Source organism: Panthera uncia, chromosome F1 (genome assembly GCF_023721935.1).
Source record: "Panthera uncia isolate 11264 chromosome F1, Puncia_PCG_1.0, whole genome shotgun sequence".
NCBI classification, from domain to species: domain Eukaryota; kingdom Metazoa; phylum Chordata; class Mammalia; order Carnivora; family Felidae; genus Panthera; species Panthera uncia.
The window spans coordinates 60,896,786-60,967,508 of record NC_064813.1 but is presented as its reverse complement, the minus strand read 5'-3'; the positions used below and the strand labels follow the sequence as shown (position 1 = coordinate 60,967,508).

Sequence of the window (70,723 nt, the reverse complement as noted above, 5' to 3'; positions counted from 1 at the left end):
TCCCGTAGCTCCTCGGCAGCTCTGGCTTCCGCAGCAGAACGGGACCCACGAATGATGCGAGTACCTACTGTGAAGCACCTGCTGCGTTTCAGGTGCTGTATCCTTACCTGTGTGTGTCATTCAATGCCTTTCCTGTCCCAGGGACAGTGCGGACAGTAGGTCTGAGTATCCCCATCTTCAGATGAGGGTTAGGTGATTGCCCCCAGCCGTCACGCACAACTCGTTACTAATGGTAGAGCTCAGAGTTGAGCCCAGGGCCGTGTGACTGTAGGTTGGAACTTTCCCACTAAACCATGTCCCAGTGTCTGCCATATCAGGTGCTACAGGACAGCCAGGGGTGACAAAGCCTTCTGCACAGTGGGCTTGGGTGACGCTCCAGAGCTCTGTCTTTATGAGGACGCTGGGTTTAGGGGGTGTGTCTTTGCAGAAGGCAACCCTTGTCAGTCTCACTGGCTCCTTGTGGCCTCTGTGGTCTGGAACTCACTGCTGCTCTGAATGTCTCCCTTGTTCGGGTCTAAAATCTTAACTGAAAATCTCCAGTCTTTCCCATGGCATTTTCCTTTGTTTGCTTTGACTCTGCTGTTTGAGTGTGGGACTGTGGGGAAATTTAATTCCACTAATATTTACAAAAGACCTACCGCGTGTAGGGCACTGGGCCAGGCTTAGGGTTGCAGAGAAAGGAGAGAGAAAAAGATAACCAAGGAGCTGTCTGCCCTTGCTGGACCTTCTCTGATGATACGTCAGAAATAGTCTAAGGCTTTTTTTTTTTTTTTTTTAATTTATTTATTTCTGAGAGAGAGCACACGCAGATGAGAGGCAGAGAGAGGGAGACAGGATCTGAAGCAGGCTCCGCACCGTCAGCGCAGAGCCTGATGCAGGGCTCGAACTCGTGAACTCTGAGATCGTGACCTGAGCCGAAATCAAGAGTCAGCCAGTTAACCGACTGAGCCACCCAGGCGCCCCCATAGTCTGGGCCTTCTGTGATAGTCTAGACCTGGTTTATTCTGGAATGGACACCTTGTCAGGTGGAGCTCTCTCTTCTGTGGTCCGGGTCCTAGAACCGTGCCTCTCAGTGAAGAGTCGAAGCTGAGAACGTTCCCCTAGAACCGGATTGGAATCCTTGGACAAATTATCTCATCTCCCCGTGCCTCAGTTTCCTCATCTGAAAAACAGTGCCTGCTTCACAGATTCGTTAGGAGGGTTGAAGAGGGGCCGGGTGTGATGCAGTCGCAGCCGTGGTCTCGGAATGTGCTTGTGCATGAGCACGTCTGCACGTGTGTGCACACGAGGGTGTGCCTGCCCACACGCACATGTCGGGTTTGCAGGTGTGTGCAGATGTGAATGTGATCGTGTAGGTGGTGTGTGCACGTGTGGAGGTGCCCCGGGTGTACAGAAGGCGTGTGGTCTATGTGTGTGCACCTGTGCTTGTACGTGTTTGTATGGCCATCATCATCAGGATTATTATTGTTATTATTATTTCTTGAGTCCGTGTGTTGGTCTAGTTGTTAGCCTCCTTCTGAGGTTTCTTGAGATGTTTAAAAAGTTGTCACAACTGCTTGTTTCTGGCAGCTCCCTTTCGGGGACAAGGTCAGAGTGGATTAGCTGCTCTTTTCGTAAAATGCTCTGGGACTTTGCGTATGTTTTAATTGTCCAGTAAGCTTTGGGATTTCATCTTTTACAAGAAAGGGAGTTTTGGCTAATGCTGCTGCCTTCTAACATCTGTATGATTGGTTTTCCTTTTTTATATATATACATTTATTTATTTTTGAGAGACAGAGAGAGACAGAGCATAAGTGGGGGAGGGGCAGAGAGAGAGGGAGACACAGAATCGGAAGCAGGCTCCAGGCTCCGAGCTGTCAGCGCAGAGCCCGACGCGGGGCTCGAACCCACGAACCGCGAGATCATGACCTGAGCCGAAGTCGGATGCTTAACCGACGGAGCCACCCAGGGGCCCCGGGAGAACTCCATCCTTTTAAAGGCTCGTAGCACTGGAAATGCTGGCGGGTCCGTGCCGGCTACTTGGTAGAGTTTAATCCTTCATTAATGACCCGTCACACACGTCTCCGAACCACTCAGGTCCTCACAGCTGATTCCCTGTGACGTGTGGGGGGACCGTGTTCTTGGACGAGGCTGCCTCCTTGTTTGTTTCTTTTGTTGCTCAACGTTAGAACATCACGTGTCTCAGGGACCTTGGGTTTCAGTTCACAGATTTCTTCGCTTAGGACTGAGTAGGCCCTGACTTCCTAGCTAGCTGCCAGAATAAGAAATCCTCCTCAGCTATCTGCGGGGGGGAGCTATGTTACTTTCTTGGGGAGAATTTGGGGTCGCTGATGAGTCCAGGCTCTTAACTGTTTTCAGGGGACCTTTGGTGGACCACAGGATCCCTGGGCATTGGATTGTCTGTGGCAGGCGCCACCAGACCTCTGCAGCTCTGAATAAAGAAAGCAAAACTCTAGCTTCTGTTACCCAGGGTGCTTCCTGTCCACTGACCAGTTGGTGGTACACTGATGTGTCCTATTTTCTTTTAAAAGAAAACATAAAATTACAAGCGAGAAAAGTAGGAGTTAAAATGGTCAGCAGCTACGTGAGGTAAAATGTAGTAAAAATTGACCTGAATAAACTAGCAAGACGAATCCCAGTGCTGCAGGGATTAGTAAAGCCCTTCCTGGTAGCTGGGCTCTCTTCCTAGGGCAGATCTTTCTAAAATGACAGGTGCCGGGCTAGGGAGCTGATGGAGGGCTGGCTGCGCGAGCAGTGTCTTTGTGGCGCCACACGCAACCCTCCATTCCCCTCTCACGGCACGAGCTCCCCCCTCGAGCCAGAGGTGTTCTTCTTATGTGCCTGTGGGGGGCAGACCCAGGCTTTTAGGTTTGGCTGTCTGTGACGTGTAGATCAGAAACTTCTTGAAGGCAGACACTGTACTGGAAATGTCTTCTTCATCTTCAGGACTTACTACGATCAATAAACTGGCCTTCGATTACGCCAACACGTCGCAGACTCGGGTAACCGGATCCTGCTTTTCTCTTCCAGCCTCCAGCGTGGCTGTTCTTTGTACTGGGAGTTTCTTGAGAGCAGAGACCCTGTCTTAACTAGTTTTTGCATCCTGAGTGCCTCTCCGTAGCGAGCTCTCCGCACGTGATTCTTACGCCGAAATGGCTTGCCCACCTTCGAGGGCAGCTCAGAGCACAAACCCTCCGCGCCCTGGCTTCCTGGCTCATTGGCGTCTCTCCTGCATTCAGGAGCATGTAGATGGGCTGCGTTGGTATGCACGGAATTTGAGTCTTACGACTGCTCCTGTCTCTGCTCCCAGGGTCTGTATTCCAGTGTGGTGTGCCCGGGTACCATGGTGACCAATATGACGTGTGGAATTCTCCCTCCCTTTGTGTGGACACTGCTGATGCCAATCATATGGCTGGTGAGTGACAGACACTTCTGCTCCTACTTTCTCTTCGACTGCGGACCCAAAAGGTGTGTTTAAGGGTTGGGAAATGATCTAAGCAGTTGAACCAGAAGGTGGCAGGGTTTCACTTCGTCGGAGGTTCCTTAGTAAGGAACCTCTACGTCTCTCGCAGCACCACCCATCTGAATGGCCCCTTCTCTTTAAGGGAATGAGCCTTTGATCATGCATCGTAGCTCCCAAGAGTTCTAGGATGGCATAATTTGGGGAAATCTGTGTTAGGTGACGTTAAAGTGGATTTCTCTGAGCTGTCAATGCATTGAAAGTTCCCACAAGAAGGGAATGGCTGTGCATTGTGTGACCACGGAACCATGTTTTTGCTCATTTGTTTTTGTTTTGCGCTTTGGGCACGTGGCAGGACCAGAGTTTCCACAGTACACGTTAGAAAATGCTTGCTTACGGGAAAGGTTTCTCTCTCGCAGAGCTCTGGCAAAAAAACGTCCCTCTGTTGTGGCAGGCAAGGGGAAAAGATGAGAAGGAAATACGCCTCCGTGTTAAAAGTGGCTGGCTCAGAGTGATGGCGATTATGTGATATTTCTTTTCTAGACTTGTGATACTTAAGTGTTCAGTGATACGAAATGCAAGTTAACCTTTTTTCAGTATGTGAGTGAATAATGCTTTGGTGACTCCTCTAAATCACCACAAAATAACTGTCGTTTTCTTTTCCTCAGCTTCGCTTTTTTGCAAATGCTTTCACTTTGACACCGTACAATGGAACAGAAGCCCTGGTAGGTCGCTAGAGTTGCAGTAGCTTGTACGGTCGCTAAGCAGATATAAATGTATTTACGTACGTATTTTAAATGTTTACTTATTTTTAAGAGAGAAGGAGTGCGAGCGGGGGAGGAGCAGAGAGAGGAGGGACAGAGGATCCGAAGCAGGTTCCGTGCTGACAGCAGAGAGCCCGATGTGGGGCTGGAACTCACGCACCGTGAGATCGCGGCCTGAGCCAAAGTCGGATGTTCAACCGACTGAGCCACTCAGGTGCCCCAGAGCGGATATAAATTGCAGCTCACTGATAGTGGAAACAATCTCAACGGAAACGATAGGCTATGTAAATCATCAGCGTCCTGTTTTGGACTAAGGGGGACCATAAGGCCGAGCGCAGAGTATTAGGAGTGAAGTTTAAGTTTAGTATCCACCGTAGCCCCGGACACCATGGTTGTAGGGACAGCACGTCTGTGGAAGCAAAGTCCGCCAACAGCTAGAGAGCAGAGCAGCGGAATACTACAGGGGTAGGCAGAGCAGGATGGTCGCCGGGCCCTCGGTTCCATGGAGAAGGTCATCTTGCAGGCCAAGAGTACAGGCGACACAGTCCAACTCCCGTTTCCTTATACGAAGATTCTCTTTCCTCTGTTTAAATATTAGAGAATCGGTTTGTTGCTTTGTTAGAAAACCAGTGCGTTTCCTTAAATCACACGTGACAAGTGGATCCCGTGTGGCAGACATGATTAACTATGGAAGTGCTGTCTCTGAGGGTTTGTCAACCCAGGGCCCAAGGGTGCCCTCTGCTAACGGATCCGAATTGTCACACGAGATGAAGCTTATCTGTCCTCTGTCACTGTAGTGCTTGTACTTAGCAGCCTCTTAAATCTTGGCTGAGTTGAAATTAACCAAGGAAAACATGAAAGAAATTGGTTGCCACTCTTGTTTTGGTAAACGTTGCAGAAATGAATGCATTTATTATAGGGACACAAATTGATTGTAGAAGCAAGTGCTTTTAAGCCACTTCTAATGAGTCCTTAATATATTTGCCAAAGCATTAGAGACAATGTGATTACTCATTCACATCTCAGATACTGAAAATCAGGTGTGGCGGTCAAGTATATACTGAGCGTCAGCGGTGCGAGGAACACTTAGAAGACAAAACCTCCAGGTACTAAGGCGCTTAGAGTCGTATTTGGAAAAAAGAGAATGTCGAAAATAAAAATAGGCGAGAAAATAAGACATTCTGTCATCGGGTGGTAAGTCCTCAGACTAATCACCGGGGAATCAGTGGGAGCTGGGCTGGTTGAAGCAGACTTTGCTTCCTTGGTCTGGGCTCTGAGGGATAAGTTGGCTCTGGATAGGACAGCGTGACCCACGTCACAGTTTAAAGAAATCCGTTGTGACCCTGCTGTTTTTTCCTAAAATGTCGATGGATGAGTCAGTATCCCCCTGACTGCCATTTAGTGATGGTTGTAGATGCTGGTGGATGTGGATGGATGGGGATTTGGGTACAGCGCATGTGCAGGAAGGATCTCAGGTGAGATTCACCTCCTTACGTGGGCTATGCCGGAGTGGCCAGAAGCACAGTGGTTGAGGGCGTGGACTCTGGAATTCTACGGATTCTCTTCAGATCCCACGTCTCCGGTTTCTGGCTGCGAACGCCGGGGCACATGTTTTCATTTGCTTTTATCATTATCTGCAAAACAGGAATTCCAGGCACGGACGAGAGGAAGCTTTACTATAAAGGGTTTTGTGTGTTTCAGCGTTAACGATTTCAAAGAAAACTGTCCTAATGAAAACAGTATAGTTCTGGCAGGTGCATGGACAGGTCAGTGGAGTAGAATAGGAAATTCAGGACAGGCCCCCAGCACACAGGCATCTAGTATATGACAACGATGGCCTTCCAAATTAGTGGGAGAGAGGGGTTATTCTGGAAATTGTGCCAAAAAATAGAATAGGATCTTCATACCTCACACCCAAATAAAACTCTAGATAAATTCAAAGATTTACACACGACGGAGTTAAAATATATAATGACTAGAAGGAAATATGGGGGACGTTTCTAAATCGTCTAAGAGTGTGGGGGCGTCCTTACTCCCAGGAACAGACTGAACATTTTGATTAAATAAAAGTAATCAAATTTTGTGTGACCCAAATCCTCACTGTAAGTCTACTCCAAAGACTAACCACGATGCCCAAGAAAAGGTACCTGGCACTCATATCACAGTAACAGGTTAAGTTTCTTCCTGGTTAAGGAGCTTCAACAGTCCAGAGAAACAACAACCTATTGGAACAGTGGGCAAAGGGTGTGAACAGAGAGTTCTTAAACTGTCTTAATCACATGGAAAGGTGCTCGACCTTACTCATACTAGGAGGCAGCCCCCTTAAGGCTGTAATGAGATGGTTTCTCAACTCTGATCAGCAAAGATTAGAAAGTTTGGTACCGCACTGTCCTGCCAGGGGCGTAGAGAGAGAGCGTTCTCCCATCTAGCCAGGGGGAGGGTTGACTGACGTAGCCTGGATCAAGGACTGTTGGGCAAGATCATTCAAAATAACACACGCACGTCCCCTTGACCCAGAAATTCCATCATTGGTATTTATCTTACAGATGTTCTCAGACTTTGATCATTCACTGCAGCGTGGTTTGTACTAGCAGAGACTGGAGACAGCGTGTATGTCCATCCTTTGGAAATTGATTGTGTACATTACATCCTTGATTGATTATGTCAATTTCCATCCATGAGATAGAACACTGTTTCTTTAAAAAAGAATGAAACAGCTCTCTATTTACCGAGTTGAAAATATCTCAAAGGGCTGTTGTTCAAATGAAAATGGCAAAGTATCGAATAGTATACATTTGGCTTCCATTTGAGTAAGAGAAAAGAATATACAAGCTTTTAAGCAAATACCTTTTCTTTGGAGGAATATGTAAGATACTAGCTTGCTTCCAGAGGGGAGAGCTAGGTGGCTGGAAAATTGTGAAGGTAGGGAGACTTACTTTTTACCAGTACGTCTCCTGAATGGTGTTCAAGTTCAGGCCTATTAAGAACGTGAAATAACGTAACAACATATCGTGTACTTACCGTGGCATGAGCTGAGGATCAACTCTGAAAAAGCCCGTCTCCATGCTGTGAACTTCAATTTGGGATTAAGGGGAGAGATGGCTAAAACACAAGGGTTTCTTTGCTTTAAATAAATTTTCAAAGAGGACTATTAAGCAGATTGCCTGCTTCCTTCTGGGTACAGTAGTGGCTCACGAAGACGTTACAGTTCGCTGATGATATTCAAGAGAAGGTTTAGAGTTTGTTCGGAGCTTGGTAAAGTGCTGATTATCAATCCCCACCAGCCTCACTCATGTCGGGCAGAAGAAGAAAAGAATCATGGACACCCTCTTCCTTCCTAGGTATGGCTTTTCCACCAAAAGCCCGAGTCTCTCAATCCCCTGACCAAATACCTGAGCGCCACCACTGGCTTCGGAAGCAATTACGTAATGACCCAGAAGGTAAATGTGTTTACACTGTGGCTCGGCTGCTGAACTGGCCCTCATGGCGTCCCGGCTTCCCTTCCCTCGTTTCCCGTTCTGGTCACTGGCATCTCACTGGCCTGTTTTCCTTTCCATCTGCTCCCTCCTGCCTCCTGCCTCCGGGCCTTTGCATGTCCTCTGCCTGAATGTCTACCTCTTCTTTCAACTGACGGACAATTTCTGCTTACGCTTGAGACCTCGGCTTGTCCCTCAGCCCTGTGTGACCCGGTAGACCAGGTCCAGTGCCTCCGTCGCAGGCTCTCTTGACATCTCATACCTCTTCTGTGTAGGATTCATTCAACGCCGGACTTCTCTGGCCAACTGTAAGCTCTGTGAGCAGGAGGATTATACCCCCTTTGCGAGCACGTTGCCTCGCGTGTGATAGGTGCTCAATAGATATGCTGCAACGTGGGTGAAACGTGAAGCGTCTGAGTGAAGTTAACTTCCCTTTGGGTGTTCAGTTCTGCTCGCAACAGTTACTGGCTTCCGCGCATTGGTGTTTTCAGGAGGCAGGGGATGAACTGTGGGGGAAAAAACCCAGAGTGCTGTTTTTTAGACTCCATATAGCCTTTCCAGAAAGAAGTCACACATGGAGTGACATAGGAGAAAATAGGGAAATTTCTTCTGAACTTACAGAACTATTTTTGTTGTATTTTTGCCCCTGTTAGCAAGGTTTATTTCAGCCTCCCATTTCCCACTGCCTCATTTACGTGGGAGGCATTGGCATAAAATAAAATGAGATGGAGGCAGACCAGTTACCCCAGCGACGACGTCGCATAATCGGCGGTGGTCTTGTCTGTGTGAGGAACGTGAGGCCTGAGGGGACTGTGCTCTCGCTTCCCATGGTGTCTGTTTACTAACAATGAACCTCTGAACCTCCAGCGTTTTCCAAAGTATGCTCTGTGGGATTCTGGTTCCTTGAGAAGATTTGCAAAAAGCAGTTTGTCAGCCAAGTTTGAGAAATGCCTCGTATTTTACTCCCCCTTTTCCGAGGCCTCCACGATGCACACTGGCCCAGGACAGGCTCTGAGAAGTTGCTGCAGTTCGTGTGTGTGTGTGTGTGTGTGTGTGTGTGTGTGTGTGTGTGTGATGTCTTATCCTGCTGTTTCTGTTTCCTGACTTTATGACTTGTTTTTCCCTTCAAATTTTATGTAACACTTCATAGTATCCTGAAGAAGAAATCCTTGGGAATTGTATTGTAAGTTAGTAAGCTTCCTTGTTTACAAATTTTTGTTTTCTTTAACATTTGTTCAGTTTTGAGAGGCAGAACGTGAGCAGGGGAGGAGCAGAGAGAGAGAGGGAGACATAGAGTCCAAAGCAGGCTCCAGGCTCCGAGCTGTCAGCTTCAGTGCCCCACACGGGGCTCGAACCCACGAGCCACGAGATCATGACCTGAGCCGAAGTTGGATGCTTAACCGACTGAGCCACCCAGGCGCTCCAATAAGCTTCCTTTTAAAAAGGCCCTTAGAGGGAATGCCTTGTTTATGAACGGGGAGAAAATGTTTAATTCCATACACCAAAATATTTTACTGGCATTTCATTGAAATGCATTGGAGAAAGTGTTTTAAATGTTGATTAATTCAGAGAAGTCAGCTTTCTCCTCTGTTCAGAGGTGGGGTTGAAGGAGATCTCGAACACCTCTTCCAGTTCCATTATGGAAAAATGCTTGACAGGGTTTAAAATGAATGTAAATGTTATTTCCAAAATGTTAAGTTGTCTTTGATTTTCAGCCTCTCAGCTCTGGGAAGAAAGAGACTGTTTTTTTCCGAAGTTTAGAATCGGTGTTGACCTGAAAAGAGACACCACTTTATTTTACAGGGGGTGAAAGCTTGCTTTTACATACAGTGTATCACTTAAAACAGAAGAGTGTGAAATAACAGCAGGTTAAACAAGATGAAAGCTTAGATTTCTTGCGCGTAAAAGCAGTTTTGGAGAGAGGTAGTGTTGGGCCGGTCTGGCACCCCCCAAATTGTCAGGTCCCCAGGGTCCTTCCGTCACCCCTCTACCGTCCATAACGTGTGACGCTCATTCTTATGGCTCAAGAGAGCAGTACAGAAGCAGGGAGAAAGGAAGGGATGCCCATGCCTGTAAAGGAGACTCCTGGGCAGTACGACATGCTTCCACTGAGACCTCGCTGGCCAAAGCGTGAATGCATGGCACCCAGCATCTTCAATGGAGCCTGGGCATGTGGGCTTTTATCTGGAGGGCAGTGCACCCAGCTGAAACTAGGGCTCCGTATGAAAGAAGGTGGACATTAGGTAGATGGCGGTTTGAGTTCAAAAAAATCTTGATGTTTCTGTTTTGTCCTTATATGACAGTCGGTTGATGTCTTCTGTTACTGGAGGCACAGGGGTTAGCGGGGAGAGAAAAACCAGACCTTTCAGTCTTGCTGGGCAAGGGCAGCGTCGGGAGGTTTGGTGAGTGCTGGAGTTTGGTCTTAACACGTCCTCAGGATCTCAGAGTCGGAAACCCCGGCCCTGCCCTCCCGGCCCTGTTCTCTTGTTTCCGGTTCTCTAATGTATGTTGAAGGCCTTCCTTTTACACAGAGCCCATTTGTTTCATTTTTCCTCTCTGGTCATCGCTGTCTTCGCTTCTTTTCTAGATGGACCTAGATGAAGACACCGCTGAAAAATTTTACCAAAGCTTACTGGAACTGGAAAAGCACGTTAGGGCCACCATTCAAAAAAGAAATCATCAGAGCTGACCGTTATCCCCTCAGAAACACTGTGTGCCTCCTGCGCATTCTGGACTTCCGTTGAGTTGGACGATGTGCACTTTTGGGAGACCATGAACTAGAAGGGTCTCTTTTCCTTCCTTTCAGGATTCTAAGACTGTGTGTGTATGTGTGTGTGTGTGTGTGTGTGTGTGTGCGTGCGTGTGTGCGTGTGTGTGCGCGCACGCGTGTGTGTGTGTGTACACATGAGAAAAAGATGGGTAAGTAAAATATCAGTTACATAGTCTCCAGGATGGTGTCACAGCAAAATTGTGCGAGGGTCACCCAACCAAGTATGTGCTCATTGGTCCTGCCAACTGGAGCCCAAGGCCCACGGCGTGGGATGAGGTGTGGACCCGAGTAGCCGTGACACAGGCACTCGCTGGTCTTCCACTTGGCCTGCCCGAGCAGGAGAAAGTACCGATCGCCCTCTGAGCGGTAATCTGAGCTGTGTCCCTTTTCTTGTGAACGGTTTTCTTAGGTCTTGTACCCGATTTCTTCCTCCACATGCTGCTTCTAAAAATCCTGACTTCGTTAGAATCCTAACAGTCCTAATACAGATACCCATGTAGTTCATCGCAGGAACAGAAGTGTCTTTGTGTTTGCACCACTTGAATCCTGTCTTCTTTTGAAAGTGTCTTTTACTGATGTTGAGGTGGCCTGTGTTAATACCGCGCCCGACCCTTAGCACCATTTGCAAATTGGTTCGTTACCGACCAACCTGTGTTCGTGATTATATTTTAACGTTGGCACACTTGCAGCCAAACGTGATTTACTCACGTTGTTTCAAATTTTCCAACTGAATAATTGCCGGTGAGCTATCCGCTGGTGTCAGCAGCAGCTGGAGGTGGTTAGGATTCAAGTTTGCGTGATGCGAAGACAAAATGCTGTGAGATGCCTGGATGTTTTTGCCCCGAATACAACCAGCACCCTACCTGGATTGTAATAAAGCGAGCAAAAGTTTGAATGACTTAATAAAAGCAAAACAGGTTCTAGAAATGTCATTTCCATACATTCTAAGTACAGATTTTGGTTATGGTTTCTCTAATTTTGTTGCTAGAGATGCCGTTGATGACGTTAAACATTCTGTGCGTGAAGAGAAGGACCGAATGGTTCTGCCCGCCCCCCGGTGTCTTTGGGGTTGGAGAGTGGAGGGCAGGCTGGGTTGAACTCTCGCAGCCATTCACACTGCAAGTTTGCAGGAAGCACTTCATTGTGGATCTCGGGCTCCACATCAGGGAAGTGGAGTAGTTAGCGTCCCGCTTCCTGTGGTCACGGGTGTGGAGGGACATTCAATGCAATAACACATGGGAATGAATAAAGAGCATTTTTTGAGAATGGTGACAGTATGTTTTTTTTTAATGTTTATTTTGAGAGAGAGAGAGACGGAGAAAGAATGTGAGCGGAGGAGAAGGGGAGAGGGGAGAGAGAATCCCGGGCAGCCTCCACGTGGGGCTCGAACTCACAAACTGTGAGGTCATGACCTGAGCCAGAATCAAGAGTCGGATGCTCAACCGACCGAGCCACCCGGGCGCCCCAACCATACAGTTTTTATCAGAGATGAACAGGCCGGAACATCCTGGTTCAAATGGTGCCACGTACGGTGATGACTGTCCGTGTCCCATCTGACTGAGAATTGGTTGGCAGCATCCAGACCAGCAGGATGGTACCAGGGGAAGAGTGTGGATTCTGGGGCTGGGCGGACACTGGATCAAATTTGGGTTCAGTCATTAACTAACTTAACGACTTAGGGCAAATCTCTTCCATTTATACCTGGATTTAATTTAACTACAAAATATTTAATATTGCTACCAGTGCGACCTCGAAGGATTGTGAGACTATATCCTAGTAGATGCACAGTCAGCACAAACTATTATTCATTTCTGTTCTACAGGAAGTGCCCCAGAGGAGACTTGAAACATGAACTAAATCCCGGTATCCTGCCATTTATGAGGCGTCAGTGGGTTGGGGCTCTGCATATTTTCTGAGCCATTTTATCAGGTTTCTTTGAAATAGAGAACAAATCACAGCTCCCCCGGCCCCCACCAAGTACATACCCCAAGTGGCATACCTCAACAATTGGTTCTTGTCATTAAATCGTCTCAGATTTCACTGTCTCTGTATCTGAACGTGGCTACTAGATTGAAGAAGATTCGACTCCTGGGAAGTTGGGCTCCAGGAGATGCCTGAGCTTCCTCTTCTAAATGGCTGATCAGATTTCTGCGGACTGGTGCATTTATTCCGATTTCCACGATGGGTTCAATATGAGTAGTTCATTCATGGTGCAGGTATGTTTGGGGCGCTGGCTCTGCCCCAGGCCCTGTTAGGTTTTGAGGATGTAAAGTGAGCATGTGGGCGATAGAATGGGGATTCCCAAACGCATTTAATAGGTGTTCCCAACGGAAGGAATTGAGAAACGGGAAAAAGGCAATATTTGAAGAGAGAAGAGCTGAGCATTCGTCAGAATTGATGGCAGCCGTGATCACAGGAGACTGGGGGGAAATGACAAGTCTCAAACCCAAACAAACTTAGACCCAGTAAACTGGAGAGACCCCGAGAAGTTGGCTTGCCAATCAGAGAAAAGAGATTACCAATGAGAGTTCATGAGATTGACAGCAGATTTCTTCCAGTGTTATGTTCGAGAAGACAGGAAAATAGTAAGCACTGAGTGACATTAGACCCATCTGAACTGTAACTCAGTAGTGAGGCTGAAATAAAATTTTAAGACAAAAGTTGCAAGTTGATCTCTAACCCTTCACGAAAGCCTTTACCTCTAACATCCCGTTTTTGGAAAAGATTCCTAAAAGGTGTATTTGAGGCAGAAAATTGAATCCCACAAGGCAAAAGTGAGATGCACCAAGGAATAGTGAGTGAAGATATTTGCAAGCATGTAGATAAAGCCTTAAACACCGACTTTATCAAACAATAATAAAACTGGCTAGTTTCAGGAGGAAAGAAGGCTAGGTAGAAATAGGCGAGCTGCAAGAGTTGATTACAGATGTTCAAGATACCGTTCAGAAGAAGGAGATTGTGGTTCACTTTAACTCTTGTTTCCAAGACCATTTTATGAAGCCAGCAGAACACCTTTACTAAACCCAGACAAGTGTAATACTTTGAAGGAAAATCGTAGGCTGAGTTCATTTAACATGGTTACAAAGATGTTGTAACTGAATACAGCAATATATTAATAAACAAAACTAAATGTGACCAAGTTGTATTTACACTGAAAATACAGGATAGCTGAGCACCAGAAGAGTTAATAATTTATGATGTTAAAAGAATAAGGAGGAAAAGTAATATGCTCCTCTTGGTAGATGCAGAAATAGATTTAATATGTCAACACTCATGCATAATAAAAACATCTGAAGAGATCAGTAATAAGAAAGGAACTTTCATATCCGGACATGGCAAGTACCCATAATGCCACATTCAAGGAAATAATGGAGAGCATTTTTTTAAAAGACAGGCACAAAGTACATATGTCTACTCTGCCCATTTCTTTTCAACACGGTACTGAAAGTTTGAGCCAGAGTATAAAACAAGACAAAGAAATAACGTGTAAGGATCAGAAAGCAAGAAGCAAAGTAGCCACATCTTTGCAGACGACGTAGAAATCAAAAGGATCAACAAAAGAGGGGTACGAATTAATTTTTTTAAAAAGCCACTTGCATTCCTGCTCGTCAGAAAGTTACATGACTGTTAGCAAGAGAGTAGTTAGACGATAAAATTCTGCAGAGCACTTTAAAGCTAATGACCTGCAGATATTTGTGTCAATAGGGATACGTCTACAAATACGTAATGTTGAATAAAGACAAACTTCGGAAGGATGTATACAGTTTGGTTCCACTCATAGTTTAAGAACACGTTCATATGTAGAAAGCGAACGTTACATCAAGTTAAGGATACTGGTTACTTTTGAAAGCGGGCACAGCACGGGTTTTGCATCGGTGTCTATATATTTCCTAAGCTAGATTGTGTGCACATGTACATAGTTCAAGGTTGTGTATTGTGTGTGCTCCTCTCCTGCAGTTGTTTCCTTGGGGTTGTGCGGGGGAGGGAGGTAATTAGGGTGCTTAGTTCATGGGTTTTGCTTCTCATTTGTTTTCTGCCCTGATTCTCAGTGGACTCCTTTCTGATCTCCTCGTCTGAAATCTCATCACGCCTACCAAGTTTTCTCACCTTCCCCTTTTTTCTTCTTTACCACTCATTACTACCTATCATATGCATTTTACTTGTCTTGTTTGTTGCCTTTTAACCCTATCAAAGTATAAGCTCCAGGAGGGTTGGGGGACTTTTTGTTCTTGTTCATTGTTGTATCCCCAACACTAAATCAGTGCCTGGCACATAGTGGGCTCTTGATAAGTACTTGTCACATAAGTAAATATATAAACAATTGATTAAACAAACATTTATTTGGATAAAAATATCCTGCTCCTTGCTATTTCTGTTTTATAGCCTTAATCGACTGTTTTATTGTAGCCATATTAAAAAAGAAACGAACTATATGACAATTTCACACTCTTTTTTTCTTTAAAGATTTTTTAAATGTTTTTTATTTATTTTGAGAGAGAGTGAAAGAGCGTGAGTGGGGGAGTGGCAGAGAGAGGGAGAGAGAATCCCAAGCGGGCTTCATGCTGTCAGCAAGGAGCCTGACATGGGGCGATCCCACCAGGTGCGAGATCATGACCTGAGCTGAAATCAAGAATCGGACGTTTAACTGCCTGAGCCGCCCAGGCGCTCCTTGGTTTCACTCTCTTACTGTGGAATGGTGTTGGGAGTACCAAGCCAGAATTTACGGAGGTTCTCTCTGCTGTTACTGCCACCTTCAAAATCACTTTGTGCGGTACGATTCCTTCTTGTGGAAAAGAAAAAGTAGTAAGAACAACTTGAGTGCAGAGTGAGCTCTATTCCTAGTAATGAAACTCCACCCCACCTCCCCTACCCCCCAAAATGCATGTTTCTTACCTGGCACCTGAAAATCTGAGTTCTTTCCATTATCTGATAAATCATGTTTTTTATCGCTATGAAATACAGACAAGGGTCTGTTGATGATGGACGGTAGAATACTGGATTAGAGAGGGCCCATCTCAGTCTTCCTGGGGCTTATTCCTTGCTATCCAGTTTGACTCCTGCTTCAAGGACAGGAATTCTGGGAAGCTTTGTAGAGGGTTTGTAGTGGGAAAGAAAAGCCCCAGAGACTCTTGATGTTTAAGAACCACATTTGTTGTTGTTGTTGTTGTTAGTGATTCATAAATGAGTTTACCTGTGGATAGGTGTCATAGGTACAACTTTAGATATAGGCTATATACAGATTTCTTTCTTCCTTAGGCTAGGAAGTAACTCTATCCCATTCTATTTAACAACTGGACTGATGCTATATTCTCTATGTCTTTGATTACAAAAGGATCTCCATTTGTAAACATTTACATTCTGTAATTGAAAAGAAAGCATATTTATTCACAAGCATGTATTTTCTCATTTCTGAGACTTTTAGAAAGGGAAAATGGTTTTTTATTTGTGGCCTATGAGTAAGATTATAAGATATTAAAAAAAACCCCAATAAATAAAAAACAATACAAAAAATCCCATCACATGCTTTAGTTCTGAGCTTGGCTGGATGCGTGGGGATTTGAAAAGAATAGCTACGAGGAATAGGAGGGAAGGAAAAGAAAGGAGGGAGTATTTGATTTCAAGACAGTACTTGTTTTTTCCCTGCTTACAACTGGAGGCAAGCTCATTCCAGAGAGATTTACAGAGAAATCCGTTATAACGAGTTAAGGGTAAGTCATTTCATTCTTGGTCATCTACGACAATTCCGGCACAAGGAGGGGATCAGAGCTGGATTTTAAAGTTCAGAGTAGAAATGGATGAGGAAGATAGCAAATAGCCAGCCAGGGAGAGAGCTGGCAGATTGTTAGTAAGGGACTGGATCAAAGACTGTACAGGAATAGGGTTATCACGACCAGGCTGTCCTGCCGAGTGTCCAGAAACCAAACTATCCACAACAACAAAACAAAAGTCAAGACGAGAGCACTGGAGTTCTTGGAAGCACACATGGAGATGTGGACAGAAGGACGATGTGATGACAACTATCCTTTACAAAATACAACAATTTAACAGCTTGAATAAATGACATTGCGATCCTCCCAAATGCTGTCCTGGCTTCTCTGTCATTTTTAACTGCTCAGCCGTTCAAAGTCTGCAGCGGCTTGAAGGTCACTTTTTCAGTGGAGGCCAAGTTGAAGTTGAAGCCAAGTCTCTGGAAATACAAGCAACTAGGTCTTTCCCGCAGGGTGCGGGGTTGGGGGGTAGATGGCGGGGGGCGGAGGAGGGGGGCTGCCAGCAGTGCTCCAATGCCTTGAAGCCCCCGGGGCTCAATTTTCTCTGGCTGTCACTCCCAGAGTCTAATGAGTACTGAACCTACAAGACCCAGACCCTTCCCTCATCTCTACAGGGGTGAGCTCTTCATGGAACAGCCACACACCTGAGTTTCCACTCTTTCTTCCCTCACGTGGCACCACTGAGCCCTGGACCTTTCATTTGGAGTCCGTGGACCTGGCCCCAGAATGGGACTATTCTGACTTCCGGGAGTGTTAGAATTGACAAATACTGATCTCTTGCTCCTAGAGGAGTTGAGGTGGCCGAAAGGTATGGGCTGAGTTCCACTCAGATCATCGAATTCCTGAATTGTCCAGACCTCTGAATTTCAAACAACCAAACAGATTGGTGTCAGTGGTTTCTTCAAGATAATCTGGGGACAACTGCCTAACAATCGAAAGAAGTTGGAGTTGTTTTGGAGTTCTGCATTGCTTGTGGTAGGCAGAATTCAAAACGTGCCCCATGATCTTTGCCCAGAGTGACTCTCATGGTTGCGTCGTCTTTGGGCACAGTTGACCTTCAGATAGGGAGATGATCCCAGAATTTTGAAGTGGGCCCAGTGTAAACACACGAGCCTTTATAAGCAGAAGAGAAATAGAGCTCAAGTCAGACCAAAGCTAGAGTAGATGGGAGTCTGTGGCTGCTCAAGAAACAAACCATCATATTGTGAGAAGGGCCATGTGACTGGAGAGGATAGGTGTCCTGTAGAAGCCGAGGTTGGTCCCCTACCTGACAAACACCAGGAAAAGAGGGACTTCAGACCTCCTGTGCAAGGAGCTAGAATCCTGCCTGGCCAATACCTTGATTTTAGCCCAGTGAGACTCTGAATCAGGCTGTGCTGGGTTTTTTTTTAAATTTTTTAAAAATATTCATTTATTTTTGAGAGAGAGAGAGGGAGACACAGAATCTGAAGCAGGCTCCAGGGTTTGAGCTGTCAGCACAGAGCCCGACGCAGGGCTCAAACTCACGAACTGCAAGATCATAACCTGAGCTGAAGTCGGTTGCCTAACCGACTGAGCCACCCAGGTGCCCCCAGGCTGTGCTGATTCTAATATCAACCGTGCTGGACTTCTGGTTTACACAATCGAGAGACAATACATTTTTTATGTTTTTTTTTTTTAATTTTTTTTTTTAACGTTTATTTATTTTTGAGACAGAGAGAGACAGAGCATGAACGGGGGAGGGGCAGAGAGACAGGGACACACAGAATCGGAAGCAGGCTCCAGGCTCAGAACCATCAGCCCAGAGCCCGACGTGGGGCTCGAACTCACGGACCGCGAGATCGTGACCTGAGCCGAAGTCAGACGCTTAACGACTGAGCCACCCAGGCGCCCCGAGACAATACATTTTTTAAACTGCTAACTTTGTGACAATTTGTTATGGCAGGCAAACAATTCCTTACATCAAATTAAATTCCAGTTGGAGCAGTGATGAATAAATATAATTAATTACAAAATAAATTATATCTGTACAATAAATTATCATAAAACCAAAAGAAAACACAAACTGGGAAAAAAATATTTGGCACACATGTTGAGAGTCAATGGTGTAATTAACCTAATACTTAAAGAAGGTACATAAAATCAGGATGAATTCTAAAGATGCTTAATCTCACCCATAATAAAATGAACTCAAAACTATGCAAGTTACTATCTTTTCACTGATCACATTAGCAAATTTTGGAAAGGTTTTGTATGGGGGTGAAAGAACAGGCATTTTTATTTAATCCTGTTTGTGATGTAAATCGTTTGCCCCTTTGAAGAACAATTTGACAGTCTGTCAAAATTTCAAATGCACATATCATTAGCAACTCTACTTTTGCAAATGTATCCTGAAGATACAAACTCATAAGTATGTACCAAGATATCTATACAGGGCTACCATCACCGCTCTAAAACTGTTAGTGCTGAATGTGCGTTAGAACTTAAAATTGCCTGCATTTTAGAAAGATAAGTCTGTGCATACAACACAGTATTTTTTTTGCAACAACTCCAGTGGGAGTCGGGATAACAACCTGTAATGAAACCCAGTAACATGTCAGCAAAAATATATATGAATTCACATTAAGTAGTATAAAGAGTATAAATAGCCTTACATTGGTTCAAGCTATAGTTTAGCTGCCAAATGAGTGTGCCAAAAATTTGAAGAGACTTGCATTTTTTAAAGCTGTTCGGGCTTCGGAATTGCAGACAAGGATTTTAGACAAGAACATTCATTGCAGCATATTTTTTTTTGGTCCTGTAACAGCAAAAGAGTAGAAACAACTTAAACATCTTTATCTAGCCACGAGGGTACTGGGTAAAGAACGATGTCATAGTCATAAAAATGTAATGAAAATATTTAAAGTAATAAAATTATTAAAAATCCTTAAGTAAAAAGACTGTAAGGAGGTATATATGGGTTGATGGTATTAAGTGAATAAAAAGATGCTGTGAAGTGTGTATATTTTGCTTCCATTTGTGTTACACGCGCACACACACACATGCACACACACACACAATCTCGAAGGACAGAAAGAAACCAGGGTTTTGTGACAGTGACTGGTTTTTCTGGGAAGATGAACTAGACAGGGGCTTTTCTCTGCGTTTCTCTTGCACTGACTTTGTAGTTTATATATTTTATCTTTAATTGCCAACATGTATTACTCAAAAAGAAAAAAAAATCTCGAGGATATTAAATGGTTGGCTCAGATTTCTCTGTCCCCAGGTATCCAACACGGCCCTTGCCACCTCTCTGAGGGTGGATATTTGGGAAGACGGCCCTGAGTAGCAGAGAAAAAGTGACGGGAAGAAATTTAAATATTTTATAGACGTTCAGTTTTAACCACAGGCGGTAGAAGGGGATCACCTCTTCTACATCATGAAATTACATATCCTGTCATAGTACATATAACTCCTTACCAAAACCCAGATTACTTGCCCCTTCCGCCTGGAAACAAAGACAAATGGAGAGTTTTCTGGAAGGCAACTGAAATTAGGAGTGTCGTGGCAATGGAGGGATTGGAACGTGAACTCGAAAATGATACACTGGCTCGATTTTTACATTCAAAAGGAAGCGAAAGAACAAATGAAACAATGATTCAAAATGTTAGCTCGTGGGGAAAAAAGCTCTGGAACAGCTGGAGTCTGTGGCGGGGGACGCACAGGTGCAGCCTGGGAGCCAGGTGGCCCAAGGGGCCCCGCCGCGCGTCTCGGCCAGTAGGGGTCGCCCTCCCGCCGGGAGTGGCGCGGGACACGGAGGGCGAGCGTGCCGGGGACCCGGGGCTGCGCGGTGGGCCGGGCCGCAAGGGGTCGTCGCGGGTGGAAATCAACTCTGGGAATCTGTGGCCCCCCCGCTGGGTGCTCGCTCTTCTGCCCGCCGCGCGGTGGAGGAGGGTGGTCTTGGTCGAGGGGCGAGCGGGTGAGCGCCCTCCCGCGGACCCCACCGGAGGCACCTGCCGGCTCCACCCGGGGCGGTGGCGACCCGATCCCCTAAGCTCGCCGCCCCCCATCCCCCCGCCCCATGGCGCCCCGCGGGGGGTGGGGGGAGAGGGCTCAGCGAACGTGCAGTTGAATCAACCAGATTCAGCAGCAACCGGAGTCCCGCCGCCACGCAGATCCAAGCAGTGATCCAGGCGTGATGGGCACGACCAGCTCTGACTCCGCTCAGAACGGGAGCCGGTGGTCCTGACCCCGGGGATCCGGGATGGTTTCCAGTTGTGTGCCGTGTACCCTTCTCTCCGCGGAGAGAAGATCTGATTATCTTCTATTTAGATCTAATGATCAAGTGGGACAGGAACTGGGGGGAGGGAGCTTGTGGAGCGCACTGGCTGGCTTCTGTCACTTCTTGCTGGGTGACTATCCGATTGGAGGGAAGAATCATTTACCTTTTGTATATGGACGGGATCAAACCACCAGAACTCCAGTGCCTCATCCTGTTGACTCTGTTTCTGGATGTTTGGCTCATTTGCCTTTCCAGCGCAGGCCCACGAAGAGGCAGGGCTTTAGACATAACCGATACATTTTGTTACTTTTGGAAGCCGGCACTTACAGTCTATGCTGGTGCTAGATTTAACGGGTTTAATTAAAATTACACAGCACTGACTGTATTTCCCTATACCCTGTATTAACTAGAACAGCTCTTTAGTGCTTGAGAGCACCTTGGCCACACCCAGTGAATCCTCAGCCTTCCAGGCACCCCAACCTCCGGGAAGAAACACTGCCTTCTACCCAGCGGCCCCTAAATGGTGCCCATGAGCTCAGAGACAGTCCTGGAGAAAGCTATGTCAAACAATTAAACAACATTAACCAGGTACTGGGTACAGCTCTAAGCATGCGATGTGTATTTTTCTGGTGATTTTAACGCTATGGGGTAGGCACCATCATTATTCACGTATTACATACGAGGCAGAGGGTAACTTGCCCAAGGTATAGAGCTAGTAAGCAATAGAGTCAGGGTTCAACCCCGGCCAGTCTAGTTTCCAGATTCTGTACTTCTAACTCCTACATTAAATCTCTCAGGGCAGCACACTATATGCAATTTCCCTTCAGGGGAGGTCCCTTCCGCAAGATAGAGCAAATGTATCTGCATAGAAGGTAGACAGTTGACCCTGGGGATACTGGACACCACGCCCTCTATCTTCTTTTCCTTGGAAAAGAATAGTTCGTTTCCCTTGTTTGGGAGGAGGGGCCTAATCTTGTCTTACTAGTTGCAGCTAACAATACCACGTTTGTGTTCCGTTTACAACTTGGAGATTACACTATGCACAACTAAATGCTGGAATCCTGCTTGATCCTACGCTGGACAGGGAAGCATTTTTCTCTGGCCTCTTTTCAAGGTAACTTCTATAGTCTAGATGTATCCTTGGAGTGAAAGTCTTCACTTTTCTGCCTCGTTTTGTCCTTGAAGTACAAAATCGTGGTGGCAAAACACGAGGGGAGGTGGAATAGGGTGAATGGGGGAGGAATGGGTATTGCATATTATGAAAGGAACATTTCTATGGTGAGAAATGCTGCTGGGCATGGATGTTTTATTTTATTTTTTTTAGATTTTTTTTTAACGTTTATTTATTTTTGAGATAGGGAGAGACAGAGCATGAACGGGGGAGGGTCAGAGAGAGAGGAAGACACAGAATCCGAAGCAGGCTCCAGGCTCTGAGCTGTTAGCATCGAGCCCGACGCGGGGCTCAAACTCCCGGACCGCGAGATCATGACCTGAGCTGAAGTCAGACGCTTAACCGACTGAGCCACCCAGGCGCCCCTGGGCATGGATGTTTTAATAGGATTCAAAGTCTCGGGATACTACAAAAATTGGATTTTTTTCAGGCTGGAATAGGCAATTAGTAATACTTGGAATGAATGAATCAATGTGTCAGCGTTTTCATTCTTTACAAAAATCAGTCAAACCAAAACCTCTTTACTCCGTTCACCCAGGCAACTTACAACTCCAGTGTTTTGCTCTTCTTGTAGCAACATTCAGAAGACCTGTCTTGAATGTCTGTCTTCAATGCCTCTCCTCCCTTGCTCTCTTACATCCACTTCAGACTTTCACTCTCACCCCTCTACCCAAACAGCTCTTAACCACCTCAACAATGACCTTCACTGCTTCTTGGCATGGAGTCTATCTTCTGGAGCCTTCAGCAGCGTTTGACTCCGTGGATCACTTCTACTTTAGCGAAACCTTTTCTCACTTAGCTTCCAGGACTCGGTGCTTTCCTTCCTGATGGTCCTTCTACCTTGCCAGTGATTCCTTCGCAAGTTCCTTTTCCCTTTGACATCTAAATGTTGGGGTTCTCTGGGGTGCATTTTCTTCGTCCTTGTTCTTTGTATACACCTCCAGATCCACCCGGCCCCTTGGTCCACGCTGCTGTGTGGCTAGAGATGCTGTCATTATAAATGATCTACCAGAGCCCCCCGCCATCTGGCTTCCAGTTGGTTTTAGCCATTGGAAGGAGGAGGTGAGATGGCAAGATGGGAGAAAAGGAGGATTGGAGTATTTACTTCCTTGGGTCCCTCCCTGCTGGGCCAAAGTTGGGAAGAGGCAATGTTTTACTGAAGGCCACAGCCTCAGCAGGTGCCCTCTTATAGCTACAGCCACAGCCACAGCTCTCTTTGGATTCTGGTGTCTGTTGTTTCTTCTTGCCTTTCACTTAGGAAATTTCCGAGGATTTTAGGAGCTCTGTGCCAGGAATGGGGGACGAAGACCAAATGTGTATTTCTTATTACTAATCACAGTATCACCATAACATGTCCAAAAGTGAGCTGGTTTTCAAGGTCCAGTTCTGGGGGCGCCTGGATGGCTTAGTAGGTTAAGCATCTGCCTTCAGGTCAGGTTCATGAGTTCGAGTCCTGCATTGGGCTCTGTGCTGACAGCTCAGAGCCTGGAGCCTGCTTCAGATCTGTGTCCCCATCCCCCCCTGCCCTTCCCCTGCTTGCACTCTGTCTCTCTCTCTCAAAAATAAACATTAAAAGAAAAGTTTTGTTTCTTGTGTGCCCTTTGTCACTCTGACCATCCATCTCAGCTCATCTGGACGTCATCCTGCGGTGCCTCGAAATCTCATTTCAGTCCTGAGGACAGGCAACGCAGCATAGGCCAGGAACCTTCCAGCTCTTCCATATACTCCGCTGACTTTCTGAGTGTGGCTTCAGCCCACAGGGGAGGCCTGTTTTGGTGATGTGCAAATCGCAGCAAAAGAGTCTCTTTATTACCATTTAATTCCTGATGATGAGACTGACCGCCAGATAACCACCATCGTTTCACAAAGCACATTGCAGCCACTTGAGCAAGATTGCCGGGAGGACAAGGTAGAACCCGAGTGTTGCTAGGTGGCATGAGGGAACCTTCTAGAGCAGTGAATGGGGGTTCGTGGCCTTCCACTGACAGGGAGCTCATTCTTGCACGCTCTGAAGCTCGCTGGGGCCTCTCATGTATCTAACGAATGGTAATAAAGCAACGGCGATCTGTTCTGGCTCTGTACCAGACTATCTGTATTAGCTCACAAGCCTGCGAGGCACCTGGGATATCTCCATATTCCAGAGGGGGTGACTAAGGTACAGAGGAGACTCTACTTACTTAAGGTCAATAAATAACCCACTGCTACCCTTTCCCTTCCCACGTGTGCACTATTTGAGTCACGTGCACACAGGGATTACCGGATAGGCTTTATTTCCGGCAAATTGGGCCTGAGGCTCCCAGTAGATTTTGCTGGTCCTTTCTCTGTGAACTGAGATCACCCTGCACAGATGCATGTCGTCAGCCTTCGCTCTGGTGGCAGAGCCTGCCTTACGGGCGCAGGAAAGAGAATTTGCACGGCCTGGGGGCAGGCCAGCTCTGGGTGAGCTCAGCGTGTCCGCTCATTCCCTTTGTTTCATGTCGTGTGTGAGTCACCCGGCATCCCACAGGGCGGACCGGCAGAGGTGGCCGGAGGTCCAGCAGCTTCTGGGCGATGTCGTGGAGCCACACGTCATGGAGCTTTTGGAAACTTTGGGTCTATATATTCTTGTGAGAGAAAAGAGTGGAAAGGCAGTAATGTATTGCTGTGGAAATAGTTTTGACCTCGTGGGCCCTCTGCCCGAGTTTCCTGGATCACACTTCAGGAACCATTGTTCCAGCACCAACTACTGCTTCTTGGTGTTTCCCCTGGGTTCATCAGGTAAACTTTTGCTCCCAGAAAGTTCTGGAAGGGGTCAGAACAGCGGGTGCAATGAAATTATAACGAGGGAGGGGCCCGCGAGGCTGTGACTTTCTGCTCTCGTTCTTTTTCTAATATTGATTTATGTGTTGGGGACTCTGAGTTTTTGTTCCGAGATTTCCTTGCCGAGGGACTTAGTGCAAGTTCTAAAAATAAGATGGCAACATAGCTCTCTCAGCTCTTCTGAGCGCTCCTTGAGGTGGGGCTCATTACTCTTTTGGGGGGAAGTTCTGGGTCAGTATTTATAAAATGCTTAGAACAGTATCTGGCATACAGCAGCTACTGCTATATTAGTGTTTATTAAAATAAATAAGTAAAAAATAAATAATGAGTTGCCAAGGGCCGTGATGGTGAGTCTAAGGCTATTTACCTGACCTTCCCCAGAGGATATTAGGGGCTTCTCATTTAACCACACAAGGAACTAGATTTCCTTTATGAATTCTGCCCCGATGGGGACATTGTGATAGCCTGAAAGCCAAAAAAAAAACCCCAAAAAACAAAAAAACAAAACAACCCAAGGAACTCAGTAGGGGTTGTGCTTTAAGGGATCACAGACTTCTGTCCCGCTGACTAGGGAAGAAGAAAGGCCTCGGACTTCTTTTATTCGGGGCGGAAGCCAAACACGGGCTAGCTCACGAACGTCAGCATTTTCTATTCCTCACTTCAAGGAAAAGAATTAAGGTTAAGACGATGAAGACTAGCATACTTTGTTACTGAAAATAATTATGGTAAGGTTATATATGATAGTTATAATCATATCACGTAATTATGTATAATCATATGGTCTGTAATTATGTAACAGGATTATTATCGTGCTTATGAAAAATAGATCAAAATTTAGATTTAAAGTGAATGGAAACCAAGGTGACAAATAGTACATAAGTTTCAAAGATACACGATCAATAATGAAGATAAATCACCCACGATTAAACTAGATAAAATAGAGCAATTTGGCTGTGGGTATCACTGAAGATCAAGCCTTTATATGAAATACAGTAAGTGGCTATGCACACAAAATGCTATGCTGTTCATTATAGGGGCAGAATTTTCTGGAGTGAGGGGACCTTGGCTAAGCGTCTCACTTTGAGGCTTCTCTGGGGCCAGAAGTTCCCCCTTCTGGGGACACAGCCCATCCCCCAGCCATTTCCTAGGTAAAGGCACTGGATAGCTGCTAGTGTTTTCATACTAGAAGATTCCGGGGATTAGAGCCCTTCTTTCAAATTGCAGCCTCCTTTCACAGAGTGGACACGCAGTACGTGGTGGTCAAACCCGATGTTCGGTTTCACAGAAAATTAAGAGAACGTTTCCTACACTTGATCTTAGCCAAAAGGCCGAGGTAAGTTGCAGATACTGATGACTTAGTGGGTATCCGATGACTCTAGATGCTCACAGCGCCTGCCCCCCTGCCCTCAGGGCCTTTATTCCCGTGGTGCAGGGGTCCACATTTGGAGTCCTGTTTCCTTTCATGCAGCTGCTGCTGGGGCCCATCATACTGTTGGCAAATAAGGAGTATGTTTTACGTATAAAAGTGCATTCACTGTGGATCATAGAAGACGCATTTCAGGTCTGGGAAATGAAGATAGCGGCTATTTATGTAAATTGAAAGTTTTAAGAGTTTTCAGAGTTTACTTTGCCTTTATCCTACCCATTCCGGTGGGTCCTGCCCAGTAGGGTTTTGTCTGACAGTCTAGTCCCGTCCACGCAGGATTTTCCAAGCTAGCGTTCCACGCGCGGCGCGAGCCTCTTAGCATTTACCATCGCGAGCACTTAGCACTTACGAGAACGGCCTGCTTCCCTCATGTTGGTTGCTTGGCTCGGGGGAACATATAAATGTGGGGATGAGGGAACATCAACGGAGAAACTATTTCCCCAGCGTGTCCTGTAGGAATGTTACTCTGCTGCAAAATGCTGGCTGGTAATAAAAGCAAGTAGGGCGGAAAGAAAGGAAGGAGAGGAGAGAGGAGAGGGAGAGGGTGGGAAGAAGGAAGGAGGGAAGGAAGAAAGGAAGGAAGGAAGGAAGGAAGGAGGGAGGAAGGAAGGAAAGAAGGAAGGGAGGAAGGGAGGAAGGAGGAGAGGATGGAGGGAGGGAGGAAAGAAGGAAGGAAGGAAGGAAGGAAGGAAGGGAGGGAAGGTAGACAGTAACAAAAAAAGGGAAATTTCCATGGGAATTCTTTACCACGAAACCTCCAAGATCTTTGTTATGCTAATCCCATGTTAGGGCGTCCCTCCCCCCACCCCACGATGCGGTGCACCCCAAATGCATTTGATCGCAGATCTCCTTTTTGAGAGCATCTTGTGGCGAGAATGCCCTGTGAATACACTCTGGAGACTGCTGTCCTTCCTATATGTTTATTGTTGTCGTAATGTTTCTCCTTTTTGAGGATGCTTACAAACAAACTGGCAAGAAACATGCTAGCATAGTAACCGTGTTGCCTCTCCGTGACCCTGGCCCAACGACCAAAATGTTGCAAGTTGTTAATGAGTGACCTGTCATTCTTTGCTCAGCTGTGCTGTTTGTGAATTCCTTCCCAGCCATGCCTTCCGGTGGCACAGATCGGTGGGTGAGTTCTAGGGCCTCAGAACCCTTTTCAGCACCGTCACCCCGAAGCAGCTACCATTATGGCCCAAACCTTTCTTGGGTCACGTGCATTGTGACATATGTGTCTTGTATCACAGGGCATTATGCTTGCACGTTGGGGTGTCTGCCCCCCACAGCCTCTCTGTGAGCAGCCTCCAGCCCTCATCTGGCCCGGGGAGGGGGTCCAAGAGCAGTGTCACTCTTCTCTTTGCATCTCTGCCACTACCTCGGTAGTGCCTACTCCTAACTAATACTTCATAGCTGGTGGCTGGAGGGGCGCCCGGGTGGCTCAGTCGGTTAAGCGTCCGACTTCGGCTCAGGTCATCATCTCACGGTCCGTGAGTTCGAGCCCCACGTCGGGCTCTGGGCTGACAGCTCGGAGCCCGGAGCCTGCTTCAGATTCTGTCTCCCTCTCTCTCTGCCCCTCCCCTGCTCATGCTCTGTCTCTCTCTGTCTCAAAAATAAATAAAAACATAATTGGTGGCTGGATTCAAACCAAGTAAAGGATTTACTGAAGGGGAGATTTGTCGTCCGAGTGACAAATCTTGCATCGATTTTCTTATGAGGCTTTCTCTTTTTGAACAGAGCCAGTAACACTAATAAGCAACCTAGTGGGAGCGTTCACACTTTGCATTTTAGAGCGCTGGGGGGAGAACAAGTCAAGAGCATGGGTATTTACGGATGTACTTGCTAAAACTCCCTGGGATAGATAGAAAGTGTGGTCCCCAGTAATCCCTCCCCCTCGTACACACAACACACACACACACACACACACACTTGCAAGAACCTTTATTCCTGATGCTGGAACACCGCTGAAAACAGAAATGGTGAGAGGTGAAAATCAGACTTTCTATATCGAGTTTGGGATTGCGTAGTACGAACGCAGGTCTTCCAGCAGTGATGGGAAGGGCGATCCGTCGGGAAAGGCTTCATGCATCCGGTGGGACTTCAGCGGGAATAAAGGGATGTCAGCACAATCGAAATGTGCCGATGTGATCTTTTTCTGATCTCTTATGATTTGGGCAACAGGAGACAATCACCCAAGACTATGTTCTAACATGATGTTTGGTTGTGGACAGGTTAACAGACATGAAAAAAAGTAGGTGTGTGCCACGCACCCAATATACACCCTCAGATAGACCTCGTTTCTTCAATTCTAACACTTACATTTTCATGTTTTAACTTCTTGGAAATTGTGATGGGTCTCCCAGTCAACAGGATGTCAGTTTAACTGGCAGCATTTTTTTTCTTTCTTACTAGAAAATAATGGTTCATGTCACAAAATATGGTATCCTGGGTCAGATGAAATATGGCAATGAATATTTATGTGCCTATTTACATATGTATAAACGTACATGCTCGTGCATATGTATATCTATACTCACATCGGCGTTTGAGCTTGTGTTAGGGATGTAGTTTGCTGTCCTCTGGTAATTTGGAAAGGATGAGGTGCTCCAGTAGGCATAAGGCTTAGCCCTTTATTATCTGTCTAACCTGCCTTTTGGATGTGACTGGTCTCCATTTTTACTCGGAAAACTAGCAGAATAATAATTCTATGCCAAGCGGTGTCTATAACACATGTTGAATTAGTTATGGTTGAGGGGTCTGTTTAGATCCATGCCTTCCCAGCCCATTTTCAAGTCCCAGGAGATTAGGGATTTGTGTCTTGTGTTGACACAGGCTGTGCTAAGTTATATTCCGTAAGCCCGAGGGCAGGAGACAGCCGTGATGGGACTTTTTTTCCCTGAAGTAACTTGCGAGGACACTGCTCATCAGTTGGTCCTACTTCCTTCCTCTGGCTTATTTTCCAGGTACATGCAATCACCAGAGAGATGACAAATATAAGAATAAGGGTTTTATAAGGTTGTTCACTGTCAGGTACTAGGTGAACAGCACCAGAGACTCCCTCCCTTGGCTTTGGTAGGAATGAGTCATACACATTCCTATTTCTTTTCTGGTTGTGCCCGTTCCAGCAAAAGTCTGAGTCTCCTGGTCCACTCACCATTATCGCAGGCCTTCGAAGCAGTGGTATGAATCCCCCCAAAGTACTGTTGACCCTTGAGCAACAACACGGGGGTTGGGGCATTGACCCCAACGTTGAAATTCCACGTATAACTTTAGACTCCCCCCAAAACTTAACCACTAATAGACTACTGTTGGCCGGAAGCCCTACCTATAAAATAAACAGTAGATTAACACACATTTGGTATGTTATATGTATTACATGCTGTCTTCCTACAATAAAGCAAGCTAGAGAAAAGGAAACGTTAAGAAAATCATAAGGAAGAGAAAATCCATGTACAGTTCTGTACCTTATTTATCGCAGAAAATCCCCTTATAGGTGGACCTATGCAGTTCAAACCTGTGTGGTTCGAGGGTCAACTGTAAGTTACGTGAACATTGTTTAACTGAAAACTGCCTCCTCTACAACTTTTCCAGACCTTTCTCTGCTTCTTCTCTCTAAGCGCCAGCCACACTGCTCTTCCTTCGGGACCCCCTAACCCCATGCTTCTTCTCATCTAAGGCCCTTATCTCAGGTTCATCTTCCTTCTAGAAACTCACCTTCCCTTTTACCTTGGCGATGTCTCCTTTCCCTCCGGGAAGCCTTCCTTATCTCTCCGGATGAGGTCAGTTCCCCTGTTCCAGGCTTTCTTAGCCCCTGTACTCCTTCCTAGCACTCATCATAATCGTGATTAAAACATTAATTGAATAATTACTGTCTTACTCTTTGGTGTCCTTGCCAGAGTAAAAGCTCCAAGAGGGAGGGTTATTTATGGGTGTTTTCTGTGTCCCCAACACCTGGGATGGGGACTTTATAGAGAGTAGCCAATAGAAAACACATTGAATGAATGACCAAATAGGAGAGCTCTCATTAACTGAAAGAAGTTTTCCCTTAAGAGGTGAACTATTTTTGAGTCATCCTAAGGCCGCTCTCGCTTTGAGCACCACCAGCCATAAGAGTTGGCGATAGACGCTGTGGTTTTGAAGGCACCGACGACAGAATACAGAAAGAGGGAAGGTCTTCTTAGGCTCCGAAGGGTCTTTTTGCAAGATGAGCTGTAATAGGAAAAGAGAAAACTCATCGTTGGCCTACAGAAACTGTGTATTATTTGATCGTGGTCACACTCAAGGCCAACTTCAGTTAGCCTCTTCATGTTTTTCTCTGTGGCTCTTGTAGAGTGCGTCGTAAGGTCATCAATTTGGGAGGGAAATTGGGAGGAGAGAGAGCGGCGTGTTTTCTGGACAAACACCAGCCTATCAGATGTCCTTATTGGATTAGATTACAGGCATGAACAAACAGCATGGAAGTTGGCCAGACATGCACTGATCATGCCTTGTTTTCTGTTCTCTGTGATGAAAGGACAGACCTATCACATAATGGTGTTCAGTAGAGGTATTTGTTAAATGAATGAGTTAATGAATTCCCAAGCAATAGGGCAGTGGGCATTTTATCCCCTGGCCAGTAACACCACATTGCATATGTTGCCTTGGCCGGGCATTGGAATGCTTAATAAAAATTGGGCCCCCTAGTGGTATTAAAACTGATAAGACAACAAGGAGAGGAAATGAGGGAGAGACAGATTGATCTGGGGGAGAAAGGGAATGATTTGAACAGAGTCACAGCATGCATGTGATCTAAAATCCAGGCACGAAGTGCGAGTTTGTCTCCTTGATGTGTCCTGGGCCTCAGACACGTCACAATATGTTGCCCTCAGTCTTTTCTTGTTGACAGTCCGATAGATGAGCCACTAACTGATTCTTGTCCCTCAAATTTTTCTCTCGTTCTTAATCTTTGTCAGAACAAACAATTTCCTCCCACCCCTAATTTATTTTCTACGAATCCCTTCAAGATGCCATCTCACACACAAGCCTCTTCAGCGGGTCCAGGGGAGCTCAGCCTACCCCAGTCTTCAGAGTTTGGTCACCGGGGCCTTCCCCGGGGTGAGGTGAGGACTGTGGCCTTCATGTGGCCCCAGTCCTGGGAAGTGACACCGTCTTTCATGTAGACGTCCATGCCAGGAACTGGATTCCATCCTCAGAATCCCATCTTCTTCCTTCAGAGCTACTCAGCCTCCAGGTTCTCCTAGTTATTTTCCTTCTAAACACTTTTCATCCTTCTCATCTCTATGACATGCCCATGGTCAGTCCTTCCACCTCTCTACTACAGACCATGCCTCCAGCCTCATCCCAATTCTTGGCCTGTTCCATGAACCTCTTCTCCCCACTGTGGCCAGAAAGGTGTAACTGAGCTGCCTTCCTTTCCTTAAAAGCTGTGAAGTGCCCAGACCCAGGCACAGCCCACACTCCTTGGCATCGGATGCAAGAAGATGTGTCCCTTTTGTGCCTTAACAGGCACATATTTATGAGTAGCATCCCCGAGCTCACTCTCAGAAGTGCTCCGGGTTGGGTGGTAAATTATATGGTCACCCAACACATAAAGCCTTTTATGATCTGCCTCCCACCCACTTGTCCAGCTCTGCCTTCTGCTCCCCACTGCCTGGGCTTCCTCCTCAGTCTCAAGCAGGACGATGGCAGCCGTTCAGGGAATCACGCGCAGGTACGACAGCGTCTAAAAGACGAGCACAACTGTTTTCTCCGTGTTGCTTTCTTGGGACTGGGGAGACCTGTTCCAGAGCCCTTGGCTGACTTCTCCTCATGTCTGATTGGCAAGGATCGAGTCACATGCCCTTTGCTGAAAGAGTTCCTGGCAGGCAGAATAGAGTCACCACGATTGGTTTTGTTTGACCCTTCGGGGTAGAATAGATGTTAGAGAACAGAGCCCAATAGTGACTACAACGCCAGTCTTAACTGAATTTGTCTCTGGGTCTGTTCATTCTCCTCAATGGCAAACTCCGCGAGACCAGTGCCGGTTGCCCAGTGCTTGGAGTTAGCGATTATTGTTGTTGAGCTTTTGGGTGGAAGTAAGCAAGGTTATGGGATGTGGGCAGAAAGAGGCTTGATCCCAGTTCTGTATTTACTGCCTATGCAGGATCCAGAATTCAGATTTCTCACCTGTGAAATGAAGCAAAGATTACTGCTCAACACATGTAACCTATATAAAGTGGCTGAAACAGCCACAAACATTGCCTCGCCTTCTTACCATTTTTGTCATTTTGCCGGAAGACATTTTTTGAGTGAGGCCGTTGTCACGTTTGTGTGCGTGTGTGCGTGTGTGTGTGTGTGCGCGCACGCAAGCAGGGACACCTGAAAGGAAAATAGTCTCTACAAAAAGTGTCATTCGTGCTACTGTCATCTGGAATTGTAAGCTCTTGGTTGACTCTTAGACTGACCTGAGGAAAAAAAAAAAAACCTCTCCTAATCTAGTTTTTATTCCAAGATAATGTTTCTAAAGTGCGGCTAGCAAATTACCACAGCACCCGAAGATGATTTATGCACAAAAAATTTCATGATTGTATCATTTAGGGGAACATAATTTCCCCTCAGACATTCATCATAACGTTAGCACATTAGAGACTTAGGTCCCTTTGGAGAGAGACGCTTGTCTTTATTGTTTAACCCGTGGCCCCCCAAACTTATTTTAGCCCAGAGTTCTTTTTTTTTCCTCTGGCACTCAGCAACATCTCTGGGAATGCCTTCTAGGGAATCGTATCAGTCTAATAACTAAACCCCTGGTTCTCAAGTTTAGGTGCTCAGACCTCCCATCTTCCTCACGAGGGAAGGTCATTGGTGTACATGGAGTCTAGACTCTTTAGACTCTAGACCGGACTCCAGGCCAAAACTCTAGAACAACTCTAGACCCAGGTTATTGGTGGCAGAGTCACTGAAGGCGAGTATTTTCATTTTCTGTTTATTTTGAAGAAGTCATCTTACGCCTTGGGACTGAGCTTGAACTGCTTCATGCCCAAAGCCTTTCCCAACCCCAATATCCTATGAAAAGCTCCAGGATGAGTATAAATAAGATGGTTATTTCTATTTTATCAAACATAGGCTTCTTTTCTTTGTTTCTTTGTTTTTTTTAGTGATATTTAGGTTTAAACAGTAACGTGGGGGTGAGCTGTAGAACCCTTCACCCTAGGGGTTCTGATCACTCTAAGTCGGATTTCAGAGAGTGTGAATTATTTCCTGAGTGTGGATCATTTACAGCCTCTGCAGGGCTGCCTCTGGGGCAAAAGCATAGTAGACATGGCTGAACAATTATTGCTTGTTCTCTGTTTTTTAATGTTTATTTATTTGTTTTGAGGAGGGGGGTGCAGAGAGAGGGGGAGAGAGAGAATCCCAAGCAAGTCCCTCCCTGTCAGCCCAGAGCCCAACATGGGGCTCAAACTCACAAACCATGAGATCCAAGAGTGAGATGATGACCTGAGCCAAAATCAAGAGTCAGACATGGAACCAACTGAGCCACCCAGGTACCCCAGTGATTATTGCTTATTTTCTATACTGAAGGAATGTCTGTTGAGAATCAGTTGTAATAGGAAAAAAGTTTATACTTTTAGTTGCTCAGATAATTATGAATGAGTCTTGAGTTCAGAATTGAGGTCCCTGTTGTGTTTTTAATATAGGGGCTTGTCTCTTCTTGGGTCATGGCACCAGTAGTTAGCTTCTGCCCCCAAACCAGGGCGTTACGGGCAGCAAAGCTCAGATCTGTCAGCGTTTCTGCTCATGAGGGTCCCAGCTGACCTGGTAAGGGACAGGGTTGGGACCATGAGATCACATGTCTTCAGTTTGCCAGTAATTCCTAGAGGAGCCCAACTCGCTGGTCTCTTTCCAATTTATAGCTTTCCACCCTTCCTATACATGTTAAATACCACCCATTTTAATCCAAATTTTATTAATCTCGTTTTCCTTTAATTTTAAGACCAAATTATATCTATTTTTGCTTTCACTTCCAGATGGACCTGGATGAAGACACTGCTGAAAATTTTTACCAAATTTGCTAGAATGTGAAACGCGTATTAGGTCGACTGTTCACATCTCATATCTGAAACTGAGGATGAAGCTCCCTGAAACACCGCCACCTCCCACCCACATGCCGAGAGCTGCCATGTTAGTGGGAGCATTTGTAGTGAACCAGCCCAGGTGCCCTGAGACCATGGGGCACCTGGCTTTCACGGCCAGGTTAGAAGAGTGTTGTGTGTGAGTGTTTGTGTGAGTGCGTACCCCCTAAGAAAATGAAGGAAAAGTCTTTAGGGAAATTATCTTTCAAATATGAATGCTTGCACATATTCTACAACATTCTACCTAACGTTTTATGTAATAATGTTAAGATAACTGTTGGAATCGCTTATTGTTCTGCTCATACCATCCTATTTGCTAGGGCTTAGCCCGAAGGGGGGAATAGGCTGAAGCCCCAGTGATGGCCATGTAGGAGCCTACTTCCCACTTCTGGTGGCTTCTCCAGCACTGTCAGACCTCCTCCTGCAGTCTTAGCTTTTATCCTTTGCTTTTGAACATATCGTCTGTTGTCTCATTTCTTTTGCCTCAACATGCACAAATAGTCCTCAGCAAGAGTGTTCAAAATTTCCGAGTAGTGGGGCACCTGGGTGGCCCATCCGGTTGAGTGTCCAACTTTGGCTCAGGTCATGATCTCACAGTTCGTGAGTTCGAGCCCTACATCGGGCTCGCTGCTGTCAGCGCAGAGCTCTCTTCGGATCCTCTGTCCTCCTTGCTCTCTGCCCCTCCTCCTCATCCTCCTCTCTCTCCCAAAACTAAATAAACATGAAAAAAAATTCCCAGCAGTGAATTGCAGAATTATACATCTTTATCGATAGCTTGCCTACATTTTCTCTTGTCACACACTTTTGGAATAATATTTTATTACAAATAGTTTTGAGTTGAGAAGCCCCATGCTAACATTGGGTTTGATTCCAAGCAACGTGTGTTAAGTGTGTTTGGAGTCTTTGTATGTATAGTTGCACGTGTTTTCCTTTTCCTGGGAAGGTTTCTTCCTGGCCCAGCTTCGTGGTGCAACTCGAAGGGAATTAAACTTGAGCAATTCAAAGTAATTGAACTGATTACATTAAATCTCATCCACAGTTTCTAAGTGATGCAGCTGTTGGGACCCAGAGCATGTTCGCAGCGGGGGCAGGACGATGGGAGGACTGGTGCCTAGTTCATACAACATCTAATTAAGGAAATTTTCTCCTATAAGTCTCAGGTGAGCCACATCCCCAGCCCCATCTGAGATGAGGTTGTGTAATAAGCACGTGTGTTCCTTGTTGAATGTTTCTCAGCACGATGCTCTTCCATGTAAAGTAGACTGAGAAATCCCAGCTCGATGACGTGTAACCATGGGATGGGGTGGGGTGGGGGGCTCTTCTCCCGGTAACTGCTACCAGCTTGGCTTAATCCGACCTCAGTCTGATCCGACAACTTCCGGTCATTTCTGGTTTACAAGTTTCATCTCTGGTAGACATTCTTCGACCACATTAGATATTATCACTTTGGGTCCTCGTCCGATTTAAAGTCTTTCTTCCCCACCCCAGTGCAGCTTGGGCTCAGCACAAGTGTGAGGTTGGACCTCCCCTGTCTCCCTCCTTCTGCCCTCAGTGTCTCAACGCCTGCACAGGGCTGGGGTCGGGTCGGGTGAGGGAAGGACTTGGCTCACACATCCCTGGCTTCCCTTTGTTTTTTAATTTTTTTAAAAAATGTATTTTAGAGAGAGAGAGAGCGCTCATGAGTGGGGGAGAGGGAGAATCTCAAGCAAGCTCCATGCTCAGCGTGGAGCCTGAGGCAGGGCTCGATCCAACGACCCCGGGATCATGACCTGAACCGAAATCAAGAGTCAGACGCTCAACCGACTGAGCCACCCAGGTGCCCTGGCTTTCCTTTGTTTTTCAGCAGTTCTTGCTATGCTGGTGGCTGTTGCTGGTGATGTGGGACTGTTGACTTCTGTTTGGTTGGACTGAGCCTCTGCTGTCCTGGGGTTCTTGGTGTGGGGGTGACGCCCTCCAAGTTCTCCTCCCTTCGCCTTGCCTTTGGGGCTTTCACCCTCAGGGGGGCTGCTGCTCCAGAGTTACTGGTAGCAACTTACCTAATCACTGTGGGTTGTGGGGACCTTTGGGGTCCCTCTCAACAGCCTCCAGAACTTCGGGACCCTGGGTAAGAGGCTGAGCAACCACCTCAGAGTTTCCAGGTGCCTCTGCCTACAGGTGAAGCATGGATCCCCTGCCCATTGGATGGGTTCAGGTATCAAGGTGAAAGCCCCCTTTTCCTCATGGGGCAGGGGGGCTAAATGGAGAAGACATTCTCCTCAATATATCTCTAAATACATGAATGGATGTAGTAGAAAGTGTCATATTCCCTCAAAATTGAAGTACTCAGTTTTCCTTTTCACCATTTCTTTCTAATTTGATTGTTTAAGATTTTTATTTATAGGGAGAAAGTATTTCAAAGTGAAAATGAGGACACAAGCCATTGGACAACTGTGCCACGAGCCCCCCCCCCCCTCTTTTTGAGAGAGAAGTTAGGACAGGAAAGCAGCATCCTGGCCTTTGTGCCTCAGTCACACTCTGGAACGGAGAGAGTCGCTTGGCTTATCATGAGGCTCGATTTTCTTTTCTGTAAAACAGAAGCGGTCGTCTCACGGATTTCCTACCCTTCAGAGGGTTTTGCAAAGATTTAATGCAACGGTATATAGGTTGGGGTTTCTTAAACCCCTTGCCTGGGTTGCGACAACTAGAATTGTCTCTGGACACTGCCGAATGTCTTTTGGGGAGCACGTGTATCCCCAGCTGAGACCAGGGTATGAATGAGTGACTTCAGATGACTGGGTACAAGCCATCCTGGAGCTTGATATGCCTTGTGAAGCCCAGGGATTTCAACTGCTCTTCTCCTTCTCTTCCTCCTCCTCCTTCTTTTTTTTTTTTTTTTTTAAATGTTTTTTATTTACTTTTGAGAGAGAGAGAGACAGAGTACAAGCAGGGGAGGGTCAGAGAGAGAGAGGGAGACACAGAATCCGAAGCGGGCTCCAGGCTCTGAGCTGTCAGCACAGAGCCCGATGTGGGGCTGGAACTCACAAATCATGAGATCATGACCTGAGCCGAAGTGGGACGCTTAACCAACTAAGCCACCCAGGCGCCCCTGGAAATGCACAATTTTGTGGCAATGCATCACATGTCATTCAAAGTAGCGTGTCCAAAATACTGGCGTTAGAAGCACAGACAGATCCGGGCCCGTCAGGTCTATGAAGACACAAGCACAGTTATGAGGAGGCATGTGCAGAATGTTTATTTCTCGAGCTCACAAGACTGAGGTGTCCTTGGAGTGGCGGATTTGATGGCGTGTGGAGCAGAGGCTCAGGCTGGGGCCACCCTCCCGGCTGCCTTGGTGATGGCCCGTCCTCCAGTGGCTGAGCCAGAGAAAAGGCTCACGTAGAAGTAGGATAAGTCATTTTTGGAAATTCACCCTTGGAGGGTGATTGTAATGGAGACAGATGGGGTTTAAGCAGAAGACGAGGAGGAAGAACGAAGGAAGGACGTAAAAGAAAGGGCTGGGGGCACTTTGCAGAGGGGTTCTGTAAACTATGTGACCCTGTTCCTGCTAGCTTGGTCACGGGCCAGTGTGAATACATTCAGTATCCATGAATCGGTTTTGTCGCCCCGGCCCGCCTTCCTCCGTTGCTTTGCTTCTGAGAGAAACGTCAGATGTTAGAGGAAATGTAGTAAATTGTGTATTATTCTGTTATTAGGATCCAGAAAGTGTGATATGAGCACGTGGAAACGAGAATGAGAAAGCTAAAGTGGAGCCACGTGGAAAGGAAAGAGGTGAGGCAAGGACTTCCCGATGAGCCCAGGGCTGTGACAGGAGAGAGCAGGTTTTAATTATAGACCGCATGATGGTAACTGTTTCCAACTGAGTCCCTCTCCCCGCATGGATGTTAGATGTGAACTCGAAGAGAAGAGCTATGTCATTGTGCCAGAAGGTGGCACCATAAGAACTTCCTATAAGAAAAGGGTGGCCAACGTAAGCAGGACCCTTCATATTTTTCCTTTCGAAAAAAGTCTAGTCGTCAATGTAGATTCATATTTTTGATGACATCCGCAACATATACGCACCCCTTAAAGTGTTGTCAGAAGATTCATCTCTCCCCTCCTTTTTTGTATACTTGTATTGCTCATTCAGTGAGAGATTATATCCCTGTAAAAGGAAAAAAAAGAAAAACCTGAGGGTTTAAAATAAAATTGACATATATGTATATGTGTGTGTGTGTGTGTGTGTGTGTGTACCTATATATGTATATGTATATATACAATTACTTGAGGAATACATCTTTTTAGCAAGTTATTGTGAGGTTACACTAGGTGGTTAGAGAGGAAGGAAATTAGATGCTCACCCTGTTCTTACACTCCTGTCCTGTTCTGGGCTGTAAGGATTCCTTGTGCCCGAATATCTCCCCAATGCTAAGCAATCTCTCAGACTCCGGGGGGACCCTGTGCCGGAGGTAGTGGGCATTTCTGACCTTAGCAAACAGCTCTAAGAAGGTAGGTGTGAAGGACTCGCCTTTCAAGTTTCTTGCACATTCCATGGGATTCAAGGGACTTTGTTTCCCCGAATTGGGGTCTGGGTTTAGGCTGGCATCCTTTGGTCTGGTCTCATCCATGTGTGCTGTTCTACTTTCACAAAGTGGGCTGGAACCAGGGCCTTGGTCTAGGGTGTTGATGGAGACGTCTTGATGTTGACATAGAATAGAGATGCCCTTGTTGGAGTCTTTGCCTTTTGGTGGGCTCATGAAATCTTCTTCTTGGGCTTGTGGCTTCTCGGCTGTGAAGTGAGAAGCTCTGTAATTTTGAGATAGCGACTGCTCTTTGCTTTTCGTGGCGTCTTTGAAGCCAGCGTGATGGAAAAGAGGCATCTGGGACTTAGTTCTGTACATTTCTTGGGTCATGTTGGTGGCCAGCACTCTGGGGAAGGAGGTAAAAAGAAGAAAGATCTGTGAAAAACAACAAGAAGGCCCATATTTTGAGTTTTCCAGTTGTCAGACCACGGTCCCCTTCAGTTGGTATCGGCTGAGGTAATGAAGTGGCTGAGAAGGGCGTGGTCACAGAATGGGGAAGTGTCTTGTTGCTTAAGGAGAAAAGGCAACATTTTCTCAGGGAGGGGATGACTTTGGGAGGTCAGTTGGGAAGAGGGATTCAATGGCATCTCCATGAGTTTAGCAAGCATTCTCTTACCTAACGCTATTAGTGTGTGGACCTCCATGCTTCTTCCCTCTTGGTGGTGAGGACACAAGGACGTCTTCTGGTCTCTTCTGAATTCCATTCCACAAATCAGAGGAGAGCTTTTTCTTGACAATATCTGCTTTGAGTTAATGAATAAGTGTTATGGGTTGATCGTGTCTTCCCCAAATGTCACATGTTGAAGTCCTAATCCCCACAGCACCTCAGAATGTGATCTTATTTAGAAATAGGGCCTTTGCAGAGATAGTCAAGTTAAGATGAGGTCATTAGGGGGAGCCCTAATCCATAGGGCTGGTAGCCTTATAAAAAGGGGAAATTTGGACACAGACACAGAGGGAAGACAGTGTGAAGAGATGTAGGGGAAAGACAGCCATCGACACTGTAAGGAGAGAGGCCTAGAAGAAGTCCTTCCCACACAGCCTCAGAAGGAATCAACCTTCCGGACACCTTGATCTTGGACTTGTAGCCTCCAGAACCATGTGACAATAAGTAAGTCACCCAGTTAGTGGTTCTCTCTTATGGAAGCCCTAAAAACTAATCCAGTAAGAGAAGAAGGGAAAGGATGCTGGACTCTGGGCAAAGAAGGAGCATGTGAATACCCTCTGACCACATACACATAAGGCTGATCTGCCATGATGGATGAAGACAGAAAACCTTACAGCTATCCCCCAGTGTGGCATGACCTACGACATGTTAATAAGGATTTAGAAACACTGAGATCAGAGGTTTAAACCGGCTGTGGGGCCCGTGGAGGTTTTGCTTTTGAATGTTGTATTTGACAAGCCTGGTGTCTTCAAGGCAAAATAACTAGGTGTGAGCGATACCCAGAGATGGCGCCCTATTGTTTCATTCACCTCAATTATGTGACCTCCTTCTCGCCCAAACCACGAGCGGCAACTGCTGGCTGTGAGTAAGTGGGTTTTTCACTCTTGGAGTAAATGTTTCGGCATCTTGTAGTCATGGTCGCTGTGGAGGACCCAGTTAGTTTTCAAGACACCTCATGAGTCGCTCACTTGGGGTTGAAAGTCTTGCACTGGTTTGCTTTAATGGGAGTGGGTTCCCTGAACCTGCACTGGGGTTAGCAGGCACCGGGCAGAGGGAACATGTCCAGATGAGGGGACTAGAATTCACATTCATCTCCTAACACTGTTTCATCTTATCATTGCCTTGGAAGGTAGTCGAGACAAGAGACAGTCTTTTGTGAGCCCTTCTTCCTCCGTCACCTGCTTGCCTGTGTGCGTGCCTGCCTGTATGTGTGTAGGTCTGAACCATGTAAGAACTTCATCTATTTCCTATAAGCCAGGAGATTTTTAAGCTACTTCTCCCGCCCAGGACATTATTCTGCAGTTTAGCCCTGTTGGGCCAACAGGCTCAGAAACGAATGTATCTTTTCTCCAAAACTTGATCTTTCTCCAGGGTTCTCCTGTGGAGGCATGCCACCTGTATGCATCCAGCTATCCAACTCACAAGGCTGTTTGGATGCCTGCCCTGTGCCAGGCAATAGACTCTTGACTCTGGTTTTAGTTCCTCCGGGACGCATAATTAATCACAAAGCTCTGACAATTCCACTTTCCGAATATCGCAAAATACTTCTTTTCCTCACTTGGCCGATTCCCCAGTTTAGGCCTGGGCTTTGGAATTCTCCTAAACATTGCAGCCAGAGGGAATGTGTCATCTCCCCACTCCCAGATGCGATAGGGTGAAATCTAAACTCTTTTGGAAGACCCATCACCCTCTTCGTGATCAGAGACACTGTCTACATCGCTTTGCGTCTACACAGCGCCTCCCTCATCTTCTCCTCGCCCCTTAGCCTCCTCAGTACCGGGCTGTTTGTAGCAAGCCTTGTGCACATATGCACACGCGTTTGTACGTGCTCTTCCTTCTCGCAGGAGCGGCCTCACTCCACATGTGCTCATGACAAACCACACCCCCCCCCACCCCTTCATTCTCCCCCTCCTCTAAGATTCTGCTTACACTCTGCCTCTTTGGGGAGATCTCACCTCAGTTCCTTTGATAGACATAGGAATCTTCTTACACTCGTGTCCTACTATGCAAATAACTCTAATTTAGTAATTAGTATCTTGTATCATCATTTTTTCACAAGCACCGCTACCTTCCAAATCAAATGTGAACATCGAAGGGGGCACAGACCATGGTTTTTTGTTTTGTTTTGTTTTTTTCACATTTACATTCCTTCATCTACGGGAGTAGCTGTCACAGTGCTTTGTAAAGTCCGGTCCACGAAATACCTGTCCCAGAATAATCTGCCTTAGTACCACCTCAGTTGCGAATGTAGATTTTTGAGCCCGATTCCCAACCTGCCGATCCAAATCTCTACAGATGAGGGCTGGGAATATGCACTTTAGACAGTCCACCACCTGGCATATAGTTGAATCTCAGTAACAATTTTGGTGAGTGAATCATGGGAAAACACTGCCTAGTACAGTGCCTGATAAATACTGAGACTTAATATATATTATTTCTTCCCCTTTCCCTTAACTTTACCATCTAAAAGTCTGAGGATTAGAGAGGATATAACTTTCTGAAGGGCGTAGAGTTGGAGGCCCCTGAATCAGTTTTCTGCCTCCTGGTCCAGATTTTCCCCACACCCCCTGCCGCTGGGGCAAACTCTCTACTCGGCCAGCACAGCCACCTACCTCGGGGCCTGGCCTTTTGCATGACCAGCGCCCCCTCACTGAAAATAGGTATATGGCCTTCAGTGTCCTTTCTGAGAATGGAAGTGGGATTCAGCCAGATGGCTTCGAAGATTCTTTGCCAGCGTGTGAGCTCTTAGTCTAGTTTGTTGTAACCATTTAAGACAGGGAAATGGAAAGCGGAGAAGTTCAGCTGCTTGCTCTGAGTCATCTTTCAGACCCAACCTGGGCTAGAAATAATCCCCAGACCAGCTGTTTGGACATTACTCTTCACTCCTGTGTCCACATATTAGCTGTGTAGACCTAAACACGTTTACATTGATTCACGATGCCTGGTTTTCCTCTGGAACATGCTGCAGCATTTTCAGAGCTTCTGAGTTCCGGCACCTGCCTTCGGTGAGAAGGGCCGTAGTTTTGCCGAGCTGGGGTGGATCCTTTCCATGCTGATTTTTTTTTTTTTAAATGAAATTTATTGTCAAATTGGTTTCCATACAACCCCCAGTGCTCATCCCCACAGGTGCCCTCCTCAATGCCCATCACCCCCTTTCCCCTCCCTCTCACCCCCCATCAACCTTCAGTTTATTCTCGGTTTTTTTTTAAGAGTCTCTTATGGTTTGGCTCCCTCCCTCTCTAACTTTTTTTTTCCTTCCCCTCCCCCATGCATGCTGAATTTTGAAGTAATATCACAACCTAATTCTTTCAAGGATGGATGCGGTTTCTATAAACTACACAACGGTGGCAATTTTCAACAAAGCAGTAGCAAGGTTTAATCCTGTAATCATCTTTTATTGACTGATTGATTAAGGCCTAGGAGAAAACACTTATATGACACTGATTGTGTGTTTAGGTCCTGTTCCAAGTGCTTGCTGAATCCTCAGATAACTTCACAAGGTAGGGAACGTCTTTCCCATTTTACATGTGAGGAAACTGAGGCACAGACAGGTCCAGCAAGCCACCCAAGGCCTCACTGCTAGGAAGTGACAGAGTCAGTGTTTCAACCCTGACAGTCTGGGTCCAGAGTCTATGTTCTTAGCCACCATGTTTTTTTTTTTTAAGTTTATTTTTATTTATTTTGAGAGAGAGAGAAAGAACAAGAAGGGGAGGGGCAGAAAGAGGGAGACAGAATCCCAAGCAGGCTCTGTGCTGTCAGCACAGAGCCCAAGGGGGGCCCACACTCACAAACTGTGAGATCATGACCTGAGCCGAAATCAAGAGTCAGACGCTTAACTGACTGAGCCACCCAGATGCCCCAAGCCACCATATTTTAATGGGATCATTGAGAAGGGAGTTCTTCTTCTCAATTTTTACTGAATGGTGTAGACAGCTTTGGAAAGTCTGAGATTCTGGACACTGCCGTGTAGTCCTTCGTTCTGCGACGACCAGTAGCTACGAACTAGGAACTAGTTTTTGAAGTTAGTTACATTATTTTTGTTATCACTACTTAACACTATAGTCTCTGTGAACCAGATAGCCTTCTAAGTAATGTATACATTTGGAAGGGTTATTCTGTGGAGACTGGGGGTGTTTTGGAAGAGCAATGGTATCAAGAATGGGAGCACACAGCTTATAGGTAAAGAGACCTCTTTGGGAAAATGACAGAAATATTTGCCCTTTGGCTTATGGAGTCAAAGAAAACACAGTACCAATACACCACAATGGCTTATTTGAAATTTTCTAATCGAAGCCAGATCTGCAGGCTCTAGTGGGAACACACGTTAAAGCCCAAGAAGGGTGGTTGAGAAGTTCCTTTTGCCCAGAAGGCAAGGAGGCCCTCCGTGTCTCCAACATTGAAGAGTGTTGAAAATGGCGGAATGCTCTGTCCTCAGCCCTCTCGGAGGGCGGCCATCAGTTCAAGGATAGCTGCTTTGTGGTCGCTAAGCCCGGGGGTCTTTTTTGGCTGTTTTCACTTCCCTTTCCTAAGGCGGCTTGCGCATTAACAGTTGCTCAATCCATGGTTGTTGACCAGGTGTAAAAAAAAAAAGAGGTGAAACCAAATCCACCCAGATGTAGTGAAAGGACAGAGGAAGGAGACATAAGAAAGAAGGCAATGAAGAACTTAAGCGAGGCAGAGCTCATCTGAAACACAGAAGTGACTGGAAGCCTGAGAGGTATTAGCTCAAAAAGGCTTGTTGTGTGAGCCTCTCCAGCGAGCTGTGTACATGAGGAAGGAGGGCTGTGGAAGGGAGGGCAGCCTGAAATCCAGGTCGGGTCAGGGTCTTGCTTCCTTGGGATTCAGGCCCCTGAGAGAGCCCTCTTAGGAGGTGACGGTGTCACTCTGGACTCAGCCCGATGGCTCGCCGCCCTGCCTTTCCCCAGAGCCGGAGGCCTCACCTTCCCGCAGCCTCTGCAGTTCTTTCTGGAGCTGTCTCTGCTCGCGGGTCAGCAACTTCATGTGGTAGAGGCAGACCCGCTCCAGTCTCTGCAGTCTTTGGCTGAGCCTGGCGTCGGCCTGCCTGGCGTTCTTCCTCTCCAAATCGAAGTGCTTAGACAGAGGCCCCTCGACCATGTGCCTCTCCATCCTCTTCCCGATCTAGGGGCAGTAAAACAAGATTCTCCCAGGCCCCGCGATTCACCCGATAGAGCAAGATGGGGACCCAGACCCCTGGCTTTCAATCAGGTTTCAGCGTTTGATGAAGTCACACCATTGGGAAATTTTGCCCTATCCTAATGGATTCTGAGATTGAGGGCAAAATCATTGCTCTGAGGCTCAGTGTCCTTGTCAATAAGATAGTGATAGATGATAGGGTCCCCCAGGGCCCCAGTCACACTGCCGTGAAGATCAAGCATACGAATAACTCTTTGGGAAAAAAATAGAAACACTTTACATCTGTAAGGCATGATGCCCCCAATAAAAGAGATCCTTCTGTTCCTTGAAGCCTCCCCAAAAAGCCTGCTCGGGGGTCTAGAGAGGATCTGGGACTTAGGCGGAGACATTCTGGGGCCCCTTCTGTTCATTCATTCACACATGCATGGGTCCACGCAGCCTGTTAGCCTACCAGGTGCTAGGTGCTATGCTAAGTGCTGAGGATGGTGGTGACTGAGTCACAGTGTCTACTCCCAAGGGGGCTTTCAGACTTGTGGCTGTGGAATCCAAGGATCCACACCAAATCTGAACAATCAACATTTCGAATATGGGAAGGGTCGGGACCTACTGGTCACAAAACGGTGCAGGCATCCCAGACCAGCAGTCTGGGCACTGGTGAGACAGCTTGGGTTGGACGCCCTCACCCGTCTTTTCAGAGCCCCATGGTCTCTGCCCTTCTTGTCCCCCGATCCCCAAGCCCAAGCTGCTTCCTCCTCTGGGGAACTCTATCGCACACACAGGCTGGACACACCTTCCTGGCCTTGGAGTCCTTTGCAATACATATTCAGTGCTGAGGGCACAATATGTGCCCAGGATATAAATGCATCGCTATCGATGGAGCTTTGGTGATAATAATGCAGGAGAAAGCTTGGCGTTGAAAGGGAGGATAAGGCCAGGGCCCAGGAAAGACCCGTTAAGACAGCTTGCTTTATAGTCTAAGTGTAGACTGAACTTTAAACAAAGGACGGGTGGGTGGCACTTACCTACAAAGCCAGGTTGCTCACCGGGAGAATGCTGCTTGTATCTTTTGCGGCGTGAGGCTGAGACTGGATTAATGCACTTGTTTTCCTTCAGAAAATTTAGGAGTTTGGTGTTGAGGAGGGAGGAGGGAGAGGCCAGGCGGCGGGGGGTGGGGGGGGGGGTAGAATGTTTGAATACGCTTTAAGCTCTCTCCCATGCCACCTGCCCTACACGAGCATGCTAACTCCCTGGACACGGGCACCAATCCCAGTGCTCTAAATAGCTCTGTGAGTTAAGGAAGCCTGCCAGCTTCCAGCCCTCCCAGAGCGGGGCCCACAGTGCTCCTTCTGGGTTGTGTCCATGGGAACCAAGAATGAAAGCAGAGAGTGTCTTGCTGTACTCACAGTCTCTCTCCTTCCCCGCCCCCCCCCTCTTTTTCCTCCTGGTTTGCCATACCCTCCCCTCCCCCCACCCACTACACTCCTTCCTGCCTCTTGGGAATCACGCTCCCAGAGAAGGCACCCGGTTTTGGTTTTGGCTTTTGCCTTGGTCAGAATGTGCACATTTTGTGGCGAGAGTCGTGAATTGTTTCTTTCTGCATTGTTGCACACCCTGCTGACTTTTCTCGGGCTTCTACGCGTCTTGTGTACTTCATAGCTTCTTGAGATTTTCAGCTGTGACCACAGAATTAGGCAAACTGAACTTGAAGTTGACTTCTGTCATCAGAGTTTGGAGAGCTTCGGCAGAAGGCCAGTTGAACTACGGGTTGTAGAACAGGATATTAAGTGGGATTTTTACTGTTGCCGGGGGCGGGGGGGGGGGGGTTTGCTGGAAAACAAGAGGCACTCCTGTGTCAGTCTAAAGAGGACTGCCAGTCCTAGGACCTGTCCACCCCCCCTTCCCCTCCCCCCCCCCCAGCTTGCTGAGAGGAACGAAAACAGCCCTATTACCCACAGTCATCACCTAGCAAACAAGCTATTATGAAGAGATTACTGGGGACAGGGGGAGGGAAAGGGGAAAGCCATTATTCTCTCAGCAGGAGGTAATTCCCTTCCCATCCCTTCCCATGAGGTAATTCTCTCACCTCCAGAATTTAAATGAAGGCGCTGGGGCTTCCAAGAATACCAACCTAGAGCTTAGAGTGCCAGCAGGGGAAGAGACTGGCAGCTCTCTCCCCAGAGGGACTCGATGACCCACAGAACCTCAGAAATATTCCCCTTCGCTGCCGCCAGGGCTGATGATGGTGAGGGATTTCTTAGAAAAGCTGGTTACTCCGTGTCATCTTGAGAGAGAGCTGAGAAGGGAGGCTTGGAGAGATAATCCAAGGCTGGAGGACAGGAATGAGCCTTAGTGTGGTGAGTGTGCAAGGGAATGGTGGCCAAACCCATCCTAGCTCCCCTTGGTCCTTTGGGAGTGCCAAAGAGGACCTCGGCAGCTTCCTGGCTCCACGTGAAGGGGCAGAGGGGTTATAGAAGGAGGCAGAAACAGGGGCGCCTGGGTGGCGCAGTCGGTTAAGCGTCCGACTTCAGCCAGGTCACGATCTCGCGGTCCGTGAGTTCGAGCCCCGCGTCAGGCTCTGGGCTGATGGCTCGGAGCCTGGAGCCTGTTTCCGGTTCTGTGTCTCCCTCTCTCTCTCTGCCCCTCCCCCGTTCATGCTCTGTCTCTCTCTGTCCCAAAAATAAATAAAAAACGTTGAAAAAAAAAATTTAAAAAAAGAAGGAGGCAGAAACCATGGAAGACTCTAGGTCAAGTAAGGTAATACTTCACCAGAGCGGGTATAGAACCACACGCCGGGCCAAAGGAGCAGGGACAGAGAGAGCTGACTGAAGGTGAGCTTCCTCATGAAAATACATCTTAAGAGCAGAGCACAGCAGGAAAATAGGAGCCTCACAGGTCAGGGAAAGACTAGTAGTGCCTCAGCACCACCCAAGCAGCCGTTATACAGGAAGAGCTCTGCCTCTTCTGTTCCCCTTTGACCCCTCAACCTCAGACGGGTCAGATATTGAGAAGACAGGGAGGGGAAGTATACAAAACAAGACCATGTTCCTCGTGCCACCCCAGGGGTTGGAGAAGGAAGACTGGTAAATTCTCTCCCAAGTCCCTTGGAGTCTAGTGAGGGAAGGGTTTAGATTGCATATGGGATTGGAACTTCAAAGTGGACTGGACTTTTTATAGCCAAAGTGGCCAGAAATGTGGAGAATCTGCCCATGATACCATTGAAGGGCAAGAAAGGAAAATCAACAAAGATAGTCACTGGAAATGTAAAATTGTCGTTCCCAGATCACATCTTGCTGTCACCACTAGAAAAAGGGGCAGTTTCAACTGATCATTTAAATAGTTATGATTAAAATAAATTTTACAGAGTGTATTTTATTTATTTGCATTCATGCACTTTTCTGTCTCTCTGCTTTATGTGGAGGTAGCATCCTTTTGTAGTAAAACACATCTGTGATCAAATAATTCTGTTATTTATTTATTTATTTATTTACATTTATTTATTTATTTTGAGAGGGAGAGAAAGCACAAGCAGGGGAGGTGCCAAGAGAGAAGGAGAGAGAGAATTCCAAGCAGGCTCTGTGCTGTCAGCTCAGAGTCTGACACATGAATCATGAGATCATGACCTGAACTGAAATTAAGAGTCAGATGCTTAACTTACCAAGGCATCCAGTTGCCCCTAGTTCTGTCATTTAATACGATGTATGACTTTGTTCATTAATTTGTCGTATTCCCTGGTTTCCTCATCTGTGAAAAGGACTAATAGTGTATGTTCATCATAGGACTTCTAATAGAATTGAATGAAAGAAGAAATGAAAAGTGTTTGTGCATAGTAGATATTCAGTAGAAGTTAGTTCCTGGTTTCCAGCAAAGATGGAGTAGCAGGAACTGGATTTACTCTTCTATATGAAACAATGTAAAAATCAGACAAAATTCATGAAATGATTTTTTTGTTCCATTGGACATCAGACAGATAGGATAGCAGTCCCTGAGAGAGCAGAAACAAGCCAGGGATCTTTATTATTGCCAAGCTTACTGCTGGAAAGAGTTTGCAGGCCACATCATAGGAATGGGCAGACAGGCAGTGGATTCCCTGAGTTGAGGAGACAGAGCTAGAAGTCCAGTAAAACAAGGCAGCTAGGATCAGCAGGGAGGAGTACCAAATTCAAGAAGCTCAATGAATCCCAAGCAAAAGAAACACGAATAGAATGACTCCAAAGTATACAAAATCTAACTGCTAAAAAAAAAAAAAAAAAAAAAAAGTAATAAAGAAAGAGAGAAGACAACATTTACCAATATCAGAAATAACAGAGGGGACATCACTACAGACTCGATAGATAGTAAAAAGCTAATAGAGTATTATAAATAAGTTTACACCAACAACCTGACAAACTAGATGAAAAAGACAAATTCCTTGAAAGACATAAAATGCCAAAGATCATTCAAAGACATTGATCAACTAAATACCCTCATACAGATGAAACAAACAGAATTTGTAGTTTAAACCTTCCCACACAGTAAACTGGGCAATTCTACCAAACATTTGGGGAGCAACTAATACCAATTTTACAGAAACTCTCCCAGAAAATTGAAAAGGAGGCATTATTTTTATGAGGTTAGCCTAACCTGGATACCACAACCAGAAAAAGACATTACAAGAAAAATGAACACTATAGAACAACATTCTTTAAAAAAAATTTTTAAAATTGTTTATTCCTTTTTTGAGAGAGAGAGAGGCACAGAGCCTGAGCAGGGGAGGGGCAGAGAGAGAGGGAGACACAGAATCTGAAGCAGGCTCCAGGCTCTGAGCTGTCAGCACAGAGCCTGACGTGGGGCTCGAACTCCCGGAGTGTGAGATCCTGGCCTGAGCTGAAGTTGGACACCTAACTGACTGAGCCACCCAGGTGCCCCAACATTCTTCGTGATCATAAATGTAAAGGTCTATCTTATCAAATATATCAAATATATAAAAAGGATAATTCATTATGACCAAATGTGGTTTTCCCAAGAATGGAAGGGTGATTAACATTGGAAAATAAATCAATGTGAATCATCATATTAACAGACGAATAAAGAAAAGTATATAATTAGCTCCCTCGATAAAGAAAAAGGATGACAAAATCCAAAATTCCTTCTTGGTAAAATCTGTTAGCAAACCAAGACTGAGAGGGAACTTATTCAGTCTCATAAAGGATAGCTATGAAAAGCTGATAGCTAGCAATCGTGCTTAATTGTGAAAGATTGAATTCTTTCTCATAAGATCACAGACCAAGCAAAGATGTCTACCTTCACCACTTATATTCAGTATTTAGATTAAATTGAAGTTTTAAAAAGTGGCAAAACCATTCTTGGTGATAATACACAGCAATTGAAACTTTTAGGCCTTGCTGCTGGAAATGTAAAATTGTGTAACCATTTTGGAAAAGAGTTTGGCAATTTCTCATAAAATTTAGCATATACTTACATAAGACCCAGCAATTCTACTCCTAGGTATTTAACCAAAAGGAATGAAAGCATGTACCCAGAAATAAAAAAGCCAAAACATTGTTACATACAATGACGTGAATAAATCTTCAGACATGATACTGGTGAAGGAAGCCAGTTACAAAAGACAAAATGATTCTATATGTTTAAAATATCAGGACAGATGCAATTACTCTGTAGTGACAGAGAGTAGATAAGTGGTTGCCCAGGTTGAGAGGTGTGGATGAAGACTGATGGCAAAAAGGAATGAGGGAACTTTCTGGGGGAGATAGAGGTGATTATATGTTGCATGCATTTGTCAAAATCAATAACCTGGAGACATCAACTGTGAATTTTAAAGTATATAGATTATACCTCAGTAAAGTTGATTGAAAAAATAACGAATTTCAACTTGTCAAAAAGATTCAGGAGGCTTCTGCTTCCACCATGAAGGATTGAATTCTACGGGAATTGCCCTTCTCCCTTAAAAACCTGGAAGACTGAACAAAATATATAAAGCGACTGTTTTCAGACATTGGACAGACAATGCATGTTTGTGATCCCTCTGAGATAAGATACAAACAAGGTGAGCTCTGTACCTGCCCTAAATTAGTGCCTAGAAGAAGTTTTCAGGCTGTGGTTCAGGAAGGGGCAACCAAGACAGAGCCCAACTGTCCCTTTGAGTTGAGCATCCAGACAATGGGGTTTGGGCAGGCTGCAGAGGGTGAAGGTACAGAACAGAGTACCAAACAGGACGTAAATACACGGGAGGGGGTAGGAGGTCCAGAGATCTGCAGAGGGGTCCCTTCGAGTCTTTGGCAGAGTATTGATCTACTTATGCAAGGATAAAATGTCCAACAAAACTGTGGATTAACAAATAAAATGGGGTATATTCATATAAAAAGAACTACCAACACATGAAACAGCATAGATTAATCTCAAAAACATTATGCTAAGAGAAAGATGCCCATAGAAAAGACTAAATCTGGGTGATTTCACTTATAGAACATTCTAGGAAACATAGACAATGTGATAGAAAGCAGACAGAGGCTGCTTGGAGCCAGGGTGGGGAGCACAGATTGACTTGAAAGGACAAGAGAAAAGTTTTTGGGGGGTCCTGGAGATGTTCTAATCTTATAAAAAATATTGATTGATTGATTTAAAAAGAGAGAGAGCGGGGGAGGGGCAGAGAGAGAGGGAGAAAGAGAATCCCAAGCAGCCTCTGTGCTGTCCCTATGGATCCTGACACGGGGCTCAATCCCACGAACTGTGAGACCATGACCTGAGTTGAAATCAAGAGTCAGATGCTTAACCGCCAGCGTCCCAAGATGTTCTAATCCTGACTGTGATGCGTTTGCATAAATATTTCATTCATCAGAACTCCTCAAACTGTATACTCAACATAGGTGAATTTTATTGGCTGAACATTCAAGTAAAGCTGATTTTTCCAAGAAGAAGAAGAAGAAGAAGAAGAAAGCCACAAGAATCCTTCTGAAAAGGCTCTACGGACCAACTGTGTTTGGAGGTGGTTTAGGCACCTTAATTTTCTGTCCTGAAAATTAAGAGGGAAAGGATCCAGCATCTATGCTGTCTTTCCTGTACAAACTGTATTTTTAGGACACTGAAAGAGTAGATGGAGGAGAGGTTTTCTAGAAGGTTTGCAGCTACTTGCTCAGAAGGAACGAGAGCAGTAAGAAAACAATTGCTTTTAAGTCTCTGTTGAAGTCACAAATCTAGGCAACAGTCCTCAGTGGTTCTAAAACCTTGGCTGGAAGGTCGAGGGGGGACTTCATAATGGAGGCATCAGCTGACACACTTTGAAACCATGGTTTAATCTTAGAGCCGCTAAACAGGGAAAAGCAAACCTTTTATTCATCATGAATACGCTGAAAAAATTCACTTGCCTCAAATATTCTGAACTCAAACCCAATCAAACCTCTAGGTCTGACTGACAATTCATAGCAATGTGAAGAAATTAACCAACAGCTAGAGAACACCAAATCTAGAATGTGGGTCTTTCTAAAGAATTATCTGTTTCGTTTTGTTTTTCTGACAAGCGTATAGCAAGGGGAGAAAAAAATCAAGAAAGGGCCGCTTCTAACAAAATCATCTTAAGGGAAATAACAACCGAGGCGATGTGTGGACTTCTTTAGATCCTGATTCCCACCAACCAGCTGTGAGAAACCCCTGTGGGACAAGCAGGAAATGTGAACAGAAAATGGGTATTAGAAGAGTTAAGGGGTTTTGCTGATTTGACTGGTTGTGATAATGGCTTGGCTCTTATGTTAATAAAGTCCTTATCAGTTCGAGGTGCATATTGAAGGCTTTACAGATGAAAAGACATGAGATAATATTTTGTATCTGTTCTAAAATACACCAGTAAAAATAAAATCCTAAAACTAGTGCCTAAGTGTGTGCATATGTGGGAAGAGCGGACACGAAAGTGGCAAAAATGCTGCTAATTATTGAAGCTGGGATGTGGGCACGAAAGGGTTTATTAGATGAGTCTTTCTAATTATGAACATGTTTTAAAATTTCCATAACAAGTAGTTACAATTTTTTTTTTTTTTTTGAGGCAGCCAGATTGAGGGGAAGACTGACTATATTCAAAGGAGTGATAGGTACACTTTTAGCTGAGTTTTATTTTTATTTTATTTATTTATTTATTTTTTTAACGTTTATTTATTTTTGAGACAGAGAGAGACAGAGCATGAACAGGAGAGGGTCAGAGAGAGAAGGAGACACAGAATCTGAAACAGGCTCCAGGCTCGGAGCAGTCAGCACAGAGCCCGACGCGGGGCTCGAACTCATGGACCGTGAGATCATGACCTGAGCCGAAGTCGGACGCTTAACCGACGGAGCCACCCAGGCGCCCCTTAGCTGAGTTTTAAACAGCAATAACGGAAATCAGAAAACCGTGGGATATCTTCAATATCCTGAAAGAGAACATTATCAATCTGAAATTCTTTTTTTTTTTTTTTTTAAGAGAGAGGGCACAAGTGAGCTGGGGATAGAGAGAGAGAGAGAGAGAGAGAGGCGGGGCTCACCTGGGTCTCGTGTTTTTACTCAAAGCGGGGATCGTGCTCACCCGATGTGGGACTCGAACTCACCAACTGTGAGATCATGACCTGAGCCAAAGTCAGATGCTTAACGACTGAGCCACCCAGGCACCCTCAGCCTAAAATTCTATACACAGTAAAAGATATTTTCAGATGAACAAAACAGAGAATTTGTTCTGCACTAAATAAGATTCTAAAGGATGTACTTGAGGCAGAAGGAAATGTTCCTAGATGTAGGGCCAAGATTCAGGAAGGAATGAAGGGCAGAGTATGAATATGTGGGTACATCTAAATGAATACAGGCTCTATAAACCTGAGATTTGGAAAATAAGATATGTAATGCACAGTAGTAAAGTATGGGGCTTTCAAAGGAGGAGGGTGGTGACATGTCCTGAGTTTCTTCCATCGTCCAAGAGAAGAATAAAAACACTTATTAACATTACATACCTGTAAACTAAGATTCATGTTACCATGTCTGGGATAACTACTAAAAGGATTAAATAAGAGAGTATGATTTACAAACTGGTACAGGATAAGAATGCCAGTGGAAAAAACAGTCTAAAAAGGGAGAGAGAAAGATGGGGAAAGAAGAATGTATAAAATAAGGTGGAAATTTAAGTCCAAACATATATCAGGAATTGTGGATACAAATGACTAAATGCTCTAATTAAAAGACTGAGTTTTGTTTTTGTTTTTTTTTTTTAAAGAACGCTACTGGCACCGAAATGGTTATAAATCTAAATACAAATGGAAATGAGGAAATCATGTGAAATTTCTCTATTAAATTAAATGATGGTTACTGAGATGATCCAAATATTTTCATATTGTTCCCCCGAACATGAACTTGATATTTATAAGGTGAAAATTGAAATAGGTATAAGAAAAAAACAGACACCCAGAATCACAGTGGAAAAGGTTAATTCGCCTGTATCAGTAATTAACAGAATCAGTTAAGAATCAATAAGGACATGGGGCATTGGAACAACACAGTGGTAAACTTCACCTTATGAACATATAGAGAAAATCACCTTGCTGTTAAGAAAGGTTCCCTGGGGTGCCTGGGTGGCCCAGTGAGTAAAGCATCTGACTCTTGATTTTGGCTCAGGTCATGATCTCTTCGTCCGTGGGATTGAGCCCCACGTCAGGCTCTGTGCTGTCACTGCAAAGCCTGCCTGGGATTCTCTCTCTCCTTCTCTCTTTGCCCCTCCCCCAGTGGCTCGCGCTCTCTGTCTCAAAATAAATAAACACATAAAGACATCTTTTTTTTTTTTCTTAAAGAAAGTTTCCTGGAAGCTGTCACAAGGTACTTCTGCTTATACCTGACTTGTTGACTTGAACTTGAGCTAGCTTCAAAAAAAAGACTGGGCAATGTGGCTTTTGTTTGTCTGTTTTTTGTTTTTTTTGTTTTTTTAATGTTCACCACACTTAGTATGTGACAGGCTACAATCAAATAAGCACTGCTTGGGGCAAACGTTGTTCTAAATGCAAATGCAAAGCCTGAAATCACTGGCAGTGCTCTCTTATAAGGTGGTTTATCCAGATGGTCAGAATATGTTAATATGATGTTTTTTAGATGATATTTGAAACAAGGCACCATCACATGCATGCATGCGTTCTTACAGAGAAGTTCAAAATCCCCCCATGTGTTTATGGACACCAGTCTGGAAACACCTGGGTCAGGGAATGAGGCTCACACACAGATTTTCAAGATACGGCCCCGGCCTCGTGTCCCGCTCTCCCACATCATCTCCTGTGCTGTTGGCATTTCTGCAAAGACTACATGAATTCCTGAGGCTCCAGGTCTCTTGCTGGCCCTTTTCTCCCTCCCTTGGCTCTTTGGAGGAATAGGAGCTTGCCAATGGGACAGACGGGCACCCTTATCACCCCAGAGGGAGCTGGGCACACTTTTCTCTCTGCTCCCTTAACGTATGTAAAACATATAGTACATTCGACATTATTATTACCACTATGTTATTATTATCACAACCCCCAACAGGGACCGTTATTGCACTGCAATTTTTTAAAACGTCAGTATCCTCTAGCTATTTATTTCTTTGTCTGTCTCTCCCACCGGTGTGCATACTCCTTGAGAGCAGAGACTTGAAAAAAGTTCTTGGTCTCTTCAGCAGGTAAGTGTTCAGTGCGTGTTTGCTGAATTAAAACTTCCTTAGGAAAAAAATACTCAGCAAGTTAAATAATCTTCCCTGGAAACTTACACAACTCAACCTTCAAATTTTCCTGTTAATTAATAACCAAGAGGATGTTGGGGCTTCTCTTACCACACTGAAAAGGGGAGAGTGGTTTTTTGTAAGAGAATGCCAAATGTCTTACTAACATTTCGAGTGGGGAAGACTGTAGCCTACGGGACACATCCGTGCTTGTCATGGTTATCTCATATTATTGAAACTTGACTCCTTTTCCCCTTTTGTCTCCACAGCTGGCTCATTCTCGATTTATAGATGAGCTTCTTGTCTTTTGTCTTCCCGTGTTATGTTGGAACATTCTGTGAGCTTGTTGGCCTTCCAAGCACCAGCAGCCTTCACCAGGGAGGAAGGGGTACACTGAGGTGCCTAGGACATGTTTCTTTGGTGGGGATGGGGTGTGCTAGGAGAGTGGGCTGGCCAAACACCTCTTTGTTTCTGGTGACGAGGCTTCAGCCTTCATCACACAGTGATAAGGGCAGCAGCCACCCTTATCAAGGAAAAAGTACACAGAGTTATTGGACCAACACGCTCCTAATCTCCCCATCTGTTTCACGGGTAACTTTACATGGTGTGTGGCTCTCCATAGTGACATAATCCTGTAATATCCACCCCGCCTTCAAAACTAAACATCTACCTCTCCTCGGGTGCTCTGAGCGTTCAAGAGGGACTGTATTAGTCTCCAGTCCTGCCATAGCAAAGTGGGCAGTTTAAAACAACAGAAATGTATTCCCTCCTAGCTCTGGAGGCTACAAGTCTGAAATCAAGGTGTAGACAGGACGTGTTGTCTCCTATGCTTCTGGAGGAGGAGTCTCCCAGCTTCCGATAGCTCTGGACTTGACTTGTGGCAGCATGCTGCTGCTTTCCGCCTCCATCCTCTCCTGGCTGTCTCCTTTCTGTGTCTGTTTTTATGTCTGTTCTTGTCTTTTTGTATTCTTTTTTAAAGGACTACTTATTTTTGAGACAGAGAGAGGCAGAGCGTGAGCAGGGCAGGGGTAGAGAGAGAGGGAGACATAGAACCCGAAGCAGGCTCCAGGCTTCGAGCTGTCAGCACAGAGCCCTATACCCGGGGCTCGAACTCACAGAGTGTGAGATCATGACCTGAGCCAAAGCCGGACACTTGACTGAGCCACCCCAGTGCCCCAATGTTTGTTCTTGTCTTAAAAGGACGCTGGTCACAATGGATTAGGGCCCACCTGATTCTGTATGAACTCATCATTTTAAATTGATTACGTCTGCAGAGACCCTATTTTGAAATAAGGTCACGTTCACAGGGACCAGGGAAATCCTATGGAACCCTTTCTTTTGAGTTCCCTTAATTTTTTAGTTCTAATTTTTGCAAATAGATAATTTGTATATGTATAGTTTTAAAATGTTTATTTATTTATTTTTGAGAGAGAGATAGAGAGGCAGAGAGATAGAGACAGAGAATCCCAAGCAGGACCTGTGTTGTCACTGCAAAGCCTGATGTGGGGCTCGAACTCATGAATGGTGAGATCATGAGCTGAGCTGAAATCAAGAGTCAGACGCTTAACCAACTGAGCCATCCAGGTGCCCTGTATGTTTTTTAAAATAAAGGCATTGCTGTCATTAAAAAATTTTTGTTTAATGTTTATTTTTGAAGGAGAGAGAGACAAAGTGTGAGCGAGGGAGGGGCAGAGAGAGAGGGAGACAGAATCCAAAGCAGGCTGTAGCCTCCCAGCTGTCAGCACAGAGCCTGATGCAGGGCTTGAACTCATGAGCCGTGAGATCATGACCTGAGCCAAAGTCAGATGCTTAACCGACTGAGCCACCAAGGCGCGCCCCCCCCCCCCAAATTGCTGTAATATTAACATTTACTATATTCACTAATAGGAGTTACGCTATTTTAATGACCCAACATATCCTGTTAATCTATTAAAAAAATTTTTTTACATTTATTTATTTTTGAGAGACAGAGTGAGACAGAGCACAAGCAGGGGAGGGGCAGGGAGAGGAGACACAGCATCCGAAGCAGGCTCCAGGCTCTGAGCTGTCAGCACAGAGCCCGATGCGGGGCTCGAACTCCTGAGCCAGGAGATCGTAACCTGAGCTGAAGTCAGACGCTTAACCGCTTAACTGACCGAGCCACCCAGGCGCCCCAGTCTACCTTGTCCCCATTACTGATTCCTCTTTTCCCCTTGAACTGCTTATCCATTACTAAACCCTCTGTACCCATCTGTTAGAATACCTCTTGCTTCCATTTCTTCCTTAATACTCACTGCCATCATGCTTTTGACTCCTAAACCATGATAACGGACTCCTAACTGATTTCCCAACCCTGGTCTCTCCTCATACCGTTGGATTAGTATTCATGTAACCCCATTGTTTAAAACTTTTCTAGAATATGTCTTTGATGAATGAGAGAAATGCTTTAACTTGGGAGAACTGGAAGCTTGACATGGAAACAACTCTATAGCGTGGGTGATAGAAGGGTTCATGTTCTGTATGTCTTACCAATATGGCATCAGGACGCATAATATCCACAGCAACGAGCACAATGATCTCCAACATGCCCAATCACCCAAGAGAAGTCAGATTTTGACACTCACTACTTACAAACAGAGATAATAGAGCTCGTATAACTTAGATATTGAATATTGATATAAAAGAGATTTTTGTAATAATATTTAATATTTGGTAGGTATGAAATGAAGATCTACTTTGTGCAGAAAATTTGGAAAATTTTGTCGGTAAAATAGTGGAAAAACGTTCTGTGGGCTCATCAACCTATTAACATTTTGAAATGCTTCTGTCTAGTCTTTAAGGAGGAAAAGTGTCTAATGAGGGCGGTTTAATGAATGTCTAATGAATGTGTAGTCTCTCTCCAGGCCACCACAGACCTCCTTACCCCTCTTATTATCCCTACCTCTTCAGTCTCGAACTATTTTAACTTAGCCAATACATGCTTATTCCATGTTCAATGTTTTCCACACGTTCTTTTCTCATGTCTAGGAGCTGAGTTGAGGCTTCTTCTCCCCAAACCAAGCTTCAGAGGAATTGGGGTCTTGAGGATTTTCCAAAGCATCTTGAATCTTATGGCGCCACCTGCTGGAGAGAAAGGAAGTAAGGCGATTGCAAACTAGCAGCACCCGGGAACCTTCCCAGAGGAGATCTTCAAGAGTGGGGGGCAAGAGCACGAGAGAGGACGGTTCTGGCCATTCTCCATGGAGACCCACAGGCATCTCTGAACATTCTGACCTGCCTTCTTGCTTCTAGGAAGACGAGTTCAACTTTGAACTCAACTACCCTGTGCAGAGAGGCTGATGTCCCTCTTTGTATGATCCCATCTGACCTCGTCCCTGAAATGGACAAATTAAAGACATCCTTGGCTTCCAAGATCTATTCAACTTCCCCTTCATTGAGAAGAGAAACCTGGGAATGGCTTCGCGGATGCAAACAATTGAACTGGAAGCTCCCGGAGGAGAGTGGAAACGACCACGGAAGAGTATCAGTGGCTCCTCACATGCAGAAGACCGACATTCCTTTCAGGCTCTTCCCTGTACGTCTCTCCCTCTACTCCCATCCCCTCCTCATTTCCTCCATCTTTGCACTGGATGGCGGTTCACAGGCTGGGTTATTTATCCAAAGAGGTTACTGTTTGAGAAGCTAGAGTCCTTTCTTGAGATTTGGCGCTTCTTGCCCTCACATCCACTCCCTTCTTAAGGAGCCCCAGAGCCAGGGATTCTGTTCCTGCCCATGGCCACCCATTCTGAAATTCTGTCACTGCCACTATCAAGAAGTTTCCTCCACATCAACTGTCATTCTTTGCGGGTTAGTTCAACACACACATGCACTGAGAGTTACGCTGTGCTTAGTAGTTGGAGAGCTGTGGAGAAGGTAAAAATAATTCTTGCTTCGAGGAAGTGAAAAGCAGGTTGAGGGGAACTAGTGGGTAGAAAGATGAAGAGATTCCAAAATTGAGTTTGTTCCCCTTTTTAAGGTATTCTCTGTACAAAAACAGGTCACATGTTTGGGAAAATTATGACCAGAGAGAAATGACTTCAATAAAAGGCCATCTGTTCTGGAATCAGCAGAAGCATCTGAGTTAATGTGGGGACCATTTGTAATTAAAACCAAGAAAAGAAGAAGTCAGATTTACTTTTAACACAATGAGGTCAGGGTTACTATTTTGCAAGTAGAGCTAAGGACTTTTTGTTTTTACAAGGAATGTATAGGTTGATCTATATGATCATTGGGAGAAAATTAAGTTCTGAGGCACCAAGTGTGTTAACATTTTAGGTGAACTAGGGGGGAAATACGATGGAGGGGTGCCTTGAAGCTGAAGCACCTGTTTTTCTCTCCAGGCTCTGTCCCACCTGCCCCGTGCTCCGGCCCACCTGCCCACCCACATGCCCTAATCCATTTTCTACTTCCTTTTTCCATCCCTAAGACCAAGGCACATCCTTTCCTGATTCCAAATTCAGCAAAATTTGGACCAAAAAGAACGTCTTGGAGATTGAACTGATGTCTGAGGTGGCAGAATTTTCAAGACACAAGAAGGGTTTGGGGTGAGGCTTGGTTATTCCCTCAGGTGTAGGGTGTAAAGGTGGGGAGGTTTGAAGAAGAGACTCAAGGGCATTAACACACTCAGCAAAGGAGAGGGCTTCCACTTGGAAACACCTGAATCTTTAGGGCGTGTGCCCTCATGGTCAAGGGAGTACTTAGTGATCAGTGACGATGACGGTGATGATATATATCCGGTCCCTATTTGGCCTTCAGACAGTTCGTGAATCATCCTATATAGAACTCTTTTTTTTTTTTTTAACTTGTTTTAAATTTACATCCAAATTGGTTAGCATATAGTGCAACAATGATTTCAGGAGTAGATTCCTTAGAGCCCCTTCCCCATTGAGCCCATCCCCCCTTCCACAACCCCTCCCTTAACCCTCAGTTTGTTCTCCAGATTTATGAGTCTCTTCTGTTTTGTCCCCCTTCCTGTTTTTATATTATTTTTGTTTCCCTTCCCTTATGTTCATCTGTTTTGTCTCTTAAAGTCTTCATATGAGTGAAGTCATATGATTTTTGTCTTTCTCTGACTGATTTCACTTAGCATAATACCCTCCAGTTCCATCCACGTCGTTGCAAATGGCAAGATTTCATTCTTTTTGATTGCACAGTAATACTCCATTGTGTGTGTGTGTGTGTGTGTGTGTGTGTGTGTATCACATTTTATTTATCCATTCATCCATCGATGGACATCACTTGGGCTCTTTCCATCCTTTGGCTACTGTTGATAGTGCTGCTATAAACATGGGGGTGCATGTGCCCCTTCGAAACAGCACACCTGTATCCCTTGGATAAAAGCCTAGTAGTGCAATTGCTGAGTCATAGGGCGGTTCTATTTTTAGTTTTCTGAAGAACCTCCATACTGTCAGTTGCCTTTTAGTTTTGCTGATTGTTTCCTTCTCTGTGCAGAAGCTTTTTATTTTGAAGAGGTCCCAGTAATTCATTTTTGCTTTTGTTTCCCTTGCCTCCGGAGACATGTTGAGTAAGAAGTTGCTGCGGCCAAGATCAAAGAGGTTTTTGCCTGCTTTCTCCTCCAGGATTTTGATGGCTTCCTGTCTTACATTGAGGTCTTTCATCCATTTTGAGTTTATTTTTGTGTCTGGTGTAAGAAAGTGGTCCGGGTTCATTCTTCTGCATGTCGCTGTCCAGTTTTCCCAGCACCACTTGCTGAAGAGACTGTCTTTATTCCACTGGATATTCTTTCCTGCTTTGTCGAAGATTAGTTGGCCATACATTTGTGGGTCCATTTCTGGGTTCTCTATTCTGTTCCATTGATCTGAGTGTCTATTCTTGTGCCAGTACCATACTGTCTTGATGATTACAGCTTTGTAGTATAGCTTGAAGTCTGGGATTGTGATGCCTCCTGCTTTGGTTTTCTTTTTCAAGATCGCTTTGGCTATTCAGGGTCTTTTCTGGTTCCATACAAATTTTAGGATTATTTGTTATAGCTCTGTGAAGAATGATGGTGTTATTTTGATAGGGATTGCATTGAATATGTAGATTGCTTTGGGTAGTATCGACGTTTTAACAATATTTGTTCTTCCTATCCAGAAGCATGGAATCTTTTTCCATTTTTTTTTTGTGTCTTCTTCAATTTCTTTCATAAGTTTTCTATAGTTTTCAGTGTATAGATTTTTCACCTCTTTGGTTAGATTTATTCCTGGGTATTTTACAGTTGTTTTGTGTGTGTGTGTGTGTGTGCAACTGTAAATGGGATCGATTCCTTGATTTCTCTTTCTGTCACTTCATTGTTGGTGTATAGGAATGCAACTGATTTCTGTGCATTGATTTTATATCCTGCAACTTTGCTGAATTCATGAATCAATTCTAGCAGGTTTTTGGTGGAATCTTTTGGGTTTTCCATATAGAGTATCATGTCATCTGCGAAGAGTGAAAGTGTGACCTCCTTCTGGCCGGTTTGGATGCCTTTTATTTCTTTGTGTTGTCTGAGTGCAGAGGCTAAGACTTCCAATACTGTGTTGAATAACAGTGGTGAGAGTGGACATCCCTGTCTTGTTCCTGACCTTAGGGGGAAAGCTCTCAATTTTTCCCCATTGAGGATGATATTAGCTTTGGGTTGTTCATATATGGCTTTTATGATCTCGAGGTATGCTCCTTCTATCCCTACTTTCTGGAGGGTTTTTTTTATCAAGAAAGGATGCTGTATTTTGTCCAATGCTTTCTCTGCATCTATTGAGAGGATCATATGGTTCTTGTCCTTTCTTTCATTGATGTGATGAATCACGTTAATTGTTTTGCAGATATTGAACCAACCCTGTGTCCCAGGTATAAATCCCACTTGGTTGTGGTGAATAATTTTTTTAATGTATTGTTGGATCTGGTTGGCTAATATCTTGTTGAGGATTTTTGCATCCATGTTCATCAGGGAAATTGCTCTATAGTTCTCCTTTTTAGTGGGGTCTGTGTCTGGTTTTGAAATCAGGGTAATGTTGGCTCTATAGAATGAGTTTGGAAGTTTTCCTTCCATTTCTATTTTTTGGAACAGCTTCAAGAGAATAGGTGTTAACTCTTCCCTTAAATGTTTGGTAGAATTCCCCTGGAAAGCCATCTGGCCCTGGACTCTTGTTTTTTGGCAGATTTTTGATTACTAATTCAATTTCCTTACCGGTTATGGGTCTGTTCAAATTTTCTATTTATTCCTGTTTCAGTTTTGGTAGTGTATATGTTTCTAGGAATTTGTCCATTTCTTCCAGATTGCCCATTTTATTGGCATATAATTACTCATAATATTCTCCTATTATTGTTTTTATTTCTGCTGTGTTGGTTGTGATCTCTTCTCTTCCATTTTTGATTTTATTTATTTGGGTCCTTTCCTTTTTCTTTTTGATCAAACTGGCTAGTGGTTTATCAATTTTGTTAATACTTTCAAAGAACCAGCTTCTGGTTTCACTGATCTGTTCTACTGTTTTGTTTTGTTTGTTTTGTTTTGATAGCATTACTTTCTGCTCTAATCTTTATTATTTCCTGTCTTCTGCTGGTTTTGGGTTTTATTTGCTGTTCTTTTTCCAGTTCCTTAAGGCGCAAGGTTAGATCTTTCTTCCTTCTTTAGGAAGGCCTGGATTGCTATATTCTTTCCTCTTATGACCGCCTTTGCTGTGTCCCAGAAGTTTTGGGTTGTGGTGTTATCATTTTCATTGACTTCCATATACTTTTTAATTTCCTCTTTAACTGCTTGGTTAGCCCATTTATTCTTTAATCGGATGTTCTTCAGTCTCCAAGTATTTGTTACTTTTCCAATTTTTTTCTTGTGGTTGATTTCGAGTTTCATAGTGTTGTGATCTGAAAATATGCACGGTATGATCTTGATCTTTTTGTATTTACTTAGGGCTGATTTGTGTCCCAGTATATGGTCTATTCTGGAGAACGTTCCAAGTGCACTGGAGAAGAATGTATATTCTGCTGCTTTAGGATGAAATGTTCTGAATATATCTGTTAAGTCCATCTGGTCCAGTGTGTCATTCAAAGCCATTGTTTCCTCGTTGATTTTTTGATTAGATGATCTGTCCATTGCTGTGAGCGGGGTGTTGAAGTCTCCTACTATTATGGTATTACTATCGATGAGTTTCTTTATGTTTGTGATTGATTTATATACTTGGCTGTTCCACATTTGGCACATAAATGTTTACAATTGTTAGGTCTTCTTGGTGGATAGACCCTTTGATTATGATATAATGCCCTTCTGCATCTCTTGATACAGTCTTTATTTTAAAGTCTAGATTGTCTGGTATAAGTATGGCTACTCCGGCTTTCTTTTGTTGACCATTAGCATGATAGATGTTTCTCCATCCCCTTATTTTCAATCTGAAGGTGTCTTTAGGTCTAAAGTGGGTCTCTTGTAAACAGTATATAGATAGATCTTGTTTTCTCATCCATTCTGTTACCCTATGTCTTTTGATTGGAGCATTGAGTCCATTGACATTTAGAGTGAGTACTGAAAGACATGAATTTATTGCCATTATCATGCTTGTAGAGTTGGAGTTTCTGGTGGTGTTTTCTGGTCCTTTCTAATCATTGTTGCTTTTGGTATATATATATTTCATCTTTTCTCCCCTCAGAGAGTCCTCTTAAAATTTCTTGCAGGGCTGGTTTAGTGGTCACAAACTCCTTTAGTTTTTGTTGGTCTGGGAAACTTTTTATCTCTCCTTCTATTTTGAATGACAGCCTTGCTAGCTAAAGAATTCTTGGCTGCATATTTTTCTGATTCAGCACACTGAATATATCCTGCCACTCCTTTCTGGCCTACCAAGTTTCTGTGGATGGGTCTGCTGCAGACCGTATCTGTCTTCCCTTTTAGGTTAGGGACTTTTTTCCCCCCTTGCTGCCTTCATGATTCTCTCCTTGCCTGAGTATTTTGTGAATTTGACTATGACATGCCTTCTTGATGGTCGGTTTTTGTTGAATCTAATGGGGGTCCTCTGTGCTTCCTGGATTTTGATGTCTGTGTCTTTCCCCAGGTTAGGAAAGTTTTCTGCTATGCTTTGCTCACATAACCCTTCTACCCCTATTTCTCTCTCTTCCTCTTCTGGAACCCCTATGATTCTGATGTTCCTTTTTAATGAGTCACTGATTTCTCTAATTCTTAAATTGTGCTCTTTTGCCTTAATCTCCCTCTTTTTTCTGCTTCATTATTCTCTGTAAGTTTGTCCTCTATATCGCTGATTCTCTGTTCTGCCTCATCCATCCTTGCCGCTGCTGCATCCATCCGTGATTGCAGCTCAGTAATAGCATTTTTAATTTCATTCTATTTTTTACTTATTGTATCTCTGCAGAAAGGGATTCTAATCTATTTTCGACTCCAGCTAGTATTCTTTTTTTTTAATGTTTATTTATTTTTGACAGAGAGAGAGAGAGAGAGAGAGAGAGCATGAGTGGGGGAGGGGCAGAGAGAGAAGGAGACACAGAATTCGAAGCAGGCTCCAGGCTCTGAGCCATCAGCACAGAGCCCGATGTGGGGCTCGAACTCACAAACCGTAAAATCAGGACCTGAGCCGAAGTCGGACGCTCAACCGACTGAGTCACCCAGACACCCCGTCCAGCTAGTATTCTTATTATCGTGATTCTAAATTCTGGTTCAGACATCTTGCTTGTATCTGTGTTGGTTAAATCCCTGGCTGTCGTTTCTTTGTGGTCTTTCTTTTGGGCTGAATTCCTTCGTTTTGTCATTTTGAAGGTAGAAAAGGAATTAATGAGGTAGAAATATTAAAATTAAAAAAAATTAAAATTAAAAAATTAAACACGCACACACACACACACACACACACACAAAATCTAATAAATGATGCTAGATCCTAGGTGTGTTTTGGTCTGGGTGTTGAAAGTGGTTTGACAGATTAGACAAAAAAAAGGGGGGGGGGGAAGGAAATCGTTTGAGAATTTGAAAAAATGAATACACTGAAGTAGACTAAAGTGAGATGATGGGAGTAAAATAGAATTTGAAAAAATTTACACAAAAGTAAATAATATAGTAGAAAAAATTAAAGAAAAATATTTTTAATAAAAATTAAAAATAAAAATGAATTTTTCTCTTTCTGTATTCAGGAAAAAGAAAAGAAACAAAAAAGAGGAAAAAGAGAAAAAAGGAATTGAAAATTTGAAAAAGTGAATACACTCTAGTAGACTAACATAAAATGATGGAAGTAAAATAGAATTTGAAAAAATTTATACAAAAGCAAAAAATATAGTAGAAAAATTAAAGAAAATATTTTTAATAGGAATTGAAAGTAAAAATGAAGTTTTTCTCTTTCTGCATTCAAGAAAAAGAAAAGAAATGAAAAAGAGAAAAAAGAAAAAAAAGGAAATCGTTTGAAAATTTGAAAAGGTGAGTACAGTGAGGTAGACTAAAATAAAATGATGGAAGTAGGATGGAGTTTGAAAAAGTTTGCACAAAAGTAAAAAATATAGTAAAAAAATTAACGAAAAATATTTTAATAAAAATTGAAAATAAAAATGAATTTTTTCTTTCTGTATTCAAGAAAAAGTAGTGTAAAAGAGAGAAAAAAAAAATTGAATAGATGGACCTGCTAACAGACTGAAATACGACTGAAATTACTTCGTTTTCCCCTAGAAGTCAGATCATGAAGCTCTTTATAGTCCATAAACTAAGCCAGCGGTGAGATTTGTGTCCTTGAAGAGCAAGGTTGCCCACTGGGCGGGGCTCTGTGTAACGGCTCCCGTCTCCACTAGATGGCGCTGCTAGCCTACTGGGGTGGAGTGTTGCGGCGCTCGTAGGTGCGTATGCGCCTGCGCGGGAGCTGTAAAAATGGCGTCACCCGGCTACCCGGTCTGTTCTCCCAGATCGGCAGTCGCGCACCCGTCCTCCGTCTTCAGCTCTCGTCCACTCCCTGCTTCTTCACTCTCCGTGACCGGGCCCCAGGCAGCAGCTCTCTCCCGAGTTTTGTCTCAGACGCGGCTGTTTTCCCCGGCCCCTTACTTCCGAAGGACTTCGGCCTTGACCCGCTCCGCCCCTCTGCGGGAGGGTCTCACCAGCAATGGCGAATGAGCAATGGCCGAATGTCGGCTGCACCCAGGGACACCCGCTGGACCCTGCTGCTGGTGGTGCCCCGAGACTGCGCCGAGGTGCCAGCCCGGCCCAGAGAAACTTCGCGAGCTAGGGCAGCAGCAGCGTTTCAGGGATGATGGGAAATCACAACACATCTGGCACCAGGGTCCACCCCCAACGACCCTGTTCCAGCACCAGCGAATGTGGCCGTTTTCTGGGGTGTGCTGGGCCCAGGTGGCCTCACAATCTCCACCAAATGTCCTTCCGGCAGTGGAACCGCCTTTCCCCGTGTGGCCCGAGGACCTCCCGGCCCCCACTCTGCTCCTGGGGATTCGCCCTTCCCACCAGAGCACCGCCAGGTAGGGAGCTGCGGAGTTGCAGCCTTTGTGCTCCCCTTGTTTACGGTCTTAATGGAATTGAAACCCTCTCCTTTCTCCTTTCTCCCTTTTTAGTTTAGTCCCTGCGGCCGTTTCCAATTTTCCACTTTCTCTCCAGCTGCTTTTGGGGAGGGGTGCTTTTCCCGAATTCTCCCCCCTCCCCAGTTTCCGTCCTCTCTCCTCCCGCAAAAGCGGTTCCCTATCCTCAGCGGCTTCTCGCTCCCCAAATTCACCTCTCTGCGCCGCGTACCTGCTGAATGCTGTGGTTCGGGTTGTGCAGATTGTTGTGTTCATCCTCCGATCAGTTGTCTAGGTGTGTAGGATGGTTTCGTGTCGGTCTGGCTGCATCTCACGGACGCGAGACACACAAAAAACTTCTGTGCTGTTCCTCCATCTTGGCTCCTCTCCTGTACAGAACTCTTAAAAGTGTGCTGGAATTAGGTTTCTTGGGCTCCAGAAATAACCCCAGGCAAGAAGTTAGTGCCTGCGCCGAATTTCAGAAGGAGGCCTCCAGTTATAGCCTTTCAGGTGAAAACTTGTTGTGGTTTGTGAATCTGGCACCGGGTGGCGCTGCTAAACCGCTTGCTTGGCGTTCAGGCCTCTGCGCTGCACTGGGAGCGGGAAATGCAGGCGGGAGGGGGGTGGAGGTGAGTGCCGGGCTGAGCCGGGTTTCCACCAACAAGGGGACCCTCCCTCCGCCGTTTCCTCACATTGAACGTTGGCCGGTCTTGCAGTCCTCCAGATCCCGTTTTGTGAAATGGGGTTTTCATTTTTTTTTGGCGGGGAGGGGGTTATTCTTTTAATGGGACTTATGCTGCGGCAATGTTTTTTTCATGATAGAATTTGGGATACATTTAAAAAATACCTTTTTTTATTATTTATTTATTTATTTATTTAACGTTTATTCGTTTTTGAGAGACAGAGAGAGACAGTATGAGCAGGGAAGGGGCAGAGAGAGAGGGAGACACAGAATCTGAAGCAGCCTCCAGGCTCTGAGCTGTCAGCACAGAGCCCGACGCGGGGCTCGAACTCACAAACTGTGAGATCATGACCTGAGCCGAAGTCGGACTTTCAACCGACTGAGCCACACAGGTGCCCCCAGAATACCTTTTTTTAAATGGTAAAACTATGCCACGTGAGTTGATTCCATCTTTGGTGTGAGTGAAATTAAGACGACTTTTCTGCATCCAAGAATTATTTCTGCAGGGCCCTGCCCAAAGACCCACATCAACTCTTCATCCTGAACCACCTAAGCCATTTTGAAGTTAAATTCATCAAATAGCAGAGAGGACTTTTTAAAAACCATAAAATGATGATTGTCATTATAGAATTTTGCCCGGGCAAGAGGTTTATGTTCTTTTGCATCACTGAGGACTTTGTTATTATCATTTCACTTATTTTGGTCATCAGTTCTTCCCCCAGTTCCTAACTGGCCGAAGCTTGTCCTCCCAGGAGAGGGATGCACACAGTCCCCATCATCCACCCAGACAGCGCCCTTCCTAAGGGGCGGCTCCCTCTTTTCTGTTCATCTGAACACTGGCTGAGCACCTGTTCCACCTCAGAGAAGAATCTCCTTTGTTCTCTAGGCCTTTTTCTCCTGCCCGGTTCGCTCCAGAAGTTTGCCTCTCTGACACCTGTCCTCACAGCCCCAGGCCACCCTCGGTGGGTGCAGACTGAGCTACTTCCATTTTGTGACTCCTTATTTTATATTATTATTTTATGTGTATATATCATTCTATTACTATTTAGTAATAGCATATTGGTATAATTAAGATTATATATTACTGTAGCACTACAACAATTAATATAATGTATGTTACATAATATATAGCCATGCATATAATATATACAGGGACGTGTGTGTGTGTGTGTGTGTGTGTGTGTATAATATAGAGAACCTCCCATTCATCTACTTTGGTTTGTTTTATGCTGACCCCCTGAACTTACTTTTCTATTATTTGTTTTGTTTTTGTTTTTATTTATTTTGGGGACAGAGAGAGACAACATGAGCAGGGGAGGGGCAGAAAGAGAGGGAGACACAGAATCCAAAGCAGCTCCAGGCTCTGAGCTGTCAGCACAGAGCCCGATGTGAGGCTCAAACTCATAGACCATGAGATCACGACCTGAGCTGAAGTCGGACGCTTAACCGACTGAGCCACCCAGGTGCCCCATTTTTCTATTATTTTGAATTATTTCTATGTAATTTTCTGTTATATATTTTTAGGCATATGTCTGATTATATATTTGTCTTTTCTGGACTTAAGTGTGCTTTCCTGAGAGCTCATTTGGCCACAGAGAATCTCCTTTTTTTGTGCTGAAGACTCCAAGGTGGCAGTTCTGCTGTATCTCTCTCCGTAGAGGTCACTGTGTGTCTGTTTTTTTTTTAATTTTTTTAATGTTTATTTTTGAGACAGAGACCGAGACAAAGTGTGAGTGAGGGAGGGGCAGAGGGAGAGGGAGACACAGAATCCGAAGCAGGCTCCAGTCTCCAAGCTGTCAGCACAGAGCCTGACGCGGGACTCGAACTCGCAAACTGGTAGATCATGACCTGAGCTGAAGTCAGTTGCTTAACCAACTGAGCCGCCCGGGCACCCCATGTCTTTATCTCTACTTCTCCAGTTCTTTTTCCTTAAGTCCTCAAATTTTGGTTTATAGTAGCAATGTGTCATCACGCTTCTCAAAGCCCAACTTGTGAGCTCTGAGAACCTGAGAAATGGAATTGAGAGAAACTACTTATTAATACAAATAAACTTCTTAGCAACACGTCCTGCGTGTGGGTACCGCCCATTGAATGAAAGGCATTACTAGGAGTTTCCCATCCAATTTAACTCAAGACGCGTCCTTTCAAATCCCTGCCTGATGCCCATCACTTCGTCCTGGAGATGGGAATAAAAATAAGTCCCCATCTCTTTCCTTGAGAAACTCCTAGAGCAGCAGACAGGCATCTGATCTAATAATGGAGAAACGGTGTGAGCGCTCTACTTAGGAATCGTTGGGGAAAGCGGTGAGAGAGGATGGGGAGAGTCAGGAGGGTGTTCCTGGAAAAAGACCAGCAGCCATCCTGTGTTTCCTATGGAGCAGGTGTTGTTTTAAACCTTTCCCAGGGGGTGCCTGGGTGGTTCTGTTGGCTAAGTGTCCGGCTCTTGATTTCAGCTCAGGTCATGATCTCATGGTTCTTCCTGAGATTGAGCCCTGCATTGGACTCTGCACTGACAATGTGGAGCCTGCTCGCTCGTGCTCGCTCTCTCTCTCTCTCTCTCTCTCTCTGCCACTCCTCTGCTAGCGTGTGCTCTCTCTCTCTCTCTCTCAAAAATAAATAAACTTAAAAAAATCTTTTATAAGTATTAGCTTATTTAATTCTGTTTTTTTTTAAAGATTTATTTTTTTAAGTAATCACTACACCTAATGTGGGACTCGAACTCACAACCCTGAGATCGAGTCGCAGGCTCCACCCACTGAGTCAGCCAGGTGCCCTGGCTTGATTAATTCTCAAAGCAGCCATGTGAAGTAACTACTGGGTAGTCGTCATCCTCACGCTCCGGGAAAGGAAAGTAAGGGACAGAGAGGCCAGGGAGGCATCTACTAAGGGTGGCCCAGCTAGGTTCTGAACCCAGGACAGCTGGCACTCAGAGGTGGTGTTCTTGCCCCCTCTTCTGCTTCCTGTATGTTGAAGAGGTGGGGTGGAGCAGGACGACATTCCAGAAAGAGAGCTCAGGCTGTGCTGGTCATGGAGGCAGGAGAACACCGGGTGGGGGAGGGGTGGTCTTCACAAAAGCCCAGTTCGCTGTGGTGGGACACAGCCAGGCATGGGAGGCCGGGGCTTGGGGCTCTCAGAACGTCTAGGACATCTGCTCTGGTCTTCTAGTTTGGACATCAGGCTGACTTGGGCTGAGGGGGGGACCCTGACCCATCCTGGGGAAGGGAGGCACATTAGGGCATCAGGGCACCTGAGCAGAGGAAGGTGGGATTTGCTGTTGTGCGTCCCACCTTCTGAATGGCCATCAGCCTTTGGACACCGCATGGGGTCCGCCGGAGGTTTGTGGAGAAAGGGTTGTGGAGGTAAGCACCGGGTTTTCTGGGAGGCCCCCACCGAGGGGCCTCAGCAGCCCCACAGCAGAGCCTCCTCTTGTCTAAAGCTTGGACGGTCTGTGGATGTGACTATTCCCAGTGCTCTTTGCTGGACAGTCCTGGACGTACGTGCTCCTTCCAGGGAGGCGAGAGAA

At 45.3% G+C, this 70,723-nt stretch overlaps 2 protein-coding genes and 2 long non-coding RNA genes across 7 annotated transcripts in view; 2 read left to right on the top strand and 2 right to left on the bottom strand.

Moving 5' to 3' along the window:
- HSD17B7 (hydroxysteroid 17-beta dehydrogenase 7) overlaps positions 1 to 10,544 on the top strand; it is a 22,226-nt gene extending 11,682 nt beyond the window's left edge. The window contains exons 6-9 of one of the 4 annotated variants that reach the window (XM_049634605.1): positions 3,311 to 3,415; positions 4,129 to 4,185; positions 7,566 to 7,664; positions 10,288 to 10,544. In XM_049634605.1, coding sequence (XP_049490562.1) covers positions 3,311 to 3,415; positions 4,129 to 4,185; positions 7,566 to 7,664; positions 10,288 to 10,389 — 363 coding nt within the window. In that variant the 3' untranslated portion in view covers positions 10,390 to 10,544. Of the gene's footprint in view, positions 1 to 3,310; positions 3,469 to 4,128; positions 4,186 to 7,565; positions 7,665 to 10,287 lie in introns of those variants that run through there. The other 3 variants (XM_049634606.1, XM_049634608.1, XM_049634607.1) reach the window with 3 other exon arrangements.
- Positions 10,545 to 14,934: 4,390 nt separating this feature from the next.
- On the bottom strand, positions 14,935 to 19,054 carry LOC125925560 (uncharacterized). The gene is made up of 2 exons (XR_007458874.1): positions 18,872 to 19,054; positions 14,935 to 15,661 (listed from the first exon to the last, which is right to left on the bottom strand). It is a non-coding gene; the product is annotated as an uncharacterized LOC125925560 (long non-coding RNA).
- A 14,642-nt stretch (positions 19,055 to 33,696) lies between these two features.
- LOC125925559 (uncharacterized) lies at positions 33,697 to 59,193 on the top strand. The gene is made up of 3 exons (XR_007458873.1): positions 33,697 to 34,100; positions 35,019 to 35,139; positions 58,050 to 59,193. It is a non-coding gene; the product is annotated as an uncharacterized LOC125925559 (long non-coding RNA).
- On the bottom strand, positions 37,682 to 44,874 carry CCDC190 (coiled-coil domain containing 190). The gene is made up of 4 exons (XM_049634604.1): positions 44,146 to 44,874; positions 39,155 to 39,278; positions 38,317 to 38,884; positions 37,682 to 38,120 (listed from the first exon to the last, which is right to left on the bottom strand). Exons 1-4 carry the CDS (start codon positions 44,330 to 44,332, stop codon positions 38,004 to 38,006), a joined length of 996 nt encoding a protein of 331 aa, XP_049490561.1. The 5' UTR covers positions 44,333 to 44,874; the 3' UTR covers positions 37,682 to 38,003.
- Positions 59,194 to 70,723: the final 11,530 nt, after the last annotated feature.

What these genes read in the sequence shown, in the direction of transcription:
- CCDC190 (XM_049634604.1), bottom strand. Translation starts at nt 44,332, where the DNA reads ATGGAGAGGCACATGGTCGAGGGGCCTCTGTCTAAGCACTTCGATTTG. An exon ending in ACTGCAGAGGCTGCGGGAAG is followed by an intron (nt 39,279 to 44,145) that starts GTGAGGCCTCCG and finishes AACTCAAAGCAG; the next exon opens with ATATTGTCAAGAAAAAGCTC. An exon ending in CCACACACTAATAGCGTTAG is followed by an intron (nt 38,885 to 39,154) that starts GTAAGAGAATGC and finishes CTCCTTCCCCAG; the next exon opens with AGTGCTGGCCACCAACATGA.